This window comes from Hyposmocoma kahamanoa, unplaced genomic scaffold (assembly GCF_003589595.1).
Source record: "Hyposmocoma kahamanoa isolate Upper Pololo Valley unplaced genomic scaffold, ASM358959v1 84, whole genome shotgun sequence".
NCBI lineage: Eukaryota > Metazoa > Arthropoda > Insecta > Lepidoptera > Cosmopterigidae > Hyposmocoma > Hyposmocoma kahamanoa.
The window spans coordinates 7633095-7692209 of NW_020654229.1; the positions used below are offsets into that span (position 1 = coordinate 7633095).

The following is a 59115-nucleotide window of genomic DNA, read 5'->3' on the forward strand; positions in this document are numbered from 1 at the left end:
ATATATAAGGTAATGTTCCAAGAGAATACGCTTGGACTGAGTGGGGGCTGCCTTTAAAGCGTTTCCCGGCTTTTGGGCTTCGCCCTCCGCTGGACCTCGGCTTACGGCTTCCGAACTAATGACTTTGTTTTGAAAAAATAAATAGGCGCTTTAATGGCGGCCATATTTAAAAAATGCTAAATATAATTATTAATACAAAGATCGAACACTCAGAAAAAAACACTCAGAAAAAATTCCTTCGATCCGGTCGGATTCGAACCGACGTCTTCTTGCATACCGTGCCAGACGCTATACCAACTAAGCCACGGAACGAACCAACGGACCTCACGAATTTTTTTATGTGCTTGCGTCGTGTCTTTGTACTTGGTCTTTCAACGACTTTTTAGTCGTAGCGTCATCTATTAGAAATCTATGACAGATTTATCACCCAGTTAGTACCTTTACAGCTACCAGTCCTGGCGAGAGATGTCTCTATTCACTGTATTAATTAAATTTTTATTGAATTGATATTCAATTATTTTTTGTGAAATTACTCCACTAGTTTGTTATAATTATTAATACAAAGATCGAACACTCAGAAAAAATTCCTTCGATCCGGTCGGATTCGAACCGACGTCTTCTTGCATACCGTGCCAGACGCTATACCAACTAAGTCACGGAACGCAAAATATATTTTGACAGCAAATTATTATCAGGCAATCCTAGAAATGTTTTTGTAAAATTGACACAAACCATCATCTCATCTCACATCTCGAGCAAAGCAAGTTTTTTTAACTCAAATTGTGATTGAAGCCATGCCATTTTCAGTCTAATTATAGCAAATTTTTACCTGCCGCTAAAAAAGTCTGTATGGCAGCTATATTGGAAATTAGTTTTGCTTGGACTGAACCCGAGCAAAGCCAGTTTTTTCAACAGCCATTTTACATAAAAAAAAAACAGACCGGTGTATCGAAAAGCGGCGGAAACAAAATTTTTACCCCAAATTGTGATTGGAGCCATACTATTTTCACTCGAATACATTGACTTACAATTATATGGACGTCGGGTCCGCGCTAAAAAGTGTCCGAACTTATAGGGCGTTAAAATCGTATACAGAGCGTCATTCACGCTCTAGTCTTCGTTTGTTCGACTGACAGCGAAGCAAGCAAAATTAGACAGTACTGCGATGACATTATAATTTAAATTCAACGTTTTAGCTTTTTCATATTCCTTGAAATGTCACTACGTTTTGAATAGGTTGACTTGGGACATTTTTTTCGTGGTTTTTCTATTAGACCCGTCGTCCATTTATTTGTAAGTCAATGTTGGAGCCATACTATTTTCAGTCGAATCATATCAAATTTTTATCTACCGCCAAAAAAGTTTGTATGGCAGCCATGTTGGAAACTGGTTTTGCTTGCGCTGAACCCGAGCAAAGCCATTTTTTTCAACAGCCGTTTTACATAAAAAACGCTATATCGAAAAACGGCGTAGACGAAATTTTTTTCCCAAATTATGATTGAAGATTTTTTTGTAAAATAATATATAAATGCATGCTGTGGATGCCTATAAACGAAGTTGCAATTACCTGTTAATTATTAATTATTTACTTTGTTGGCAATGCTGAATAAATAAATAAAATACCTGAGCATACAGATAGCCCTGGTTAAGTTACTTGGTTCGAACAAGTTTTGATGTGATGGTAATCCAGGTATCACGCGTATCCGTGGCACCAACTACAAATCACCCCATGGGATACCATTGGACCTTCTGGACAGAATGATCATCGTGCCCACTTCGCCGTACAGCCACAGTGAGCTTCGCGAGATACTTAATATAAGGTGAGTAAGGTGAATGGTGAAAGAAGATTATCTTCTTTTAGTAGATCTTGGTCTAGAAAATGAACGAATGGATGGATGAAATTAATTGCCGTTTATTTCTTCACAAGTTTTTGACAACATTATCATATGCCTCGTATAATATATGGTATATATGCCTCAGCACTTGCTAGACAAAGAAATCTTTCTAGGGCACCATTTGAAAAGTGTTCTCTGTAACTTGTCTCAGGGGCGCAGTGGCAGTTTTCTCTGAATGGAGGAGCTGACAATAACGCAAAATGTCATTAGTTCACCTCTTTCTACTATAATGCATCTAGTATATGACCAGAAATAGAGACGAAATAAGGGCCATCTATCCATCCATTTAAATATCAACTCTCGTTTGCACTGAAATCACAAATTAGAAAGCTGAAATAGTACAGCGCCAACAACTGACCTGTGTGTATGTCTCCGTATATTCCAAAAATATTCTGTATTTATTGTAATAAAGATAATATCTCAAACAATGAGGAGCTATTCCATTCGGTGATGTGAAAAAAAAACATATAATTACAGAACAAACGGAATCACATTTCGTCTGTTATTAAATATGTAATTGTTCAATTTTCGTCCATTACAGCAAAGCTCAAGTTAAACTGGTCGATTTGAAGTGAAATTGTTTCGAATTGGGGCTGGCCAATCGGAGCGCAGTTGTCACCGTAATGATTTGGCAGAATGGTTTCCAAACAAATTAAATGACATTTCATCTCTATTTCTGGTTATATACTCGATGACATTAAATAATGGTTGTGTTTCGTTATTTTATTTACTCGTAGAAAAAGTATTGTGTGCAATCATTACATAATTAGGTCTTACGATCTCGTACCTATTACTTAGGTCACTCGGCAAAGCCTCGTGGCCTAAACACGTACTCGTCTTTAAGAACCTTCATTATTTCCACAAAGCATAATAATAAATGCGATAACATTACGTATAACAACAGGTGCGAAGAAGAGGACTGTCAAATGTCAGCGGACGCTTTGACAGTTTTGACAAGAGTAGCTACAGAAACATCTCTACGATATGCCATACAACTAATCACCACGGCTTCGCTTGTCTCCAAACGCAGAAAGGCCACTGAGGTGAGTTATATAACTCCATACAGTCGTCATACCGCGTATTTTAACCGACTTGGAAAAAAGGAGGTTCAGAATTAGACTGAATTGTTAAATTAACTGTAGTCTACTTTTTAATGCCACTTTCAGTCCGTACCAACCGTTCCCAGCATCCCCCAAAGTTGGGAGCTGCGGCTTGAATGAAACTCCATGTGATCCTGTTCGTGACTTCAAACTTTTGATAGCAGTAGAGTTTGTGAGATTTCTTCCAGTTAAGTACTAGTTGCCAAGCAGTAATGTGAGCTTTACTGCGTTCCGGTATTAAAGGGTAAGGGTGCTGGTGAAATTACAGGCACATGGAAACTTGTCAACTTATGTCTCAGGGTGACGCGTGCAATGGCAGTGCTTTTCAGATCTTTGCGATTTAAAATGGCGCTGCAACTATGGACAAGCGTGTCGCTTAACAGCAGGCGCACCTTGTTCGTCAGGACGAATCTTTCTTAGGAGTCTTTGTTTTTATGATATCAAGTAACCTGTTACTTGTAATGTCAGCAAGGTATACGGTAGGCTGTGATGATGAGACCTCCTCCACCGTTATTCCATGTTTTTATCACCCTTTTCTCTGGTTCCTTTTCCACTTACTCTGAAATTTCGAATTGTTTTTTAATTCCTTTCCTTCGTCACTCTTACTTTTCTTCTTTCTGTCGCCACTCTCTACTAAATTTCTGAAGCGAGCACACGTGCTCGATTTCACTTAAAATTCAGACCATATACCATTAGAAATCATGTAACCTAACTGCTTGTAAAGCATAATATTTGTAGAAAATACAGGCCCTATGGTCCTCATAAGAAGGCTCAAGGTCACTCAGCGGGCAATGGAGAGAGCGATGCTCGGAGAAGTAATGTAACCGACACAGCTCGAAGAATTGCTCAGCTGAAGTGGCAGTGGGTGGGGCACATAGTTAGGAAAACCGATGACCGTCAGTGCGGGAAGGTTCTTCAATGACGACCGCGCACCGGACGACGCTCAGTGGGTAGGCGGGCGCGTAAAGGTCGCGGGCGGGAAGCCGATGGATGCGGGCAGCGTAGGACCGATCGTCGTGGAGATCGTTGGGGGAGGCCTATGCCCAGCAATGGGCGTCTTATGGCCGAATGACGATGATGATGACAGGCCCTTTTCCCTTCCTGCACCATCTCTTTCTTTACTGCTACAATAAAATTCACGTTAACCGATCGTTCTATTTAATTATTCGAGGCCCCCCGTGACGAGGTAAGGTAGGTTGGCACCGACAAATGCTGTCCCAGTCTCGGAACAGATCAGAAAGGCTGAATGCCTTATCCAGGCTCCATGGATGACCAGCGGACCAACTGACAACAAAGACAAGACTTCTTTGTAACAAAAGACGTTAAGAGCAGTTTTGATCAGACTGCCGACTGAAGAAGGCGGCTTATTCATGATAACAAGTGACGTAACGAACAAGTCGTGCGCCTGGTGGTAAGCGACGCGCCTGTCCGTGACAGTTGCAGTGCCACTCAAAGTTTTAAATTTCAAAGATCTGAGGGGCACTGCCACCGCACCCGTCGCCCTGAGACATAAGTTGACTAGTCCCATGTGCCTGTAATGTCACCAGCACTCTTACCCTTTCAAAACGAAACGCAGTAATGGTCACATCGCTGCTTCACGGCAGAAATAGGTAAGCTGGCAGTACTTCCCTAGACGAACTCTTTCACAAGGAGCTCTACTGCTATGAAAACTTACCTGAAATATTTTAGAGACAGATGTACACACGCCAGCACAACAAGCTACACATTGACGTATCTTGTTCCGTTGCACTGGAGGCGATTTTCGAACAAAAATGTGTAGTCTGGTGTGCCGTTGTCCGTACAATTGATCCTTTCTGCCTGATTTTAACATAAATCCATTGACTTACAAATAAATGGACGACGGGTCTAATACACAAACCACGAAAAAAATGTCCCAAGTCAACCTATTTAAACGTAGTGACATGTAAAGGAATATGAAAAAGCTAAAACGTTGAATTTAAAGTGTAATGTTATCGCAGTACTGTCTAAATTTGCTTGCTTCGCTGTCAGTCGAATAAACGAAGGCTAAAGCGTGAATGACGCTCTGTATACGATATTAACGCCCTATAAGTTCGGACACTTTTTAGCGCGGACCCGACTTCCATATAATTGTAAGTCAATGCATAAATCAGACTGCTACATAATAATTTTATATTATTGTTGTAATACAGGTAAGCATGGAGGACGTGAAGAAGGTGTACTCATTGTTCCTAGACGAGCATCGTTCCGAGCAGTTCCTAAAGGAATACCAGGATGAATTCATGTTCAATGACGGCGGAGGAGGTAAATACATTGAATAACAATTAATTATGCCTGTTTAAATTATGGTGAAAGTCGTGTATATACTATTCAAAGTGTGTACTACTTTGCTCGAGCTGAGTATTATACTCAAATTGAGTACGCATTATATTAGGATTGAGTTCAAGGTTAGATCACTATAAGAACTCGATATATTATGTTAATTAAGTAATACTTTGTCTGATTTAGGAATTAATAATAACTGAACATATAAAAGGTAGATTTTTTTGTATACTATATATGTATATTTTAAGTCAGTGTACTTTAATCGAGTAAGCAAGGTATTCCAAATTCATTCACACTGTACTCAAAATCAATACACGGATAATTTTCAGGTAAGTACTAAATTTTGGTGACAATTTATTTTTATTTAAATATTTGTAGAATATCATCATGAAGTATTATTTAATATTCGCGTGTGGTAACCTGAAATATTGTTTAATATTTCACGATGATATATTCGAGTAATTGAATAATAAAAATTGAGCACAAAAAGCTTACCTGAAAACATCGAGTATATCTGGTCCGTCCCAAAAGTATCGAACATTTTTCAGGAAAAATACTTTTATTGAACTTATCGGTACCATACATTAGTACTCTTCAAAATAACACCCTTCAGCATCGATGCACTTTTGTAGGCGAGTTTTCCATGCCCGGAAGGCCCCCTGGAAGACGTCAACGGGTAGGTCCTTCAGCGCCCTCGTCGTAGCTTCTTGGATGTCCTTAATTGTGCCCCAATGCTTGCCTTTGAGCTTCGACTTGATGCTGGGAAACAAGAAGAAGTCTGCCGGGGCGACGTCAGGACTGTAGGGAGGCTGCGGGACCAGCGGGACTCCTGCTTTGGCCAGATAGTTGCTAACAATGAAGGCTGTGTGCGCTGGCGCATTGTCATGGTGCAGCCGCCACGTGTCTTTCATTCCTGGCCGCACGCGAGTGACCCTCTGCCGGAGCCTTTTGAGCACTTCCACGTAAAAAGCGGAGTTCACAGTTTGTCCTTGGGGCACGAACTCGTGGAGGACGACACCGCGCACGTCAAAAAACACAATGAGCATGCATTTCACTCGACTTTTGCTCATCCGGGCCTTTTTCGGACGGGGTGACGCCGAGGTGTGCCACTCCGCACTCATGCGCTTCGTCTCCGGGTCATACTCAAATACCCAGGTCTCGTCTCCTGTTATCACTGTATCCAAAAAGTCCGGATCACGTTCACACAAGTCCAACAGTTCACGACAGCGCAGCACCCGCAAGTCCTTTTGCTCATCCGTTAACACTTTTGGCACCAGCTTGGCGCACACCTTGCGCATGTGCAACTCCTCGGTCACGATGCGATGCACGGTCGACTTGGCGATGTTGAGGGTCTGTGCTATCAACCGCACTCCTTGACGACGATCCTCGTTGAGAAGCTGACGCACACGGTCAACGTTCTCGTCGGTCCGCGATGTTGAAGGACGACCAGAGCGGGCTTCGTCGGTCACCTCTTCCCTTCCGTCACGGAACATCTTGTGCCACTTCCTGACCGAGGATTCGGACAAGGCTTTGTCCTTGAAGGCCTGTTTAATCATCTCGTTGGTTTCAACAGTATTTTTGCCGAGTAGAACACAAAATTTCACTGCGTACCTCTGTTCTAACGGATCCGTCATCGCGCTACTTTTAAAAACTTCGACGAGGTGTCGTTTAGAGCTCTACGCGAACGCACGTCCTGCCGCTCCAGGTGCTCGGAGCCAACTGGGACCGGTCGCGCTGTATCGGCTAGATCCCCCCACCACTTTCTGTTGCCAAGCGGAGCGCTTCCCGCCGTTCGGCAACACTCCCAAAAAAAATGTTCGATACTTTTGGGACGGACCCTGTATAACCAGAAATAGAGACGAAATAAGGGCCATCTATTCCTGGTAACACATTAGCGATACAGCTCTTATAAATATCAACTCCCGTTTGCACTGAAATATAGACAGGCCAACTACTGACCTGTGTGTATGTCTCCGTATGAAGATAATTTCTCTAACAATGCCGTGCTGTTCTATCCGGTGGTGTGGGAAAAACAGCAAAACATCTAATTACAAAACAAACGGAATCACATTTCATCGGTAATTAAATATGTAATTTTGCAATTTTGGTCCATTACAGCAAAGCTCAACTTAACTGGTCGATTTGAAGTGAAACAGTTGACGACACCCGTCAATTGTTTCGAATTCGGGCTGGCCAATCGGAGCGCAGTTGTCACCGGAATGATGGCAGAATAGTTTTCAAACAAATTAGTCTCTATTTCTGGTTATATACTCGATGCCTGAAAATTACTGACACAATATATTTTTCATTTTACAACATCAAGTGACATAACAGCTGCAGTGCCACTCAGAGCTTCAAATTACAAAGATCAGAGGGGCACTGCCACTGCGCCCGTCACCCTGAGACTTAAGTTGACAAGTCCAATGTGCCTGTAATTCCACCAGTACCCTTACTCTTCGAAACCGAAACACAGTAATTCTGACATTACTGCTTGGCGGCAGAAGTAGGTAAGGTGGCAGTACTTCCCTGGACGAACTCTTTCACAAGGAGCTCTACTGCTACTTAATCAATACCCGAAGTGAGAACACACAATACTTGAAGTGAGTACACTATACTCGAAGTGAGCATATTCTGTACTCGCAGAGATTAGAAGTAGCGCTCGAAACTAGTAATTGAGTTTATTTGCTCATTTATTTCTTTTATTTTTCAGATGCTCCGCATCCACAACACATGGAGGTTTCACAATAAAACAAGAGTCTCGAATATTTTTGTCTGAATTTCTTGAAGAATTACGTTTGTGAAGAAGAAGTATTCCTAAGTTATTTTTAAGTTTAGTCAATAAAGATATTCCAAATAAGAAGTGGTTTAATTGTGCAGCGTTATATACTTATATATCAAAAGGTGACAAAATTAGATTTGAACTTTCGTCATATTGATATCTCCAATGACACTACGCTAACTTAATTTTTGGACCTGTTCTGTTTTTATTTTGTTTTTTGTTTCTTTATTTTTTCACGCCCATAGCACTAACCGCTGTACCACCGAAGAGCATAAGCACGCCCCGTAATCTAAGCTCATCCACGCACCGCAAGCTTAGGCCGACCCACCGTAGGGCTCGTATACTTAAACATATATCAAAAGGTGACAAAATTCGATTTGATCTTTCGCCATATTGATATCTCCAAAATGACACTACGCTAACTTAATTTTTGGACCTGTTCTGTTTTTATTTTGTTTTTTGTTTCTTTATTTTTTCACGCCCATAGAACTAACCGCTGTACCACTGAAGAGCATAAGCACACCCCGTAATCTAAGCCCAACCACGCGCCGCAAGCCTAGCCCGACCCACCGTAGGGCTCGTATACTTAAACATATATCAAAAGGTGACAAAATTCGATTTGATCTTTCGCCATATTGATATCTCCAATGACACTACGCTAACTTAATTTTCGGACCTGTTATGATTTTATTTTGTTTATTTTTTTTTCACAAAATTCGTTTGTTTTTTTCCAATTTTGTTTTTTATTTCACAAAACTCCGGGGTGCTCGCTGTTAATTAAATGAATAAATATGGCTGAACACGAACACGATATCTTGAGTGATTTCACAAAGTACATTTAGAGCAGTGACCTCCGTCCAATGATTTATTTAACTTTTGACATAATGCATGCCTCCGTAATTATGGACAAAGAACCATTGTGCAACCACAGACAAAAATGCAACATTTCCTTCCTGGACTCTTATTTTTTAATTTTAGTGAAGCGACATGCTCTTTAGCTGATATTTATCGAGCCAACAGATTATGTAACGAAGATTATTCATGTTGCTAAAATTTGTGACCTGTGAAATTAAATAAATTATAAATAATTATTAATTCTTGTGTACACAAATTGTCAAACGCAACATCACGATACCAATTACGCAATATTTTTTTTAACCCGCTCACATTCATGATTTAAGCTTCTTCATAAATAAAATCGATTGTTATAAAAAAATCTAAACGGAGACGTATTACGACATCACTAATTGATTAGAATTCGAGCTGTCAAAATTTAAATACTTATATTTAAATGATGGAAAAAAATAAAGAAAAAAAAAATAAAGGAAATAGTCTTAGCAAAATGTAGCATTTCTTTTCAAAATTGTATACTTCTTATTTAGAATGACAACTCAAATTTGCGAGATGTAGGACGGAATATAGATACACATTTTTCATTATGTGTACGATTTTTCTACGTAAATGTATACCTACATGTATTGGGGCGACTAATTCTAAAATTGCTACTAGAATACACTAATTCACAACTTTCTGGGTGCAATCAGATCTAAGCTCGGAGCTGTGGTTCTCGAGATTCAAAAATGGTGCAGCCGGAATAAGCTTTTTTAGCGTGGACTGTATAACTTCAAAACGGCGTAACTACTAAATGTAGTTTTTTACGAATAGAACCGACTAAATCACGACTTTTTTTAGTGTAATCAGATCAAAGCTAGGTGTTGTGGTTCTCGAGATAGAGAAATAATGCCGCTTATTCCAGTGTGGACAGTAAAACACCCTTATAACTTTTGAACGGCGGAGCGACTAAGTTTTAATTAAATTAAGGCGCTACGACTAAAAAAGTCGTTGAAAAACCAAGTACAAAGACACGACGCAAGCACATAGAGAAATTCGTGAGGTCCGTTGGTTCGTTCCGTGGCTTAGTTGGTATAGCGTCTGGCACGGTATGCAAGAAGACGTCGGTTCGAATCCGACCGGATCGAAGGAATTTTTTCTGAGTGTTTTTTCTGAGTGTTCGATCTTTGTATTAATAATTATAACAAATTAGTGGAGTAATTTCACAAAAAATAATTGAATATCAATTCAATAAAAATTTAATTAATACAGTGAATAGCGACATCTCTCGCCAGGACTGGTAGCTGTAAAGGTACCTAACTGGGTGATAAATCTGTCAAAGATTTCTCATAGATGGCGCTACGACTAAAAAAGTCGTTGAAAAACCAAGTACAAAGACACGACGCAAGCACATAGAGAAATTCGTGAGGTCCGTTGGTTCGTTCCGTGACTAAGTTTTGTTTAGTTTTTTGCAACTAGAACCGATTAAATAGCGACTTTTTTCTGTCTAGTCAAATTTAAAAAACTCGACTATGGTCAGGCTGGAATAAGCCACGCCGTGAATTTGCGAATAAGAAAACAATTAACCGTGCATTTGGTCAAAGATTGCTGACAGAGAAAATTATCATTTTCATGAGGCGACTAAAATATTTACAAAACCAAACTGTGAACAGAAATTTTCCATGAAAATCTATTTTGCATATTTCTACGAGCTTGCACATAATGAAGGCGACAGTACTACACTCTTTACAAAGAGTTTCAGCGTACACCCTTATTTTAATAGGTGCAGGGTTGAGAATAGCATAATTCGTGGGGCTTTTTTAGATCACTCTACTGCTCTAGTTATCTTAGGGGATTGGGAAATTGCAGTTAAAATAAAGTGGTACTGTTTGTTTTTTTGTGGTTCCAAGCGAGTTGCGTGTGAGTTAGATTACGCGATCTTACGATCAAGTACTTGATGATGTCCTGCTAATCGACATCCCACCGGAATAAACGTACAAAAGTTTTTAAGCACTTTTTTAACCGACTCTAAAAAAGCAGGAGGTTTTCGACGAGTTCGACGAGAGTAGTTTTTTGTGTATATGGTACGTGATTGCTCGGATTTGTCGATCGATTTTGATGTTTTTTTCGTTGGAAAGAAGGAACCTCAGTAGTGGTCCCATTTAAATTTGCGGGTGGCAAACTAGGGGATAAATGACTTGAGGTCGGTTTTTTTAGTATACTCTGTACTGAGGTTATACTGTCAGGCCTGTACTGGTACAGATTTATAGAATTGTAGCAGTAGAGTACTGCCACCTTATCTATTTCTACCGCCAAGCAGTAATATGAGCATTGTTGATGAGTGTTGAGGAAGTGTCTTACTGTTATGAGTTGGTGTGTCGCTTACCACCGGACGCACGACTTGTTCGCCCCGTACCTTGCTATCACAAAAAAACTCGATACAAAATCACCTACATCTCTCTCGAAGTATAACTAACCAGTAGTACCACAGGCAGAGCATTTCCCCGTCAGAGGGTTCAACACCCACTAAGACAAGCGCCCCTCGTGACTTTGTCACACAGAGTATTCATTTAAACAGTATAATAACCTTCTTTTGTAATGGAATTTCACTGAACTTAGTATTGTTTTTAAGAAATTAAATGTGAATAGCTGGTGGCTAACCTATCAGGTAAGTAACTGGATAAATTTTTGAATAAAAAAGCTAGAAATATCGGTTGAGGCGAAAAGTGTTTTTTGTTTTTTTTGTAACATCAAGTGACGGGACGAACAAGTCATACGCCTGATGGCAAGCGACACGCCTGTCCATAACAGTTGCAGTGCCACTCAGAGCTTTAAATCGCAAAGATCTGAAGGGCATTACCACTGCGCCCGTCACTCTGAGACGTAAGTTGACAAGTCCCATGTGCCTGTAATTTCGCAAGCACCCTTATCCTTCAAATCCGGAACACAGTAATGCTGATATTACCGCTTGGCGGCAGAAATAGGTAAGATGGCAGTACTTCGAACGACGAACTCTTTCACCAGGAGTTCTACTGCTACTAAATCCATCCGCTTCTGTTTCCGTTAAGATTTACTTTTGACATTTTCTTCCGTTTCCGTTGCATCACTACAGCTGTTATTATATTATATTCGTAGGACATCCAGTACACACTTGGCCCACAGGCTTTTTTTATAACATCGTACAGGCTGGATGTGTAGAAAAGTTTGGCAGTACGCCTTGAACAAGGTAAATAACTTTGTGACTTCTACATTACAACGTGCAAACCTGCGCGCTAGCATGTTATTTTTCTGTAATATGTGTAATACAGTTGTATTATTACAATCCAACTGAGAACACGGCATTTGTACAAACATAATATACTCGCCCGCCCCGTTTAATCTACCCTATAACCTTTCTCTCTCTCCCTTTCCCCATTTGATTAATCCTCTCTCTCTTTTTCACTCATAGACGAATATATCCCTTCCCTCTCACCAGAAATCGATTGCTTTTCCCAAGAACGCTCGTTCGTTGTTTCCGTGTTTATAAAACACATTTTCGCGTTAAAATACTTAAAAATTATATAAAATCACTTACACGGAACTATTAAAACACTGTACATTTTAGAGTTGTGTACGTTGGTGTTATTTTATTTGTGTTTAGTGGAATTTTGAAGAGATTTCTCGGTGTTTCTGTGTTGGAGCAACAAGGTGAGATAATTTTTTAATAATAATAAATCGCACATGTAACTAATTACTGTCGTAACTCCAGATTGTTGAATTAAGAAAACACGATTTGAAAGAAGAAAATAATACCTGAATGAATCTTGTTTGCGAATGTGATTATTTTTTATTTATACAATAATATTTAGTTATCCATATTAATAAACTAGAATACATATGTATTATAGGTTTCGTTCAGTATTTTTTAAACTTTCAAATCGTGTTTTCTGAATTCCAGAATAATTGAGTTACGACAGTATTTACTATCGTGTGCGAAATGTTTAGTTCGTATTAACGGGCCAATTGTTCTGATCAACTGAAAACTAGAACATGTAAAACTGCTCTACAACAAACTTCCACGTGAAATGTGTTGGTAAAGATCGGGGGGCAGGTTGAAAACAGAGCGACTACTGCGGTTCGTTCTGACATTGTCCCCTTTTTATTAACCGACTTCAAAAAAAAAGGATGAGGTTATACGTTTGGCTGTATGTATATTTTCCGATTTCTCCGGCAATTGTGGACCGATTTTGAAATTCTTTTTTTGTTTGAAAGAGTGGTGGTCCCATTGCTACTAAGTTTATGGTGGTCCCATTGCTACTAAGTTTGAGAATCAGATGATCCATTGAAATCGAGGAAAATCGTCAAATTTTGTAGCAATGTCAGTGTACTTACCGATTTCTCCATCAGTTGTGGACTGATTTAGAATTTTTTTTTAATAAATAATGGACACACGCTTGGCCACAATCTACTATAGGATAGGACGCGATTGTCTAAAAAATGCCTATTCACTGTAACTTTGAATAGCCCCAAATTGTACTTTTCGGGAAATACAGTAGAGCATTCCATTCCTTTGCCGTACACATCAGAAAGGAGGAAGCAAAGCGCTTAGTGCGAATAGGTGGAATATCAACGACATAGCAATGGAGTGCTCCGGACCTTCTAGTCGACCGAAGGAGGAACGGTGAGAGTGGAACTAAATGAAAAGTTTCTGCGATGGTCATTGACTTACAAATAAATGGACGACGGGTCTAATACAAAAACCACGAAAAAAATGTCCCAAGTCAAACTATTTAAACGTAGTGACATTTAAAGGAATATGAAAAAGCTAAAACATTGAATTTAAATTGTAATGTCATCGCAGTACTGTCTAATTTTGCTTGCTTCGCTGTCAGTCGAACAAACGAAGACAGAAGCGTGAATGACGCTCTGTATACGATTTTAACGCCCTATAAGTTCGGACACTTTTTAGCGCGGACCCGACGTCCATATAATTGTAAGTCAATGGCGATGGTCGACATTTGGGATTTAGATTTTAGAGTTAGATTTCAGAATTCTATTTTTGTTTGAAAGAATAGACTTTCGAGGTTGTCCCTGATGCCGACGATGCTGGGGGTCTATTCTCGATCTCCGTCTGACGTCCGTCCGAAACAATTACTGTCAAATACGTTGACTTACAATTATATGGACGTCGGGTCCGCGCTAAAAAGTGTCCGCACTTGTAAGGCGCTAAAATCGTATACAGAGCGCCAAACTCCGCTTTAGTCTTCATTTGTTCTACTGACAGCGCGATACTGCGATGACATTGCAATTTAAATTTCGAATAGGTTGACTTGGGACATTTTTTTCGTGGCTTTTGTATTAGACCCGTCGTCCATTTATTTGTAAGTCAATGGTCACATAAGTAATATTCGACAAAATTAAAAGACAAATATCCAGTATGAAGCTTCATTCGCATTACACGTCTTTCCATTTGGTCAAGTATTGCTTATTTGGCAGTAATTGTTTCGGACGGATGTCGAACGGAGATCGGGTTTCGGCTATTGCATATTAAAAAAATATTTTCCGCAAGTAAAAGTCGACTTTCCACTTGACACAATACATGTAATCAATAAATGAAGTCAATAATCTCAGTACAGAGTACTAAAAAAACCGACCTCAAAAGTCATACGTCTATTTGCTAAGTTTTATTGAAATGTCCCCTAGTTCGCCACTATACAGGACTTGACGCTGGAGATAATAAAAATAGGTTCTCACTACGACACTACACAAAGTATATTGAGAGAAAAACACCTTGAATTGGAGAAATAGCAAAATCAACCATTAAAGTAATTGCTCCTAAATTAAAGTTAGGCGCTAATTATAAAAATGAATCTTCATGCGTGAACAGCCACCCTTCGAGGTGCATGATTTTCTTCAAAATGAAATGGGACCCCTATGGAGGTACCCCCTTTCCAACAAAAAAAGAATCATGAAAATCGGTTCACAAATACCGGAGTTATCGCGTAACATACATACAAAAAAAAAGAAAAAAAAAGAACATACAGAACCTCCTCCTTTTTGAAGTCGGTTAAAAAGTATAAAATGTACAAAGGAGTCTGTCTGTCTGTCAGTCCCATTGTCACCAAGAAGTCAGAATCTGATGAGGGGATCCCATGGAAATCGAAAAAAGCCGATGAATAAACTTTTGAGACCGGTATTTCTTAAATAAAAAAGTTACAATTATAATATCTAGTGACGGGACAAACAAGTTGTGCGCCTGATATTATGCTACACGCCTGTCCATAACAGTGCCACTCAGAGCTTTGAACCGCAAAGATCTGAGGAGCACTGTTTCTGCGCCTGTCACTCTGAGACATAAGTTGACTAGTCCTGACGGGGCCAAAATGGGGTAATTGAACGCACCGACTGACCTTGGATTGTTTCTTCGGTAGTTGCATCGGTTGCCGGTCTTTATGCGTCCGCCCAGGTGTTAGGGGGTTGTCGCGCTGCCCACTCTAGTCTCTCACGGACTGATGATGTATTAAGATGATTTTTCGTGTTGCCGTTGGACAGCTGCTGTGGTGATATCGCGTCAAACCAACAGTTCGCTAAGTAAGAACTTCTATTTTAGAGAGCAGACCAAGGCAATCAATAATGTCTGAGACAATTTTTTTGATGAAGGTCAGATCAATCACTTTTCTACGGGTTTCTAGTGTAGCCCTTTTAAAATTATTTCAAACTATTTCATATGATGTAAGTTTTGCAGTTAATTTGCAAGAATAGGTTAAATGCTACATGAACCTTTTCTGTAACTTTTCAATGGTTTAATTAGTACCTAATTGCAATAATTGTGCAGATTTTTTGATATGACATTCTACGATATTGAAGATTTCTTAGAAAATTTTCATTTTATTTCAAGTATTCTTGATTTTTCAAGTGGGTTAAAGCGGCAGATGTACAAAACATACTTATGTGTGTTGCAAAAACGAGCGATTCATTATGTTTATTAAAGAAAAGTTTAAGGAGACTGGTATCATAACTGCGATATCACTTTTTATTTACTGAAATATTTTGTATATTAAAAATTTCATTAAAAAAGAAGATGACCATAATATTAACCTTAGAACTAAGTCCCAACTCATGGTACCAAGATTTCGTTTAACTAATTTAAACGATTCTTTTATGGGGAACTGCATACGTTTTTACGATAACATTCCGGAGCGTATATTAAGATTATAATCTCCTAAGTTTGAAACTTACATTAAAAGTATTTTAATTGAAAAGTCATATTACTAAATTGATGAGTATGTTTTAGATAAAGAAGGATGGAAAGACGACATGAGTCTAGATTCCACACAAATATGATTCAAAGTGTATTCCACAGCATTTAAGTTTATTTGAAAAGAGCAATGCCTAGAGTTTCATGCTCGTTCTTCTTAGGGAAGTCAGCACAGCGAATGAGCAGTATAGGTTAAAAAATGACGTTTTTAAGTTTCGAATCGATAAGAAAATTATATTAATAACCTAGAAACAAAAATTGTGTCACGTGCATTGACTTACAATTATATGGACGTCGGGTCCGCGCTAAAAAGTGTCCGAACTTATAGGGCGTTAAAATCGTATATAGAGCGTCATTCACGCTTTAGTCTTCGTTTGTTCGACTGACAGCGAAGCAAGCAAAATTAGACAGTACTGCGATGACATTACAATTTAAATTCAACGTTTTAGCTTTTTCATATTCCTTTACATGTCACTACGTTTAAATAGGTTGACTTGGGACATCTTTTTCGTGGATTTTTGTATTAGACCCGTCGTCCATTTATTTCTAAGTCAATGGTCACATGGTCTTATCTAATTGGTTAGTCGTAATTTCAAACGGAATATTAAACATTTTTCTAATGTATATTACTCGATTACAGAGAAACGGGTGAACAGATTATGTATGAAATTTGGTGTTATGTGTATATGTAATTAAAATGTCACTCTTGGATAGTTTTTTTTAAGATACGTTAAAGCTGTTTGAAAAATGAATCATATACCATACGTGTTCTATTTAGTACAGTTGATATAAAAAAAAAACATTAAGTACCTGTGGAATAATGCGGCTTTCTTGTAAAATTTCGAGGTAACCCACTGAGCAAGCTTACCAATGCAAGGTTGCAATGTTATGGCGAGCTACGAGGGAGGTAACGGCCTCGCTAGAAACATCATAATGCAACATTGCACACGTAATTCACACACAAGTTATTACAACTTTCAAATGCATGGTACACATAAAACATTATTATCGGTACATCCTAAAAAACATTAGTCAGAGGACTTTTGTGCAACTTTCTTTCTAATATCAATATTGAGGTTGGAAATTCATAGAGATCATTAGATTAATATTATAAAATTTTCGCTAGTATACTCTCAAATTACATTTATTCCTGCACAAATTCATTTATTGCAATATTTGAGCATTTGTAAATGCAAAATAACATATTCTAACATGACATTCCCGGATATTCCTTTTATTTATTTATTTATTTATTTATTTATTTATTATATGGACAACAACTCAGATAACAATCAAATTACTATGAAAAGGGGATACTTGGTACTTGGTGTAACGGGCTAGTGTCCGCAACTCGACGTCAAGGCGCCTATTTTGAAAAGGGGATATTTAAAATAACTAAATACTGGATATAACTTCTTCACTTTAATTGTCACGAACGTACATTGATTACAATCTTGACCTGAGAATTTTTAGTAACAACCCGTGTCGAGCACGTGCTGTTTCCCGCTTTACCCTCTTGATATCAATCAGGTTACCCAACCAAGCGAGAAACAGCCCGCGTATAATAATCACAACTTCCGTTTCCTAATCTTATTTAATCATGTATTTTGCTAAACCGTACAATTACTGTATAGCAAAATACACAAATTTATACAAACGAGTTAATACTACTATGTACAATTTTTAGAGATATCTTGTAAATGCTAATACAATTAAGAAACAGCACGCGGTACAGTGGTCACAACTTCCGTTTCCAATCTCATAATTATGTATTTTGCTAAATAGTACAATTACTGTACAGCAAAGTACACAAATCTATGCAAATGAATTACTACTATTTATATTACAAAGATATTTTATAAATACTAGTATAATCGCGAAACATCACACAGTATAATAATCACAACTTCCGGCGCCGAATTTAATTAAATTATGTATTTTGCTATAGAGTACAATATTACTGTATAGCAAAATGCTCAAATTTACCCAAACAAATTACTAATATTAATTTACAATATTATAAAGATATTTTAGGAATGCTAACATTACATTGATACAAATTAAATATGATATAACAAAGTTCTGTACTAGATTGTAACCCTTCTTATGTTGACACATCAATCTATACTAACAGAAAGAACTACTGTGAAATTTGGTGTTAATTTACTTATTTACTTAATACTAAAGCGTCAAGGGAATGGGTGAAAATCTATACAAGTTGCTTTACTACCTCGTCTAAACATTCTGGATCTTGGATGAAAAATGTCCAAATCGATGTTTTTCATAGATATCTCGTTGTAAAGCCGACACATTCTTACAAGGGGGTTGTAAAGCGAGGTATTATTTGTGTATGTCCGCAAGTAAAACGTCTTGTTGGGTGTTCGGGGGTTGCGCCTTGTAGAGAGAGCTATTTTATTTAAGAGGTAAGGAGAATCAATCTCGCCATGAAGAACCTTGTGCAAGTAAGTGAGGTCATGTTTCTTACGGCGAACACGTAAAGAGGTCACTTTAGATTCGTCAAGTCTCTCACTATAGCCAACGAGGCTGCGGCCATAACCACATTTGTAACTAAGTATCATAAGCGATTTTCTCACTCAGATTTTTCATAAGAAGTAAAATATTCCTAAATGGAATATTGATCGACTTTAATTAAACGTTTGCAAGACGACAATGATTTTTCGATAGATTATGGTACAACACTAAAGAAATTCGTCATTTGTTCTGTTCAATTTTTGTATAAGCATGTAAAAGAACCTATTTCACCATTCACGTTATCGGTCCGTTATTGTCTATGGGATCCGAAGCCCAAAACGAAAGCTTTATGGCTAACGCAGCTGCGGTTGTATATTTTGAGAGTAGACCTTCTGATTGTTACAACAATTATCTCGCTTACAAACTATTGAAACTTTCCAATGCAAGTTGCAAAGTTACCGTATAAGTGACACACGAAAATAATTTTCTGAAGTTTCTGGTGCAAAGTACCTGCTTGTTTCTGTCTAATCTATTAAGTACTTCACAGAAATTCAAAGAAAAAGTTTTTTTTTGTTGACAATTTTTAGGAATGCTGTTTTCGCACTGTATATGTAATCATCTTCTTCAATTTGCAATTTTACTTTATATTTTTTCCCAAAGTGAGTGACCAAAGCCATTTGAGATTGTAACGATCGTGCCCATGCAGATCTTTGCGAGTTTGAAAGAAGAAAGAAAGAAAAATAGTTTATTTGGTAACCATAATACAAATAGAACGTAAAAACAAAATATTAAAATAACCTCATTATAACATTTACTTAAAATAAAACAGTATTATATTTAAGATGGTACCAAAACGGTCTCCATTCAGCTTATTTGTAACGAGACGTAGGGAAACATCTCGTTACGCTGATTTTCAGTGAAGCCAACAATTTACAGTTAAATAACAATAAAGTGGCTTCGACCAAGTAAAAAGAAAAATAGAGAATTTAATTTAAATATGAAAATTCAATTTTAAAAAAGGAGAAACTGCGAGTACGTGTAGAGTCTTTGTGAGCGTGTATTGTGTGATCACTGTGTTACCATATATGTGTGGTTGTGATATTAGTGTCAGTAGTGGAATGCCACAATCGCACCGCACGACTGCCAGTGCTGTTGGACACCTGGCTAGATAATAAAAATTTCTTAAAAGACAATTTGAAGGATGCAACAGGTTTGCTAGTTTTTTTTTATACAATACCATGTGACGGAACGAACAAGTCGTGCGTCTGGTGGTAAGCGACACGCCTGTCCATAGCAGTTGCAGTGAAATTCAGAGCTTTCAATCGCAACGATCATAAGGACACTACCACTGCGCCCGTCTCCCTGAGATATAAGCTGACAATTCCCATGTGCCTGTAATTTCACCAGCACCCTTACTGTTCCCTCTTCTTCTTCTTTTACAAGGAGCTCTTGTTTTACTTCACGTGTGCAGATTCGCCAGTCTGTACGCACCCTCACAGTTGCAGAGCCATTCAGAGCTTTAAATCGCAATGTATACCTAAATTGAGTCTTAGACAGTTTTCATTTCCACTTTACCGTGTCGTATTTCACTGAAAAGGGCAGACTGCCACGTGAGTTGGTTACGTATTAATTTCCTTCGACGGGATATTACCAATTTGTCTGCCATATCCTACAAAATCAGTCTAGGTTTAGATTATGGACTGTCTGTGTAGGGTGTCTATTTGACACGGACCAGGCGATTGGGCAATTGGAGGGCAAAAGTCTGCAATTACACGTAACTAGCATTGGATTATGATTTCGGAAAGGAATATTCAAAAAACGGATCGCGTCACTTGCTGCAATGCCATGCTTACCAGTTTCAACGAAGAGGCGTCAAATTTGGTGTGGGACATAGTAACAGGTGACGAAACATGGATTTATAGTTACGATCCCAAAACAAAGCAGCAATGGAGCGTATGGGTCTTTCGAGATGAGCCGAAACCAACCAAAGTGGCGTGCGTGCAAAGCGCCTCTAAGCGGATGATTGCTTCTTTTTGTAATAAAACTGGACACGTGGTTACTGTTGCTTTGGAGAATCGTTGTACCGTGAATAGTGATTGGTACACAACCATTTGTTTGCCGGAAGTTATTGATAAACTCCGTAAAAATAACCGTAAACGCCGTAGGTATGATCTTGCACCACGGTAATGCCAGTTCTCACACGACCAGACAGACAAACGAATTTTTGAAGGTGAACAACGTTGGCCTTAAGAGCCAACACACGTACAGTCCCGACCTGGCACCTTGTGACTTTTATTTATTTCCAAAAATTAAGAACCAGTCACGCGGTCAACGATAATCGTCACCTGAAGAGGCTGTCGAAGAGTATGAAAAATACGGTTCAGAGATTGTCACGGAGGAGTGACATAAATGTTTTCAAAATTGGTTCATTCGTATGAAAAAGTGCATTAACGCTAACGGAGAATATTTTGAGAAACAATAAATTCATTTATCTAACCATTTCAAATATTTTTTTCTTATTCATTCCGGAAACTTATAGTGCGACTCACGTAGTGCAGTTACCCTACCCGTAGCGCCTTCTACCCATGCTACACACGCGGATTTGCACTATCCCCGACGATACGTTGTCTGTCTGACACATTCAAATTCAGTTCTATAATTATTTATTCCGTCCTCTAAGTTATAAACAGACCCACTGACATTTTTCAGTTCAGTAGAGAGTACCATAGACAATAGAAATTTGATTCAAAACTAAAAAGAGCTCCTTTATGATAAAGTTTATGAAATTTTAATTGCCAGAGTAGAAAAACACTTTTGAGCGTGTTCCATGAGTGTAAAAAAGGACTCCTTATTGTGCCCTTTGAGAGGAAGGGTAAAATGCAGGTTACCCCTCAAAAGGGAGCAATAGGGCATGGGGAAAAGGTAACTGTGCATGGAAATAGGGGACAAGCGTGAAAAGCGAGAGGAAAGTGCATAATCGTCTGGTTTTATACGCTGTAGTTACACAGAGTAGTGAAGAATAAATAAAACAAATGTTTTTGTTAATTCCAATTACTCTATACGATGGTATCTGCATAAATCCATTTATACATCCCATTGCAGAGCATGGGTCTCCTCTCAAGCGAGGGTTTAGGCCATAGGTTCCCAAGCTATTTAACTCACCGCCCACTCAGGCAAAATAAAAAAAAATTTATGTCCACCACCACAAAAAAAAAATAGAAAACGCATATGTATTATTATGTATATTAACACTACAAGGAAAAAATTATGTACTAAAGTTTATGTAGGTAATTCAGTTTTTTTAATGCGGTAGCACCCCCTGGACTGCATCGACGCCCCCCAATTGCTTCCGAGGCCTCTAATGTCATAAGCGGCATTTTGTAGTAAGGAACATTTTCCATTACAACAAAATATTCCTTACGATCTCAGATTACAAAACAATAGGCAGATGGAGCGCGCCGAACAAGAAAGTGAAGCCACTAAAGCAAATACAAATTCAAAAGCGAATACAAACTCGCGTCCGTACTAAGCACAGCGTCTGTCGCATTGTTTGCACGTCACGAGTGATTAGTTATTTTATGTTTAAAAATGCCGTCTTATGTCTTTAAACATTGTAAAAGCTGTTACCAAAAACAAAAAAATAAGATTGTATATCTGGTCACAGCGAACTATTGCTAATTTAACTGTTTAGTAATTTATTTACCTGATATTTTTTGAGATTCACTCGGAACACAAAATCTCGACGTAAATTCGTATGTTGCCAGTTTATCATCGCAGGAGCATAGAATAATTTATACTTTTAGCTTACGACATTTCAAATTCTCACCGTCGATATATACCTATATAAATATATTAGTTATAGCATGGATCAATAACTCAAGATGCCTACTAACTTTCTTTAATAAAATTTCACGCATACGCCGTGGTTGAGAGGGCCACCCGAGCGCGCCCGTGCTCGCCCGTGGCGGCCTGTTCGGATCCGCCGCTGGATGGTAACTTCAAAGGCGCAAGAGCGCGCGCAGCCTGGTTCTCGATACATATTCGAATACGTACGTTTCGTAAAATTCGTACAACTCGGCGCGTCTGACATCGCAGGCCGTGAAAACGCACCCTTATGGGTCATAACTAATGTGACGCTTTGAGTGGGACAGTCCCGCTTTTAAGCTTCGTGTCCCGCTGTCCCCGAAATATTTAACAATGTCCCACTTTGATAAAACGGACATACGTGACTAAAAAAAAGTGTAAGGTTCTATTTAAAATCAAAGACATTTAATATTGCGACTTCGCTTTTCCTAAAAATGGCAACACCTAAATCGAACGGACGTGGGGAGAATGAAAATGGGGTAAATGAGGCGGAGCGAACCACGTGTTGGAGGCATTCGCTTCGTTTTTGGTCGTCCGAAACGTCTAGTCGTAAGAAAAATTGGGAAAAAATGTACCTAATTGTGGCTAGCTAATAGTAAAATTAAATGTAATTGTTGAAGGAATTAAGTGTGTGGATTATTTCTGAAATTCCTTAAACTAGACTAGACATCAATTTTTTTTAAATAAACTTGGTCATTTTCTATTATTTTTGGAAACAGAAATATTTATTAATATTATGCTCCCCGAATTTTTGAAAAATAAATAGAGCAACAAGAATCAAAATTAGAAAAAAAAACAAATTTTGTGAAAAAAAAGAAACCATTTGAGCTTTAATGTAAGACGGATTGCTGCATATTTCTAACCTAGCCTTTCAGCGCGGAATACATAAATTCAGAAGGGTCCCATTGCGGCGCTATGCAACCTTTTTAATGACTCAGGGTCGTACCTATTATGCTACACAGTTTTTACTAACGCACAGTTTTTATTAAGAGAATAGGGGAGAACCGTGGGGTTTTGAAAATGTAACTTTACTCTATAGGCTGTAGTTTTTTGTTTTATAAATTGGAGTTTACACTGTGATTGTAATATGTACATACATATTATTTTAAATTACCGCATTTAATGGTACAGTCAAGAGCACGTCAAGCTTGACACTTTGTACTTTGGACCGTTCTTATCGTAAGCGGCATAGAGTTGAGCTTGACGTGCTTTTGACCCTGTAAAATAAAATATATATTTTTGAATTTTATATTTTTTTCAATTTTATATTTTTATTTATTCCCTGATTTTACTTTGATTCAAAGAGTATTCTATAGCATTTATTTATTTGAAAAGAGCAATTCCCACAGTTTCTTGTTCGTTCTTCTCAGGGAAGTCAGCGTAGTGAAAGAGCTGCAGCTTCAATGTGACATTTTCAAGTGTAAATTTATTTTATAAAGACTAAATGATTTTTTGACTTTGACTTTATTATGTAAAGCTTCGGACGCGTAAATGAGGTCTTGTCCTGTAGCGGCGTTAAATCGCGAAGAGTGGAAAAAGGGAACGGAGGCCTTTGCCCTGCAATGGGACACTAATGGCAGAAAAATTAAAAAAAGATAGTCTCTGAGAATCTCAGTAATTGATAAAATCATCGTCGCCAAAATAAAAAAATTGGCGCCCAAAGTGGGACCAGTCCCGTATCTTCTACAAAATTTTGATTCTAGTGCCCTCCCTATCCAACCTTATGGTTATACGGGAAAGGTACTATTGCCTGTGCAAGCAAACCCACAAACGGATCTGGTGTGGTGTGGTGTAACTGCCTCTGTGGCCGAACGGTTACCATGCCGGACTGTCACGCAGAGGTCTCAGGTTCGATTCCCGGGCTGGGAGAAATATTTGTATGGCCTACATTTATTTCTCTCGTGAGTTTGGGTGTAATTTGTGGTTGTCTATGTGTGTGTCCATGGCACCCGCAACACAGGGTTTCCCTAGTGCGGCTATGTTGAGTGTGTGCGTTATTATTATTATAGGTACTGGGGCTGTTGGCACGCTCACCTCAGGTTGTGCATTGCACACGTACAGGTCTACCGCTTAATTGAGGTAGCTGCGGGGTAAAAAAAAATGTTAGTAAATAAAAGTCAGCCACTAAAAAGAAATGTTAGTTTTTAAACTAAATGAAATAAATGAAGTGAAATGATTTTAATTAAATTTTTATTGAATTGATATTCAATTATTTTTTTGTGAAATTACTCCACTAGTTTGTTATAATTATTAATACAAAGATCGAACACTCGGAAAAAATTCCTTCGATCCGCTCGGATTCGAACCGACGTCTTCTTGTATACCGTGCCAGACGCTATACCAACTAAGCCACGGAACGAACCAACGGACCTCACGAATTTTTCTATGTGCTTGCGTCGTGTCTTTGTACTTGGTCTTTTAACGACTTTTTAGTCGTAGCGCCATCTATGAGAAATCTATTACAGATTTATCACCCAGTTAGTACCTTTACAGCTACCAGTCCTGGCGAGAGATGTCGCTATTCACTGTATTAATTAAATTTTTATTGAATTGATATTCAATTATTTTTTTTGTGAAATTACTCCACTAGTTTGTTATAATTATTCATACAAAGATGGAACACTCTGAAATGATTTTATTTGCAGGATATGGTTAAATTACAGTTTACAAAGAGGTTATTAATTAGTGCACTATATATTACCGTTCATCGTCATGCAAAAACAAAGATATTAATTATAAATTTTTATTTTAGTAGTGGAGTAATTTAAAAATTTTAGATACAGTGAATAGCTACATCTCTAGCCGGGGCTGCTACCTATAAGGGTGGCTGGGTGACGAAATATTTTCATAGATTTCTCATAGATGAAAGACACACATAGAAAAATTCGTGAGATCCGCTGGTTCGTTCCGTTAGTTGGTAATCCGGCCGGATCGAAGGAATTTTTTCTGAGTGTTCGATCTTTGTATTAACAATTATAACAAATATATTAATTCTTAATAATGTAGATACTACAGTGCTATTAAATTTATTAGGTATATTCTAATTTTTTTTTATTATAATAAAAACAATTTTCTAACGCCTGTCCATAACAGTTACAGTACCACTCAGGTACATCTTTCAATTGCAAACAAGTAATTTTCTTATAGTTGCAATTGTAATACATTACTTTTTTGTTTGCAGATCTGTGATCGGCATGCCGCGTGCGGCGTGAGATGGACGGTATACAGATGGAGCCCGTCGGCAAGTACAAGACCGATCGCAACGGTTCTGCTAAAGGTACGAAACCTGTTCTTCTTCTTACCATATCGATGGCATACACTATAATGCTAAGACCACACAGAAGCGGTCGCGGGAGGGTTTAAGCAATTTTTGTAATTGAAACTCTAGCGACTCTAACGAGCGATTCGCTCTGTGTACCGTCTAGGCTCTCGGGTTTCTCTCAGAGAAAAGTTTAAGGAGACTGGTATCATGACTGTGGCATTTACTCAAATATTTTATATGCCCGTAAAAATATACATAATTTCAATAAGAAAGAAGATATCCATAATATTAACCTTAGAGCTAGTCCAAACTCATGGTACCACGATTGCGTTTAACCAAGGTAAACAACTCTTTTATGGGGAACTGTATACGTTTTTACAATAGGATTCCGGAGCATATATTAAGTTTATCATTTCCTAAGTTTAAAAACTACATTAAAAATATTTTGATCGAAAAATCATATTACAAAATTGAAGACTACGTGTTAGATAAAGATGTATGGAAAGACGACATGGCTCCAGAATCCGCACAAATTTGATTCAAAGTGTATTCCATAGCATTTAAGTTTATTTGAAAAGAGCAATACCTAGAGTTTCTTGCTCGTTCTTCTCAGGGAGGTCAGCGTAGTGAACGAGCAGTAGCTTAAGCTTAAATGTGACGTTTTCAAGTGTAAATTTATTTTACCTATGGAATAAATAATCTTTGACTTTGACTTTGACTTTGACTTTGACTTCTAAAATAGAATTTCTTATCCCGCGACAATTACCCAAGTTTGGTAGTAATAGGCTCGTCCATAGGCCAAGATGTCGCACAAATTTGAAGCTACATTGTTTCTTATCGCGAGCAATAACACTGTTTATGGAGTATCAGAGTGAAATTGATCTAATTTGTACTTCCGTTTCTATGATAAAGAAAGTGATGTGATTATGATTGTAGTTTTGTATCGTCATGCCTAACCAAATATTATTGTATTTCTTGTAGTGTATGCTCTGCCCTCCTTTAAATAATGGGACATTTAGTTTAAAACCATAGTGTCTGTATACCTGCATATTTATAGTGTACTCGTTGTGAGAGCCTGACTGAATAAATAAATAAATAATGTACGAGTTCATATGAACCCTGCCACACTGAAACGCGTCGGCCGCTTCTGGGTGGCCAGAGCAATGCTATCGTTAAGGCGCATTTACACGTAGTCGTCTGCTGCTTTCGCTGAAATTACGTCACTCACTGCATTCAATTATCACAATGAACAGTCGCGTGCTCCAAAAGGAGATCGATGCAGTTTGCGACGTGGTTTAGAAAGACGTTACTGACCCGACAAAGTAAACATAAAAAAATCATAACTGTAATTTTATTTGTTATGTGAAAAACTAGAAAGTTCTTTCGATCCGGCCGGATTCAAACCGACGTCTTCTAGCAAACCGTGTCAGACGCTATGCCAACTAAGTCATGGAACGAACCAGCAGACCTTACGAATCTTGGCGCTAAATTTTAAACCCATATTTTCTTTAAAAAGTACACTGGGCGTGATTATAGATATTGTTGAAATGAGAACGCAACAGACCCTACTATTTTCTTTAGAGCAAATAATTTAAAATTACTAATTGCTTCTTTTATTTCATAGGCTCGCCCCTCTTCCCTCCATCGCCATCTATGAGAAATCGAATTTCATTTGTTACATGAAAAACTAGAAAGTGTGCAATGCAACTATTTTTCCGGATTTAAATCGCGTATATATGTTGTTAATAAAACAACTGACATTATCATTTCAAAGTAATGAGTACAAACATTAAACATAGATATCATTTCCCTATTAAAAGTTGCGTGAGCGCGGCAAACTCAGAAAATAAAAATGATTTTCCTGAAACAAATTTTCATTTCAATCTCAATTTCGCTAAAAATGTCCATTACCTACGTATTTAGTAGCAGTAGAGATCATTGTAAAAGAGTTTCTCCAAGGGAATACTGCCATCTTACCTATTTCTGCCGCCAAGTAGTAATGTAAACATTACTGCGTACGATCTTGGAAGAGTACCTAAGGGTGCTGGTGAAATTACAGGCACATAGGACTTTTATGTCTCAGGGTGACGGATTCAAAGCTCTGAGTGGCACTGTACTGTTATAAACAGGTGCGAAGCTTACAATCAGGCGCACGACTTGTTCGTCACTTGATATTACAAAAAAAAAAGTTATGATAAAGATAGCAGAACTGAGTAAGGTTAATGGGAAAATATATAAGTGAAAAAACAGTAATGTTTTCGTTTCATAGTCGATAGATATTTTGACTACTTTTCTAATCAACTGTATTTAATTATTACAGCAGCGTGGCGGAACATGGTGGACCAAGATTTGGACGATGTTGCCTTTTTGGCAGGTAAGTGTTTATTGTTTACTATTTTTAACCGACTTCAAAAAAGGAAGAGGTTCTCAATTCGACTGTATGTTTTTTTTTGTATGTATGTTACGCGATAACTCCGGTATTTGTGAACCGATTTTCATGATTCTTTTTTTCTTGGAAAGGGGGTACTTCCATAGTGGTCCCATTTCAAATATTATCCACGAAGATTCATTTTTATAAATAGCGCCTAACTTTAATTTAGAAGCAATTACTTTAATGGTTGATTTTGCTATTTCTCCAATTCAAGGCGTTTTTCTCTCAATATACTTTGTGTAGTGTCGTAGTGAGAACCTATTTTTATTATCTCCAGTGTCAAGTCCTGTATAGTGGTGAACTAGGGGATATTTCAATAAAACTTAGCAAATAGACGTAATTCCACGTACTGTTGAGGTCGGTTTTTTAGTACTCTGTACTGAGATTATTTGTGATATTAGTCCACTAGTGTTGTTATAATTATTAGTACAAAGATCGATCACTTAGAAAAAATTCCTTCGATCCGCATTCGAATCGACGTCTCCTAGCAATTCGTGCCAGACACTATCCCAACTAAGCCACGGAACGAACCAGCAGATCTTACGAATCTTAACACTAAATTTGAAAGCCATATTTTCATTAAAAAGTACACTGGGCGTGTCGAGTTCTTAGGTTTTCGCGATTGTTACACATAGGAAATGAAACTATTTTTCCGAAATTAAATCGCGTATATTTGTTTTTTCAAACAAACCGACGTTTCGGGCCCATGGAACCTGTAAAGGGCCCGAAACGTCGGTTTGTTTGAAAAAAACAAATATACGCGATTTAAATCCGGAAAAATAGTTTCATTTCCTACACTGGGCGTGATTATACAAATTGTTGAAATGCGAACGCAAAAGAGCCTACTATTTTCTTTAGAGCAAACAATTTAAAATTACTAATTGCTTCTTTTATTTCATAGGCTCGTCCCTCTTCCTTAGCTCTAATCATCCAAAATGTCAAATTTGCAAATATTGTGTTTGTTATTTAAATTTTCATCAGAAATAATATTGTCTGGGTTCTTTCCATACCCACGCTATTTTTCATTGATGTGCGGTGAAGACACAACACTTCAATATCATAGATTAAGAAATAACAGAGTGTTCTGACTACACAATAACAATAGGGATAATATGAATAAAATAGTTACTATGGTTACCATATAAATTTAAACAATATAAAAAAAGACTAGGCTGCATGGTCTTAAGAGACCCTATCACTCTCGCCACTTTGAAGGCCAACCAGATCGCTAGTCAGTCCCGTCCCGCACGCACAAACCGTCCTCGCCGGCGAGGTCGTAGAGCCCCTCATTTCAGCACGTACACTGGTAGATTCTTTCTTATAGCAAGCCCTTCTGGCGGAAGTCTTCAGAAGCGCCCTGAGCCATTATGCAAATAACCCGGAAATATATGCAAACAACAAGTTAGGTGGGCTGAAGTTCCGATCAAAATTGAAAAAATAAATCACAAAACTGAACGTGACTATGCGTCATTCAGACTTGGAGTTCCTGAAAGTGTTTACGAAAAGTTGAATCAACCAGAATTGTGGCCAGTTAATGTTGAATTTTGTGAGTGGAGTCTGTGCAAAGGTTTATTTGTGCGCTAGATTCTTGTTTCTGTGTTGCGTTGTTTACATACCACCGCGTAGTAGTGAAAACGAATACATGTTATTATTTAAAATGATAGAAAATATGTCTGCCCTGTATAATGAAATATTAGTCGTAGGTGACTTTAATTTATGTTCGAGTACTACAGTAATTAGTAATTATTTTGAATATTTTAGTACGTTTTGTGGATTTACTCAGAGAAATGGGGTAGGTAACTGCGATGATCGTCAACTGGATTTCGTGTTAACCACCCTGGGTGAGGGGGTTAGTGTGTGATATCAGTTTCTGTGGTCGGCTATATCGCAGCGACTTCGGTACAACAAAGCGACATGTTTATTGGCGAACCTCAGTGGAACTTTCGAAAGGCTAATTACTCTTTGTTGTATTACTTGATAGCATTGATAGATTGGAGTCCGTTATACGAATTGGGTGACTTGGAGTCTATTCTATTGTTTTTTTATGATAATATCAGCAAAATTATTAATGAATGTGTTCCTTTAAAAAAGAAAACTAATATGCGCTCAAGGTATGTGTACCCTGAATGGTATACTTCTGGGCTCATACGAGACATAAAACTCAAGGCCGTTCTTCACAAGCAATATAAAAAGAGTAAGTCACGAGTTGACTATGATGAGTTTTCTTTGTGTAGAGCACGGGTCAAAAAGATGATAGATCGGGATCATGATAGTCACAAGGATAGTGTGCAGAAGCATTTGGTGGAGGATTAGGAGGAGGTCGTTTTGGAATTATATCCGATCAAAAAGAGGTAGTCGTAATCCCCAATCTATTTTGAAAGAAGGGGTAATTTTAACAGGGGAACAATGTGCTAAAGAGTTTGCAGAGTATTTCCATTCAGTGTATAATGTAGAGCGAGCACAGCTAGATGTACATAAGGCAATATTAGAGGCGGGCAATATTAGCGCAAGTGGATCAGCAAGAATATACATAGACGAGTTGCAGCTGTCTGATGTAGAGAGGTCGCTGGCAAATCTCAAACCAAAGACATCCGCGGGTCCGGATGGAATTCCAGCTTACATATTTAAGGATTGTCGCAGTGTACTTGCTGAGCCATTGTTATTTGTTTATAATAGGTGTTTGGAATTGGGGGTTTTTCCGGATATATGGAAAGTTACTCGAGTAGTTCCAGTCCCTAAAACTAGTTCGGGTTTATCAATTGAAGACTATAGACCGGTGGCGGTGTTATCCACGCCAGCTAAAGTATTTGAGGCGGCTATACAAAAAAATATATTTGATCAAGCAAAGGAGCAACTGTCTGATGCACAGCACGGTTTCCGTCCGGGTCGAAGTACCACTAGCAACCTTTTGACCTATATGACAGAAATAACACCGGTGATAGATGACAGTAGAGGGCAGGTAGATGTCGCATATATTGATTTCCGTAAGGCTTTTGATGTAGTAGATAATGATATTCTGCTAAGGAAGCTGGCTGGTATTGGTTGTACACCCCGCTTATTGCAATTTTTGGCGAGTTACATGGCGGACCGGCAGCAATACGTTGAATACGCTGGTTACCGTTCACTACCATATTTTGTCAGATCGGGAGTTTATTTTGTCAGAGGAAGCAACCTCGGGCCTCTTCAATTTATTATCATGATTAATGATCTGCCAAATGTTATTAACTATTCCGGATGTCTATTATTCGCGGATGACCTAAAATTGTTCAATTCAGTTAATGATGAGAGGGACTGTGTTCGGCTTCAAAGCGATATAGACAGAGTATACGACATAGAGAGAGGTAGCATGGAGTCAGGAAAATAAGCTGCTATTCAACATCTCCAAGTGTTCAGTAATATCAATTACTAGAGCTCGGAGTCCCATTCATTTTGATTATGAAGTAGAAAAGGTACTTATGAGAAGGGTGGCAGAAATAAAAGACCTAGGCGTATTATTTAGCGTATTTATTTCATAAGCATATAATAACTGTATGTAAAAAAGCATACAGAAATTTGGGATTAATTCTTCGTAGAGTTCACGGGTTTAACAGTATTAGGGCTATCATTACATTATATAATGCCAAGTGCATAAGCAAGAAGCATCCTTGAATGTAATGCGGTAGTTTGGGCTCCGAATGAAGTAAAGTATACTGTGATGCTGGAGCGCATTCAGAATAAATAAGTTTGTATGTATTAATGTATCAATATTACTTAATATATATGTATTCGTATGTACATTTGATTTATTAAATTTATCTGTATATTTATTGAGTATAGTATATTCCATTTCTTTACTTATCTGTTTTTAGTGCCACCCCAAAAACCAACTTTCCTCTCAGATTTTTTCAAAGGTTAGTTGGAAGAAATCTCTTTATGGGATAAGCTCGCCTTTGTACACAAATATTTAAATTGTTTCTGAAAATTTGTAAGTTACTTTGTGGTACAATAAAGTGTTTAAATAAAAATAAATAAATTTGTAAGATACCTGCATCTGAGGCAATACGGTGTTTGCCCCTCCTATTCCCTGATGTACCCGAACGTGTTCATCTTGGGTATGGTGGGGTACAATACGCTAGAAGTGCGCAGAAACTTAGCGTTAGTATAGTATATAGAATATTAGGATTGTGTGTTCCTGATAAGTACGTGGAGCGACGTCGCCGGCCGTCGCTGTTACTGGTGCCACATGGGAGGACCAATCTATTGGCTGAGTGTCCGCTGACGCGCGCGTTGAGGACACTGAATAAAATAGCAAATACGATCGACCTATTCCACTGTTCTCTGAGTGAATTCACGAAGATAGCGCTTTACATATTATGTTATAGTTAGATATAGGTAGTTATAGTTATTGCTGGTCTATTGTATTGGGTATAACCTGTAAAAATAGATTAAGTGTGGAAATAAGTAAACAAATAAATAAATAAATAAAAATAAAAGATATTTGCCTTCCCCAAGGAAAAGTACTTAACATAACATAATATGACCACATCTCTACTTTTCGTCAACTAAATTGGTTTCTAAGAATTTTAACCACCCTTTTTTCTATTTTGTTCGATCCGGTTGCGCCGAGCGGTTTCAATTTAAAACCTCTCGGTCGGGTTGTGAAATTCGATCTTGCCGTAATCTCAAGCTCTCTATTCTTTCTCACCGTACTGATTTTCATGCAATCCGTCTTTGGAACGCGCTCTCGCTAAATCTAAGACAAGCTCAGGCTAAGTTATCTTTCAAGCGCATGTTGCGCAATTATCTCTTTGACAATCTTCTAGATCAAGACTGCATAATATTGCTGTGGGTACTTATATATTATTAATTAATATTATTTTTACTAGATTGTACTATTGTTTATTATATAAGTATATTAAGTATATCGAGTTCTTAGGTTTTCGCGATTGTTACACATAGGAAATGAAACTATTTTTCCGGATTTATATCGCGTATATTTGTTTTTTCAAACAAACCGACGTTTCGGGCCCTTTATAGGTCCTATGGTCACGGTTGACTGAGGTGGTACAGTCTTCAACCAGTTATGTCTAATATTGATGCAAACCACCCTATTTTTTCACTATAGTTACAATAGTTATTAATTAAATAAACCCGTTACTTAAATAGTTATTAATTAAATAAGGCCCGAAATGTCGGTTTGTTTGAAAAAACAAATATACGTGATTTAAATCCGGAAAAATAGTTTCATTTCCTATATATTAAATATGTTTATGCTGTATTATGTTCATTTTATACTGTATAAATTAACCATAAAATTTTGGCTTATGATATTTTTTTCTGTCTTAAGTGTAGCACCGACCTTTAGTTTTTTTTTTCTGTTTGGCAATAACAATTTCAACAATTCGGCTGTATTTTTTTCTTTTTACTTAATTTGTGGGTCTGGGTCAAAGCAAAATGAGATGTATTGTACAACTAGTAGCTACTTTGCCAGGGGCTTTACGTTGATTCCCAAACTATGAATAAATATCACTGGTAAACACTCAATATTATCTGCCTGTCTAGCTCATTCCCAATAGGTACATATAGATTGTCACGTCTGTCCATGGTACCAAGATAATGATACTCTTTGACAAAATGCAACACTAAAACAAAAGACTATCACTATTGATAGTGTCTTGTTTGGAACAGTTTGGAACATGTAGTTGCCGTAAAAGTTCTTATCTATAAATTGGAGTCTTGTTTGGGTCTGAATCATTGACTTACAATTACATGGACGTCGGGTCCGCGCTAAAAAGTGTCCGCACTTGTAAGGCGCTAAAATCGTATACAGAGCGCGACAGTCTTCATTTGTTCTTCTGACAGCGCGATACTGCGATGACATAACAATTTAAATTTCGAATAGGTTGACTTGGGACATTTTTTTCGTGGTTTTTGTATTAGACCCATCGTCCATTTATTTGTAAGTCAATGGTCTGAATCACTTCATATGTATCATCGAGTATATGACCGGAAATAGTGACGATATAAGCCCATCAATCCCTGGCTACTCATGAGGTAAATGGGCCTTATATCACTCCTAAATATCAACTATCGTTTGCGCTGAGATCACAAATTAGAAAGCTGAAATAGTACAGCGCCAACAACTGACCTATGTGTACGTATATTCCAAAAATATTCTGTATTTATTGTAATAAAGATAATATTTCTAACTATGTTCCATTCGGTGGTGTGGAGAAAAACAGCAAAACATCTAATTACAAAACAAACGGAATCAAATTTCATCGGTAATTAAATATTAAATATGTAATTTTGCAATTTTCGTCCATTATAGCAAAGCTCAAGTTAACTGGCCGATTTGAAGTGAGACAATTGACGACACCCGTCAATTGTTTCAAATTCGGGTTGGCCAATAATCGGAGCGCAGTTTGATTTGGCAGAATAGTTTTCAAACAAATTAAATGACATTTCGTCTCTATTTATTACACCAAGTTATTATCTTTACTTGGAAACTGCGGAAAATAATCTAGCCAGACCGAACACACTTCCGCTGCAAAACAAACAAGTGCACTTTAACACGTTTCGTGTTGGCAGCTTGCCTGAAAATCTTGGCTAGAGCTTGTTTAACTTGACACACAGATACAAACACGCTTGAATTTGTTAGTAACAGCTGCAACGTAACATGGTTTATTATGGTATTTGATTTCAGTATTATTTTAAAGGTTGATCATCAAAGAAATAATTGATCTATTGTAATTGTGCACTTTTTTTAAATAACCGATATTTGTTTTATGCATATATTAATTGCTTCATCTATATTAGTTGATCTACGGATAAATTATAAATGAACTGCATTCCAGTTAACACTATTTGTTATAAGAGGAAAAATTCCTAATCTTCGATTTGATTTTACAGGGGTATATCCACTTTAAAGTTAAAAATAAAATATTGTATGAGTAACTACACGATATATTCAAGCATAGACATTAATCAGAAACATAAAACAATAAAGTTTCCTCGATAGATAAAAATCACGAAATGACCTCTAATTTTCACATTTTTTCGATTCATCCTCGAAATGCTACAGGTTATTAGGACAAAAATTAGATAATTAATTATATTTATGCATGATCGACAACTGTCGCTACGGATTTTTTTTAATCCCTTTAGTTTTAGAGTTATTCCGCTAAAACGAATTTGGTACTTTTAATGCACAAAATTCAACATCTCCTGTCGCATGTCACGCGAACTTCAGGCATATATTTGTCTCACAAATGTGGGCGGAGCCAACGTCAAAACTTTTTTGGCATGCTCCCTCTTAAGCATACTAAACTAATATTTAGTATTCAAAAATAATATTTGATCCTCTTTTTCAGTCCTTTCTTTTAACGATTGATGACATTTATAACAAGTATATTATCTTTTGATATTGATCTCTAAGGTTGGTTGGTTGTGCCCTCCATTCAGTAAGTTAAGTTAGGTTAGAACGAAGCGCGCGTGCGGTGGCAGCGGCCGGCGAATGCCAGAAGCCAATTTGCTTGCGTTTCCGAACGTTTTCAGGTCAAATTACATTATAATTAATATAAAATTAGTATTCATATATAATCAACATTTACTTAGTTTTAAAAATAAGTGCCTAAATTTTATTTTTAAAGGTCATTTGCCTTAGTTTAAAGGTCCAACATAAAATCATCAAAGCTAATTTTACATTTTGCGAAGCTCAGAACAGATTAAAATATCCATCCATTTAATTTATTTTATATCTCAGAGAAAGAGGATCGATCATAAAAAAAGATGACCGTTTAGATTATTTTGCCTGCTGCTTTTGTAAATTTAAAATGGTCATTTAAATACATGCTTTATTTTAATATTATAAACTCATACACGGTTTGGAATACTTTAGTCAACGCAAAGACGATGGCTCTCTGTGTGTGTTCTACCGTCCAGAGATTGTAAGGCATGGATTACTCAAGATTTGCTTCATGGGATGATTAAATACAATTATTCATGTTTTCAGACTCTGACAAAGCCCGCGAGGCGCGAGAGCTCCGTGAGGCGCCAGTGGCGGTGTGCTCGCAGCGGAGAGCACTTTGTCTGGCCGCGCTGGTCTTCACTGCCATGTTTTCTACAGCCCTGCTGGTAGTCTACGCTTCCCCACAACCAGGTAAGTAAATAGATTTAGAGAAAAAATCCTGCTTCGCCGCATTTAACACGTTCAGACTGGTTTAACTTGTTGTTGTTGGGATAAATCTTATGTGGCTACCGGTGGTACATCACCGCACCATAAACAATATTTATTTGCTAGGAAAGGCTGCAAAGTTGTTGTTCGACGCTAGTGCTTATTGACCTGAGCAAGCGAATGTTTCTAAGATTGAACTACGAGTGAAGCGACTGGTTCAAAAATAGATCCTGAGTGTAGCGAGGTTTTCAAGCCACGAGACGCTTCTTCGCGAAACTGATTCCATATGCTTATAGCATTGAATAATAATTCTTCAGGTAAATAAGAAATCTGAGTAATATTGGTAACGTTTGATTAAATTCCTAATAGGTACTTAAATTTAAAATGTAAAATGCAATATTTATCGTAGTGTAAATTACGTATTTGTTAGTACAAATTCTTTTCCAGTCTTTGAATCTAGTATATACACTCATATTTTAACAAACTGAGTCATTGTGGACCAATTTCGCAGTGTTTTTAACAATTAACTGGTACAACTTACTCATATTGACGTAGTCTTACTCAATCCCGCGAGTTCGTCGTTGTCATATACCTCGCCTGAATGCCTCAACCACCCTCAACGCTCTCGTTCTTTCATTCATTCGAATTCTAAACAGTGCGACATGAGTGAGGCTGTGACATGAGGCTATGACATGAGATGAGGAGTGAGGTGAGACATTTTTATGACACGAGGTGTTGTGACATTCTTCGCGAATCTTTGCTACCGAGCGAAACACACAACTTTTCACCACATTATAGCGAAGAAAATGGTAGATGAAAGAAAAACAGTTGAACTTAACAGTTTTAATAAACAAAACTAGTTATCGCTGTCAATTTAATGTCAAGGTGATTAATTTAAGAACCTGTGCTCATGTGGTTTTCGTGATGGTACCTCGTTTTGGGACAACGTCGACATGAGCCATTTGTCACCTCCTCACATCTCGTCACATCATTTATTAGAAGTGATAATAAGATTAATAAATCGTATTCTTATTTTCCCAAACTCGTGTCTTAAAGCACAAAGAAATGCGAAATTAGAAAATAAGACAATATAAATATATAAGATATTATTGTTATTATTCTAAATTTGTAAGATAATTAAATTTTTATTGAATTGATATTCAATTATTTTTTGTGAAATTACTCCACTAGTTTGTTATAATTATTAATACAAATATCCCTCGCCAGGACTGGTAGCTGTAAAGGTACTAACTGGGTGATAAATCTGTCATAGATTTCTCATAGATGGCGCTACGACTAAAAAGTCGTTGAAAGACCAAGTACAAGGACACGACGCAAGCACATAGAAAAATTCGTGAGGTCCGTTGGTTCGTTCTGTGGCTTAGTTGGTATAGCGTCTGGCACGGTATGCAAGAAGACGTCGGTTCGAATCCGACCGGATCGAAGGAATTTTTTCTCAGTGTTTTTTCTGAGTGTTCGATCTTTGTATTAATAATTATATATAAGATAATATAAAAATAAATTTAAAATAAATATAAAGTTTTGCTATCTCCTGAATAATCACTCTTTACAAGATACGAGTTTGAGAACGTAAGGCATCGAAATGTTGATCTGTACCTTTAACAGCATATTCCACTATATTTGAAAAGAATAAAAACAAGCCAATTCGGGGGATATTGATAGTGTTATTATTGAAAATACAATCACTATATCTAGTCGTAAATACTAGCTTTACATCACTGTTGGTCTTACGCCCAAGTTTCATAGAAATTTGCCCATCATTTTTGAGCTAAATTTTAGGACCCAAGTTGGGCGCCAATCTCACACGTGTGTTGATTCTGTAATTGAGAAATTGTTACAGATTGTCCGTGTGCTGGTGAGAATTCGCTGATTCCAGGACGACCACCGACTGATTCTGCTGACGCAGGCGCAGCTAACAAGTAATAATTGAACCTTTTTTTGATTGTGTAGCGCAGCGTAAAAGCGTTCAGTGTTAGTTCAATTTAAAATGGTAACTAAGCTATCGAATTAAGAGCAGAGTTAAGCGAAGACTCCGTCGCGAATGAAGCTAGCTAGATGAGCTTACGTAGTTGCACGCAAACAACTATGCCAGCTCAGCTAACTTAGCTAGCTTAGGTCACGTTACTGCAGTGTTGCAGCTACTTTGAAACCTCTCACTCGGCTCGTTTTATTAACTTAGTGCGCGGTCCAGTTTAGTATAACTACAAGTCCGTGGGAATTACATACTAAATCATACGGAAGAAATAGACAGATATATTATCCTGGGAGCGTTCATGCACTTTTAACCGATTGTGTTCAAAATAGGAATAATATAGTTTTTTAATAATTTTATTATTGAATATACTAATTACGTTGTTTTGTAACATCGGCAACTTTTCAATTATATTTTACAATTTGTCGTACGACAAAATTAAAATCATTGAAATGAATAAGGTGAGTTTGTAATTTGATAACATAATTGGAAAGTATCTTGTATTCGTACATTTTCATTGATTGCACTATAGTCAAATTTGGCACTATTTAAAGTTAGTTTACGATTTTCGCTAATTCCATAAAATTATTAAAATGATTAATTAAAAAATTGCAATAACATTCATGCCAATAATTTTAAGATTGGAAATTCAAACTAAAGTAATAGTTGATAGTATTTATTTATTGATAATTGGATACATAGCCTAATAATCTCAGTACAGAGTACTAAAAAAACCGACCTCAAAAGTACGTGGAATTACGTCTATTTGCTAAGTTTCATTGAAATATCCCCTAGTTCGCCACTATACAGGACTTGACACTGGAGATAATAAAAATAGGTTCTCACTACGACACTACTCAAAGTATATCGAGAGAAAAACGCCTTGAATTGGAGAAATAGCAAAATCAACTAAATAATTGCTAAAAGTAATTGCTCCTAAATTAAAGTTAGGCGCTGTTAATAAAAATGTCTCTTCATGCGTGAACAGCCACCCTTTGAGGTGGATGATTTTCTTCAAAATGAAATGGGACCACTATGGAAGTACCCCCTTTCCAACAAAAAAATAATCATGAAAATCGGTTCACAAATACCGGAGTTATCGCGTAACATACATACAAAAAAAAAACAAAAAAAACATACAGTCGAATTGAGAACCTCCTCCTTTTTTGAAGTCGGTTAAAAAGATAACAAATTATTATGAAACTGAAAATGTAACAAAACTTAAATCAACTATTGTTCCCATTACAAATGTCAACAGTTTTCGATCTGCCAGTTGTGAATTGCAATTATGCGCCTCGACTCGGAAGAGACGCAGTTTCCGATCGGGAGAGGCAATCAAAATCAAGCTGCTGGTCTCTTTATGAAATAGACAGTCGCCGGTTGCGGCAATCTGACTCCGGTAGATAGAAAGAAAGAAAGAAAGAAAGAAATGTAATTTATTCAGCACAATACACGTGGAGTACAATATTAATAATTAGTATTAAAAGTGTATTATTGCACTGAAAAGGATCCAACTCAGCTAATACTGCGGCAGGGCCACAGCGCTGGTTTTCAGTGGACCCTTTTCGAAAATGCCGATTAAAAGAAATAAAAATATATTAATAAAATAAAAACAAACGTGGACGCGAGTTAAATAAAAACTTAAAAATGAAACAATATAATTAAATAGGAAACATAACACAAATTTCAGCTAATCTCCCAACAAAGATTCACTCTGCTTTTTCTTTTTAATTTTGTATTTTGAGGCGCATTACACAAATAAAATTGTTCCAGACGTGTTTTGTAGATTTAGAATGTGCTCTTTGAGTTGACATTTGAACGCATAAACGGATAGACTCTTAATCACTAATAAGTATTGTTCCAGGGAGCGCATAGCAACAAACGGGGCAATATTCCCTTGGCGCGGCGCTCGGCTACCGACTATAATCATACCCAAACACTACAGTTTGTGGTTACATCCTAATTTGACAACTGGTGATCTTAGAGGTTAGTCTTATTTCAAAACAGTTACTAAGTTCCGTATTCGTATCATATGAGTATAAAAAAAATACTCCACTAGTTTGTCACAATTATTAATACAGAGATCATCGAGTATATAACCAGATATAGAGACGAAATAAGGGCCATATATTCCTGGTAACACATTAGCGATACAGCTCTTATAAATATCAACTCTCGTTTGCACTAATATACAGGGTGTTGATTTGCATTCTCGCCATATTTAAAAAATTAATAATATAAATAATGCTAAATCATCTAAAAATATTTTTAAAATATTCTGTTCAATATTCTGGCTAATTGTATCGAGTAAAGTTTTGAAAAATTGTCCCGCAAGTGTACTCACCGCAGAGGACAGTGACCCCGCCACTCGCTTCACCGAGCGATACGGAATCTTTCTCGTTCGCTTATTTACCCATTTTTAAATCATGTTTATGTACTAGTATTGTTATAATTTACTATTATTTACATGAGTTAGAAAAGTTGACTGAAAAAAGATTTATTGTAATTTAGGTTTGGTACTTACCAACTTTAGGTTACATGAAAGTAGTGTTAGAAGTACCTAGCTCCACAGCTGGTGGCAGGCTCCGTGTTGCAGCCACAAATATGCAAAGTTTCGTTTCAACTTAGCACATTCTTCACAACAGAAAAAGCAGAAAGAAACCAAAGACGATTTTTGCCCGCAATTTTTCGACACTCGTAATCTGCGTAAACTAAATGTTTCACATCATGCCATAAGAACACATTTTATGGTAATGCACATGGTAGCGGTTATTTTTGCACTAACTCTTGTTTACATCACACACAAACCACGTTGAATTTCGTGAGAAACTAGAATGTATGCGCGATGAACGCAGACGCAGTACGCAAGGTGGACTGATGATCTACCAATCACGCGCTCGATACGATTCACCCCCCGTCTCTACTCGTACCCTGCCGCCAAATAGAACTAAAATGCATGTTTTCTGCGCATACTGCGCATAGGACCATTGTGCAAATGGTTGCCGGTACCTGTGTCACGTGTAGTGCAAGTCAATGACCTTTGGATCAAGCTTGGTTACCGCAATTAAATAAAAATTTAGGATCTTTTTTTTATTTATTTTTTTAGTGATTTGGGTTCAGTTCCGGATATAGAATGACCTCTGTAAATATGGCAAGAATGCAAATCAACACATTGTATAGACAGGCCAACTACTGACCTGTGTGTACGTCTCCGTATATTCCAAAAAATATTCTGTATTTATTGTAATAAAGATAATATCTCTAACAATGCCGTGCTGTTCCATTCAGTGGTGTGGGAAAAACAGCAAAACATCTAATTACAAAACAAACGGAATCACATTTCATCGGTAATTAAATATTAAATATGTAATTTTGCAATTTTCGTCCATTATAGCAAAGCTCAAGTTAACTGGTCGATTTGAAGTGAAACAGTTGACGACACCCATTGACGACACCCGTCAATTGTTTCGAACTCGGGCTAGCCAATCAGAGCGCAGTTGTCACAGTAATAATATGGCAGAATAGTTTTCAAACAAATTAAATGACATTTCGTCTCTATTTCTGGTTATATACTCGATGACAGAGATGGAACACGAAGAAAAATTTCTTTAATCTGATAGAATTTGAAACTGAATTTGTATGCTATGTGTCAGATCCAAGGAATTTTTCAATAAAATCAATATTACAATTCATAAAGCGACATCTCTTGTCAGCATCTGGGAACTAGATTTGTAACAAATGGCGCAACGACAAAAGAAGCCGCTACAAACCAAAAACAAACATCTCGACTCATCCGAAGAACAGAGTCCGATGTGATTATACAACGAAAAGAGGATAAATACATAATCTCGTTATTCAAAATAACACCTAGCTCTAGGTGTTTTAAGAATTTTATGTATTATTTCGTTTCCATAAAATCCAACAACGGTCGATCTGATATCCACAGTTAAGAACAGCGCGCGAAATGTACAATGACCTGAGAATAAGCAATTTTGCACATAGGTCTTTGTTCTACGGAAGAGTCCATCTATTACAAGCGTATGGAGAAATTTTAAAAGAAAGCTACCGGGAAATGACGCGACGAAACCACACGGCGGTGACTTTATTCAGTCACCAGACTAAGGAAAGGACCACGACCTAGTATACAGGCTGTTATCAGCGTAGATTTATAAAAAATTGTTGTTACAGGTGAAGTGTCAATAGACTTCAAAGTAGACCGTGAAACTTCGTTCGTAGTACTCAACGTGAGGGATCTGAACGTGACAGAGCGAGCCCTGTTCAAGAGCGGCGGTTCCTTGGGGCCGAAAGTCGCTAAGGTTTTAGACTACCCGCCGGCAGATCAGACTTATATTGAGTTTAAGGTGAGATAAGGTATTTCTTATACAATGCTGCAAAGTTGTTGTTTGAGCGAGTGCTTGTATTAAAACCTGAGCAAGGAAATGAAGAAATGGATTTCAACATTTTTCAGACGCAAAACAACTTTGTCGCCGAGCGAAACTCGTAACTTTTCACTTCACCATAGCGAAAAAAATGGTAGATAAAAGAAAAACAGTGAACTTATAACAAATCGGTTTTAATAAACAAAATTACTTAGTTATCGTTGTCAATTTACAATATAAATAATGTACGATAAATCGCGTAGTTGAACGTGACATTATGTTTTTTTTACATCGAAAGCAAAAGTTAGGTGCACCACAGTCAAGTTTGAATATCAAAAACCTTTTCCACGGTAGCGTGGAAAAAAACGCTTTTGCGCGCAGGTTTCTAATAAGAGCTAGTGAGGTGAAAAATAAATTTTTAGGTAAGATTTAAGACGAGTTACTGTTTTACTAGGTCAAATGTGCTAGATATTTACTAATAAATAACTGTCTTACAAAAATATACGATATACCTAAAGATATTGTCTAAAAATTTGTTACACGACAGGATGTACTTTACCAGATCATATAAAATTAATATTACTTACTAGATGCAATGTAAAATACCTATACAATTGAAAACAAGATTCATCAAAACCTTTGTCTGGAGCACCGCACTGTATGGATGCGAGACATGGGCAATAACATTGGTGCTGGAGGCGAATGGAAAAACTAAAATGGATTGAAAAGGGGGTATTCACCAATTACTTGTCCGGTTGTTGATTAGTGATATACGGGTAAGCGACCCTGGCGCCCCGAGCTACAGTTGTCACATCCCCCATCTTCCGTGACAACAGTGTCCTCCTATAACCCAATTCCTACCCAAATCTTTCCATCCATTCCCTTCACTTATTCACTTTATTTTATTCTCTTCCCGCCAATCTAAGGTCGGTCGTGCCGATGGATGCGTGGCCAGAGGCAAGTCTGGTCGTAAGCGTGCCGTTTTGCACCGGGTTTGGCGCCCTCAGAGTGCTAGTAACCTTGTCCCGGTATGCGGGACTCTATCAGGATGTACTTCAGTTTTCCCTTGCTGTTCGTGGAATACCAATGACTTCAAAAATTAATAAAAATCTAAATGACGGCGATGCAGTTCGCACCCCATCACGCCATGTCTCACGAAAGGACGAAAAGCGGGCTGAGGAAAGCTGCTTTGCTACGCTGAATGTGAGAGGAGGGATGGATAGTGAAATTGATTAAGTATGTGAGATAATGGATGATAGATACATAGATGTTCTGTGTAAGTGAAACGAAACAATAAGTAACAGCAATAAGTAGGGGCTGTCAAGGCATGGTTCTGTCCGCTAGAATCGAGAATGTAAGATCGAGTATAAATTTGTAAACTCAAGACTTCTCTGGATGCGATTAAAAATTGGATTGTCTCGACCTTTTGTAATCGGGGCTTATGCCCCAGATATGGGATTGAGAAAATGATGAGTTTTGGAATAGCGTGAGAGACGTTTTACGGAAGGTGAAGCAGAATGAAAGACTTATTATGTTAGGTGATTTTAATGGATGGGTAGGAGTGAAACGTGATGGATATTAAAGTGTTGTAGGTAGTTTTGGTGATAGTAGGGTGAAAGAAAATGGCGTAAGTGTTTTAGAGATATGTTTGGAGTGGAAGCTTTTCGTGACAAACACAATGTTTTGTCACAAAAAGATCCACACGTATACTTGGCAGAAGGAAAATGCTGTAAGTATGATTGATTTTGTAATTGTGGATGATAGGCTCAAAAATAAAGTTGTAGACACACGAGCATACCGTGGTGGTGCTGTAGACACAGGCCACTTCTTGGTAGTAAGCCAGTTAAGAGGTCTTTTCAAACGTCGGCGACACCGCGTGAAGCCGCCTACAACAGCCATAGAAAGAATAAAGGTGGAAAGACTGCAAGAAGAAAGAGTAAATGATGAATATAAGAAGAAGTTAAGACATAGATTCGATAAATCGGAGGTGAGTTGTGGTAGTGGGAATGAAATTGAAGAGTTGTGGAATTTGATAAAAGAAACTGTGACGAATGTGGCGAGGTGTGTGGTGTATCTAAGAGGAAGAAAGGGTGTCAAAACAAGAATACATGATTTGATTGTCGACATATTAATTTTTTCTCTCATCATGTGTTCTGTCTGACGCCATTTTTGCTGTTTTATTATGTGTGTGATTTTTTTAGTCTTTGATTTGCTTTTAATTGTGGTCAGTTTAACTTTATCTTCCAATTTTATGTCGAGCACACTTCTTTCCATACTATACTAATATCGTATACTTAATAGTCAATTCTTAATTGTACACAGGAAAAACTACGTAGGAAATACAACTACACTCTGAGTTTGAGATTTATCACAAAACTGGACCGAAGCGATAAGCAACGTGGGTTCTTTCTTGCGGGAAGCCATAGGAAGTAAGTATGATCTACTTTTTGACGACCTCAACTCGACGACGGGTCTATGCAGAAAACTCTTCTATACTTCTATATTGTCTCGGGTTTGTCGTTGTTTCTTTGCATAACACAAGTTCTTTAGCTACTTACTTTGATAATCAGAGCAACACATGAATGAAATATTTTTTATTGCACATTAAAAATTGCAATGACAAAACAGAACAGTACTGTAAGTATCACAGAGTATATATAGTACTTATTGCTAAGTAGCAATTTCTTCCAGGCAACCTTAGGATAGAAATTTAACAGTTGGAATAGGGGGTGCAACCAAGAGAATATCTTGTAATGAAAGTGGTTATAAATAAATCGACTCATCCGAAGAACAGGGTCAGATGTGATTATATAGCGAAAAGAGAATAAGTACGTTAGGAGAATAATTTCCTTATTCAAACTAAGGCTTACGTAAAGGTGTTTTGTGAATTTATATATCTTATTTCATTTCGGAAATATAAAATCGAACAACGGTTTATCTGACATCCACAGCCAAGCGAAGAAAATTTATCGCCTTCGGAACCTTACACAGATATGATGTGTTTTTACAGTCGTTGTGCAGTATCCCGCTTCTGGCTGACGCACGCTCGTTCCGCCTTTCCGTGTCTCGATGAACCCAACTTCAGAGCCACCTTTCGGTTAACAATCGTTCGTGATAGGTAAGATTTAAAAATTCGTATTCGTATTATCTTAGACGAAGCGAAAGCGAGTGTCTTGCGTTGGAAAGTAGCAGTAGAGGTCCTTATGAAAGAGCTCGTCCAGGGAAGTAATGCCAGCTTTACTGAGTTCCGGTTTTTAAGGGTTAAGGGTGCTGGTGAAATTACAGGCATATGGGACTTGTCAACTTATGTCTCAGGGTGATAGGCACAGTGGCAGTGCCCCGGAGATCTTTCCGATTTAAATGTTTGTGTGGTATAGCAACCGTTAAGGATAGGCCTGTCGCTTACCACCAGGCGCACGACTTGTTCGTCCCGTCACTAGAAGCGAACATTCTATTTTCATACAGAAAGTTGACGCGGCGCCATAATCTACATCAACAACATCAATCCATTTTTACGTCCGATTGCTGGATTTCCTCTCTCTCTCTCTTTCTCCACGCGGTTGTTAGTATTGAAAATAACCCAGTAGTCTTTTTATCTATAGTTTGCCTAAATACTTAATTGTTTTTGCAGATTCCACGTTTCATTGACAAATATGCCGATTGTGGCTACAGAAGAAGCTGGATTCTACTTAGGACATCGACTGGTAAGCGTATTTTTTTTATCGACTTTGTTTATGAATACTTGACGTGGCACAGCTCTAGTTCTTAAGCAGAACCATACACGGTGAATTAAAATTGAAATATATACATTTATTAGGTTAGTAAATGACATCTGAAATCAATACATTGTTAGTACTTGTTCGTAAGACAGATTCCCCTGAGAAGAATGAATAAGAAATTCTAGGGGGTTGCTTTTTGTAAATAAACATTTGTATACATTTTATAATATGATTTCAATGAATTAGTCCGTCAGTTAATTTAGCCGGCTATCGTTATTCTGGCTGCCGTTAAAAAACGTCTCAACGATTGGAATTAATTAAGGCGGCGCTAAAATCATTAGACTATGCATGCATTAATATTTTCGTTTAATATGGATAGATTTCGTATCCTTGGTATCCCAACAGAACATATACAATATTCTATACTATATATTCCAATAACAGGGAAACACCGCGTTCTTATATGACATCATCCGTATAATAACTGTTGTTAAAAATGATAATAACCAAGGAATAGAAATAAACTTTTTATCTTAAATTTTTATTGAATTGATATTCAATAATTTTTTTGTGATTTACTCCACTAGTTTGTTAAAATTATTAATACAAAGATCGAACACGCAGAAAAAATTCCGATCCGGCCGGATTGGAACCGACGTCTTCTAGCTTTCCGTGCCAGACGCTATACCAACTAAGCCACGGAATGAACCAGCGGACCTCACAAATTTTTGTATGTGCTTGTGTCGTGTCTTTGTATTTGTTTTTTTCAACGACTTTTTAGTCGTAGCGCCATCTATGAAACATCTGTGAAAGATTTATCACCCAGTTAGTACCTTTACAGCTACCAGTCCTGGCGAGAGATGTCGCTATTCGCTGTATTTTTTTTCTGCGTGTTCGATCTTTGTATTAATAATTTTAACAAACTTTTTATCTTTAAAATTGAAATGGTAGTCACTGAAACATAGTATGTATCGCTAATTTTGCTTGAGTCGGTTATGCATGGGATTACAAATACCTATTTCAATAAAATTAATTTAATTATGATGGCTTTTCATAAAGGGTGCGGCTTATGAATTATTTATGTCGAATAACTGGCACGTCATGCAATCGGTGTCGCGGTGTTCTGGTAGTAGCAAAGTCTTTATTATTACCACTAGTTACACTATGGGTACTTTTTGTTGTTCACCCTATATTTTACGGTGGTTACATGCTCCATGGTCTCGGGTAATCGTTTAGAGAGTAATCACGTAAGTCTTAAGTTGTAGGTGCAATATTGCGTAAAATCACAATAAAAAAGTTTTTAAATGTCTTTCTTTGCAGCTGCAAGACGAATTCGCTCTCTCTCCACCAATGGCACCGCACATGATGGCAGTAGCGGTCTGCCGTTTGCAACGCCGCGCCGCCCCTCAACTCCCTACCGAGCCCCCCACTGAAGTCCCTCCAAGCCCCTCTCCAGTCCCCACGCAAGCTCTCTCCACATTGAGCGACGTAGATGACGACGATTACAATCTGCCTCCGCCAGAAATCAGTCTTTATAGCGACCAACAAGTTATTTTAGACGAATCTGGGTAAGTTAACTTATTTATAGCATGCAAAATTAATTGTTCTATGTATTCGTTTACACTGTAATATTTAAGAAATGAAACTATTTTTCCGGATTTAAATCGTGTATATTTGTTTTTTCAAACAAACCAACGTTTCCGGCCCTTTACACCCTGTAAAAGGCCCGACAAGTGGTTTGTTTGAAAAACAAAAATACGCGTTTTAAATCCGGAAAAATAGTTTCATTTCCCATGTGTAATAATCGCGAAAACCTAAGAACTACAATAATATTTATTAATAATTAAATATTTGTCAAATTCAATTGTCATTTTTTAAATGTCAGGATTTTAATTTCATTTGGCAGTTTCTTATATAATTTCATGCATAAGTCGTAGGAGCTTTTTAAGTAAAGTGTAGTTTTGGGTACATTTTCAGAAACAAGTCTGTTTGGGTTTCTTTTCGCCCTTGCATCTAATCTTTTTATCTAAATTATATTTTTTTACAGCCCTCTGCTGGAATGGGTTCAAAAAACAATTCAGCTATTCGCGTACGAACTCAATACTTCCTACCCTCTTCCGAAGTTGGACCTCGTCGTTGTGGAAGGGGGAGCTCCCTACGCCGAGGGCTGGGGGCTAATCTCTCTAGCCCCCTCTACGTTGACCGACACTAAAACGATCGCACGGTTACTTGCACAACAGGTAATTTTTTTTAAATATTGAATTAATATAACTCAGATGACAGACCATCATCGAGTATAACCATACTCGATGGTTGTCTATTCTGACACTATTCTGAAATTTACTCTGCCATATCATTACTGTGACAACTGCGTTCCGATTGGTTAGCCCGAGTTCGAAACAATTGACCGGTGTCGTCAATTGTTTCACTCCAAATCTTTGCTATAATGGACGAAAATTGCAAAATTACATATTTGGTTATCGATGAAATTTGATTACATTTGTTTTGTAATTAGATGTTTTGCTGTTTTTCCCACACCACCGAATGGAACAGCACGCCATTGTTAGAGATATTATCGTTATTATACAATAAAAACAGAATATTTTTGGAATATACGGAGACGTACACACAGGTCAGTATTTGGAACTGTTTATACTTCAGTGCAAACGAGAGTTGATATTTATAAGTGATGTATCACTGATGAGTGACCAGGAACGTATGGCCCTCATTTCGTCTCTATTTCTGGTTATATACCCGATGCAGACAACTAATGTTGTTTGTTATAATTATAAATACAAAGATCGAACACTCAGAAAAAATTCCTTCGGCCCGGCCGAATTCAAACCGACGTCTCCTAGCAAACTGTGCCAGACGCTACGCCAACTAAGCACGGTTTGCTAGCAGACGTTGGTTTGGTCTTTGTATTAATAGTTATAACAAACTAGTGGAGTAATTTCACAAAAAAAAATTGAATTGACATTTAATAAAATGTTTACTAATTATCACTCTGTTGTACTATTTAAATTCAAAGCATTCACAAAAAATAAAAAAACATAATACAAATACATAGAAATTTACATACATATGCAATTTGTGAGATGATATACTATGTTATAATAATAATAACACGCACAACATAACTCCGCACTAGGGAGACCCTGTGCCTCCCGGCCCGGGAACCGAATCTGGGACCTCAGCGTGGCAGTCCGCCATGGTAACCGTTCGGCCTCGGAGGCAGTTAGTTAGTTGTCATGTGCGATGTACAATTGGTTATAAAACTCAGTGTTGCCAGTAGCTTGAATCGAAAAATAGGTTTAGTTACATTTTCACAAATTAAATGGAACCAATACTGAAGAACCCTCTTTTCAACAAGGCGGAGCAATCGTGTAACGTCGAATTGAGATTTGCATGATTGGCTTAATTGATTATAGTATTTTGTAAATGTTTGCAGTGGTTCGGTGGCCTGGTCTCCCCACGTTGGTGGTCTGCGCAGTGGCTGATGGAGGCCCTGACCTCAGTGCTGGGTGAAAAGGCCACTCCCCTTCGTGACGGTGGTGAACGACAACAGGACGCTTTGTTATTGGATCATGTGCTACCGGCGCTTAGGTGAGGAGTACTTAGTATCGCGTCATGGGAAAAATCTCCATTAGGAAAAACAAATATTTTTCCAGATTTTTTCCAATACTTTTCAACATTTGACGTTGACACATGTCAAAAGTTGAAGCTATTGAACGAGAACAATGGAGCCACTTTGAATTATTTTTTCGGTGTTATCCAATTATTTTAAATCTCGTTTTTCTAACTTGCTAAACTAAAAAAAAACTTCAAATGATATTTCTAGATGAAGAATAAGAATATGAGCCTTTGAATTATATTTTTCAATTTTTCAGAAATTTTTTCGGAAAAAATGTTCACTATTTGAAATTTTTCGGAAAATTACCCCACAGTAGTCTTACACTATATGACTTTTATTTTTTACAGACTGGATTCCAGTAACTCAGTTCGTGCTGTAGCCTCCCCAAGACTCGAGAGAGCTGATATAGAGGGCGCTGCTGATGAGCTATCGTTGCATAAGGTTCATTCCCATTTTGTTATTAACAAGAGACACAATGTTAAGCGACGATGAGACCGACGACGTTTTTTCGTTAGTCTGAAAAAACTCTATACATTCTAGTAATAATAGTTTTCGGAAACACGGATGCCGTGTAAATACTACGGCAATGGAAAATTCCATTCCTTTGCCATAAGCATGTAGGAGGGCGCAAGGTAGTATAAGGGAGGTTAGTCCAAAACCGGGTATGCGGGTAAAGTTGGGACACAACACTAAAACCTCCTGCAAACTTAGCAGTAGTGGAGCTCCTTGTGAAAGAGATGTCATTTAATTTGTTTGAAAACTATTCTGCCAAATCATTACGGTGACAACTGCGCTCCGATTGGCCAGCCCGAATTCTAAACAATTGACGGGTTTCGTCAATTGATTTATTTCAAATCGACCAGTTAACTTAAGCTTTGCTATAATGGACGAAAATTGCAAAATTACATATTTAATATTTAATTACCGATGAAATGTGATTCCGTTTGTTTTGTAATTAGATGTATTGCTGTTTTTCCACACACCACCGAATGGAACAGCACGGCATTGTTAGAGATATTATCTTTATTAAAATAAATACATAATATTTTTGGAATATACGGAGACGTACACACAGGTAATTTCAATGCAAACGAGAGTTGATATTTATAAGTGATGTATCACTGATGAGTGACCAGGGATATATGGCCCTTATTTCGTTTCTATTTCTGGTTATATACTCGATGCAGACAACTAATATATGTAGTTTGTTATAATTTATAAATACAAAGATCGACCACTCTTCCGTCCGGCCGGATTCGAACCGACGTCTCCTAGCAAACTGTGCCAGACGCTACGCCAACTAAGCACGGTTAGCTAGGAGACGTCGGTTCGGTCTTTAGTTATAACAAACTAGTGGAGTAATTTCACAAAAAATAATTAAACTGACGTTCAATAAAAATTTTACTAATTATCTCTCTGTTGTACGATTTAATTTCAAAGCATTCACAAAAAAAATAATACAAATAAATAGAAATTTAAATACGTGTAATCATTGACTTACAATTATATGGAAGTCGGGTCCGCGCTAAAAAGTGTCCGAACTTATAGGGCGTTAAAATCGTATACAGAGCGTCATTCACGCTGTTCGACTGACAGAGAAGCAAGCAAAATTAGACAGTACTGCGATGACATTACAATTTAAATTCAACGTTTTAGCTTTTTCATATTCCTTGACATGTCACTAAGTTTAAATAGGTTGACTTGGGACATTTTTTTCGTGGTTTTTGTATTAGACCCGTCGTCCATTTATTTGTAAGTCAATGCGTATAATGCAATTAATGAGATAATACTATGTTATTAGGATTTTCCGATTCAATGCACCGAGTGGCATTGCAACTGTTAAAAACACCCGCTAAATGCAAGCAGAGCAAGACCGGTCATTGTACCGATCTTTAAAAGATGTCAATATGAAGCTTTTTTCGCATCATTCATCTTTTTATTGGGTCGATTATTACTTATTTGACAGTAATTGTAAGGAACAGATGTCCGATGGAGAAGGGGTAGACCCCTGATGTGGAAAAATATAGAATAGAATAGACATTTATTGTAACGCCACAACACGGATACAAAAAAAACGATAACACAAACAAGGAAAACATAATTAAAGAAATAATAATTAATTAATTAATAAACAAAATTAAAAAAAACAAATCGAGTTCTTAGGTTTTCGCGATTGTTACACATAGGAAATGAAACTATTTTTCCGGATTTAAATCGCGTATATCCCGGTTGGAGTCAACCGTGACCATGGGACCTGTAAAGGGCCCGAAACGTCGGTTTGTTTGAAAAAACAAAAATACACGCGATTTAAATCCGGAAAAATAGTTTCATTTCCTATTAAAAAAAACAACATTAAATAAGTCAAATCTGACAAAAAACAAATAATAATGACTACAAATTTTGTACTGTCATTTGTGTGGTTGTGACGTAAGCAAAAGGACTTCATTCAGCATAAGCAACAGCCATAATTGACTGTAGAGCTTGTTTTCAATGAGCCCTGAGCCGAGATGAGTGGCCGAGATATAGGCATTTGTGGTCATTTCCAATGTTAACTCCAAATCTTTACCTATCCCTTGATATGATAATCAATGCAATATGTAATGCAGGGAGCAGCAATAGTGAGTATGGCGATTGAAGCAGCAGGGGAAGCGGCTGGACGGGCGGCGTTGGCAAGACTCTTGAAGGACCACCGATCCGCTAGTGCTGACGCGAGGTAACTATGTTACTATCGCATATTTTCCCCTGTCGTTTTCTTCTTAAAGTAAACCAACAAGTTGTGACGTCGTAAGAATTTCACATAAGTCCATTGACTTACAATTATATGGACGTCGGGTCCGCGCTAAAAAGTGTCCGAACTTATAGGGCGTTAAAATCGTATATAGAGCGTCATTCACGCTCTAGTCTTCGTTTGTTCGACTGACAGCGAAGCAAGCAAAATTAGACAGTACTGCGATGACATTACAATTTAAATTCAACGTTTTAGCTTTTTCATATTCCTTGACATGTCACTACGTTTTGGTTTGGGTAAATAGGTTGGCTTGGGACATTTTTTTCGTGGTTTTTGTATTAGACCCGTCGTCCATTTATTTGTAAGTCAATGCATAAGTCCCATTATTCTTTCATATGGGGCAACCAAAGTTATAGAGCTATAGAGCTCTTTGGAAAAGAGTTCGTCCTTTGAAGTACTGCCGCCAAGCAGACTAACATTACAGCGTTCTGGTTTTAAAGGGTAAGGGTGCTGGTGAAATTACAGGCACATGGGACTTGTCAACTCATGTCTTAGGGTGACGGCGCAGTGGCAGTGTCCCTAAGATCTTTGCGATTTAAAAGTCTGCGTGGTACTGCAACTGGTGTTTCGCTTACCACAAGGCGTACGACGTGTTCGCCCTATTACTTGGTATTTAAAAATAAACTCCCTTCGCTTCAGCATAGGGCTGTTCCACCTGTCCGCAATAATGTTCAGGATCTCGTTCGAGCTGGCGCGCAGTCTGCTTCTAACCGAAGCGAGATGCTTCGCATGATGGCATGGAAAATATTAGTTCGCGCTTCGGTGAACATGACAGAGTGTGACGGTGCGACCTCCTTTCACCGCCATTTCACCTCTTTGTATCGCCTCTCTCCTCTTGTATCTTATCATTTTTTTAATTTGACTTGTATTTAAATTTTAAATTTGAATTGTTCCATCTTCCTTCACTTTCTCATTTTGTTTTCGTACCACGGTCACTCCCAGCTCGACCGCCACAACAGTCAGAGCTGTTAATAAGCTAATCATGTGTAATAATTTATAATTCTACACCCTTCATGTATCTATTTCTGTAATTCAGTTTCTCGGCCCATTTAGTGGTAAGTGCCTTAATAATAAAAAGTGTAGGGAGTGTTTTATACTGTTATACCTGTTTTTTTACATTTATCTTTATATTGTTACAGCCTTTCTTTAAACTTTACTTCTTTAATAAATTTTGTGGACCGGAAGTTTCCCATTTCATTGCCGTGAACCTGTTCGCGGCTAGTTAGGGTTACAACCCTTTCAAGAGGTGCTCCAGAAATGCTACAACCCCGATAAGATCCTAAAAGCATTACTATATTGTATACGTAGACAATTGTAGTACTGCGAGTAAATGGCCCATATGCTACAAGTGTAAAAAGATTGACAATATGCTGTAAACAGCGTCAAAGAACAAAAAGTAAGAGATTGGACAATCAGCCCCTCCCTAGCTTTGGATACTGCGCCACGCCCCGCACATTGACGGTCACATTGACTGAACGACAACAGGGCTGTCGGCGAGCCGTTTTCGCGCTAAGCCGGCTATAGTTTTTGAATATAGTTTTCATTTATTCATTACATTGACTTACAAATAAATGGACGACGGGTCTAATACAAAAACCACGAAAAAAATGTCTTAAGTCAACCTATTTAAACGTAGTGACATCTATAGGAATATGAAAAAGCTAAAACGTTGAATTTAAATTGTAATGTCATCGCAGTACTGTCTAATTTTGCTTGCTTCGCTGTCAGTCGAACAAACGAAGACTAAAGCGTGAATGACGCTCTGTATAGGATTTTAACGCCCTATAAGTTCGGACACTTTTTAGCGCGGACCCGACGTCCATATAATTGTAAGTCAATGATTAATTACGAACATTTTTATTCATAATTAAGGAATAATAAAGTCGGACATGCAATTTCAAATACCTTAACGCACACACTCATCATAGCCCTGCACTAGGGAAACCCTGTGTGTGTTGCCACCAGGTGTACGATATGTTTGTACTGTCATTTGATAATCAATATGTAAATATATGTCCTTCCTGACAGGGACCTGTGGCGTGCCCTGCAGCGGGACGGTTCGGGCGAGGCACCGGCACAGGCTTGGGATGGGTGGTGCGAGAAACCGGGATACCCGCTGCTCTGTGCCACTGTCCAGGGTACAGATGTGCTTTTGAAGCAGGAACGGTGAGATTTCCCATTATAGTCAAATTTGCTTTAATAAATGTCCACATGACGTTATTTATTTCGGATAATTAACAGATTGCAGTCTATTTGTTTTAATATTTTTTTTATTAAAAATAAGTGCGCATTTGACCTCAGCTGATGAAACGTGATAATGAAGTCGATGATGCCTACCTAAATAACGCCTATTCACTCTCGCCTTGGAAAAGCCCAACTTGTACCGTTAAGGAAACAAGTTTGCAGGCATGGAATTCCACTCCATAGCCGTTCGCCATATAAATGTGGAAGTGTAACGCTTCGTTTGAATCTTTAAAATACCCACAACATAGGGGTGAAACTCCAGCCTACATCTTGTACCCCGATGGTGGAAAAGGGAAGGCGGAATTAAATCGTGCAATTTCATTGCACACTCTCCGCGATATATCCTGTAGAAAAGCAACTTTTACGGCGGTGTTGAAGGTCGCCGTCTATCTCTCTTATACGTTAAAGTGTTAATATAATACAATATAAATATCTTTACTTCTCTTTCTTTTTATGAATGTCTAAAAATGTGGTAATAGTTTTCTGGTATATTCGGTCCTTTGTTGGGCGCAAAAAATGTATTTTATAATTTTGGCACCCCTATTCGTGTAATTTTTTTATCGTTATAATTGCTTGATAGTTGTTAAATTACAAATTTTTTAGCAAAGAAATAGAACGTTATTGTACAAAGGCGAGCTTATCCTATAAAGGGATTTCTTCCAGCTGGCCTTTGAATGGTTGAAAAGAAAGTTGACTCCTGTGTAAAACAAAAGATTATTGTTTGTTTCTGCAATATAATATATCAATACAATTTTAATATTTTGCCTCTAAGCAAAACGTATAGATCATTCATCGTAATGTTATACATATACAGATCAAAATATTTTACTCCATGGTAAACAGGGTTAGTTTGTAAGACACAACGCCATCTACTGACTCGCAAATTTGTCAAAAATCAGAAAGCAATTTAATTTCATGACATGGTCATTATTTGAATAATGTTACATGGAAGAATGTGGTTTGAAAGAGGATATAGTGATTACAATAGAAAAGGGTATACTGAGATGGTTGGGGCAAAAGGACCGAATGAAGGAATGTAGATTAACGAAATAAATATTAAATTTACATAAACATATTGTTAAATAATAAATACATTGACTTACAAATAAATGGACGACGGGTCTAATACAAAAACCACGAAAAAAATGTCCCAAGTCAACCTATTTAAACGTAGTGACATGTAAAGGAATATGAAAAAGCTAAAACGTTGAATTTAAATTGTAATGTCATCGCAGTACTGTCTAATTTTGCTTGCTTCGCTGTCAGTCGAACAAACGAAGACTAAAGCATGAATGACGCTCTGTATACGATTTTAACGCCCTATAAGTTTGGACACTTTATAGCGCGGACCCGACGTCCATATAATTGTAAGTCAATGAATAAATATATTATAAATATATAAATAAACATATTATTAAATTTGTTATTGATTATTTTACTATTGTTATTATGTTTCATTAGTATTAGGTTGCATTAATTGGACTGCATGATTATAATATTATTACAAATTATTGCATGAGAATTACTAAAACTAAGAAAACTTTGTATGCCATAAGGCGGATCACAGTGATTCAAAATTCATTCTTGTAACAACTTTATAACCTGTGTATCACAAAGAAATAAATGATTGAGCCACGAAGAACATTCTGTGATCAAATTGAGAGGGTTTCTTAAAAAGGCTAATTATCTCAGTTACAGACTACCAAAACACAATTTTTTCGTAATACCGTTGACTTTTCCAGCTTCGTAATGTCAGCTGAACCGCCGGATCCTGAACCTCCGATGCTTAACTATCTTTTAACGATGGACTTGAGAGCTGATCTGGACGAGATCTTTTACGACCCTGGTAAGTAACTTTGACCTACGATGCAGAAACTTGAGTTGCAATTGCGCTGGCTATCTACTGTTCAATCCGGAACAGAAGTGATGTTCTGACGTCGGAATAGAGAGGGCTGTAGTAGTACAACAACTGGTTAAAACTAAGAAGAGGATGTTATTCAATTAACCCAACCAATCCTGAACTGTCTGAAGAAAGTTTGACTTCAGTTTCGCGTGTGGGTACAGTGAGAATAGTTTGTCGGAAAAAAGTAAGTGACAATATTGATGCCACAAGTAATCGAGGTGAGGGTAGTCGTCGACAGCAAAAGGGGGTAGACAAATAGAGTTTCCGTAGTGCGGGGCTATAAGTGTATGCGTTATTATTATTATTATTTTTAAATATAATTCCACACACACATACCTAAAATTATATAGTGAAGAAAAAACATTCATAGATTTCTCACAGATAAATAAATAAATAAATATTAGGCAACATCACATAGGTTGCTCTTATCCCAACGTAAGTAGCTAAAGCACTTGTGTTATGTAAATCGGAAACGATGGTACCACAAACATCCAGATCCGAGACAATATAGAAAAGTTAGTTTTTTTACACTGACCCGGCCGGAAATCGAACCCGGGACCTCAGAGATGGCGACAATATGGAAACCGATGAACAAACCACTCGACCGTCACAGATAGCGCTATGGCAAAGTTAAAATGGACGCGACGAGCTGAGGACCGGGCGAAATGACGCGCATTGGGAGAGATATATATCCAGCAGTAATGATGATATAGTTATTTTTGATACAAGTGCGGAAAGTTAGTCATTATTCACGAGTCCCGAGGCATCTTGGCCCGAGCCAGAGGCGAGGGTCAAAGCTCGAGACAAGTGAAAATGACAAATCCGCACGTGTATCAAACGACGTTTTTTAATACATTTGCGAAAAACCTACATTGAAAGTAAAATAAAACAGTATTTATGAAAAAGGCGGGAATGTAAACGATGAAAAAAATTAGTACTTTTTTTGGCCGACTTTTTTCAATATGGCAACTGTTGCCAGTATTCAGCCACATTAAAATTACTATTTTATATTACTTTATTTTCTACATAATCGCTACTAAGGAGCATTTACTTCATAGGTGTAAAAATGCGGTCTCTCCATAGATATAGTATAGTAATGACGAATGACTTACGTCACAAAGCACATAAATATGAAATAAATATACAATCTCTTTAGTTCTATGTTTAAGACTTAAAACAACAGTAAATTTAAAAAAAACTGGAAAAGTAAAAAGCACTAGTGCGAGAAATCCAACTTTCCGCACGATTTGTAGTGCGAAAAATACCACGTTTTGAGCAACTGTATTAAAAAATTTATTTTTTCCAGAAAACTTTACAGAAGCAATAGATGAAGATTTAAACTCGACTAGTACAACACCTCTCCCCACAACAACAACTCGCCGACCCACTGCCAAAACAACAAAACCCCCACCAGCGCCGAAATGGGTGATACCGGTCACCTTCTCCGTCGGGCCATTGGAGAAGGAGTATGAGGAAGAAATGGAGAATGTCACTACAAGGAATAATGTTGTTTTGAATAATGCGACAAGCTTAAATGGAACTTGGTGAGTCCTGCGTTCTGGTTTTGATTCGTACCGGAATCGAAACGATCGGATAGTCTCGAAATCAGATGGGTTTGGAGCTTTGCTATAATAGACGAAAATTAAATATTTGATATTTAATTACCGATGATATTTGATTCCGTTTCTTTTATAATTAGAGGTATTGCTGTTTTTCCCCACACCGCCGAATGGAACAGCACGCCATTGTTAGAGATTCTGTATTTATTACAATAAATACAGAATATTTTTGGAATATACGGAGACGTACACACAGTTTAGTTGTTGGCGCTGTACTATTTCAGCTTTCTAATTTGTAATTTTAGTGCAAACGAGAGTTGATATTTATAAGTGATGTGTCACTGATGAGTTACCACGAATCTATGAGCCATATTTCGTCTATATTTCTGGTTATATACTCGATGGTAACACACAATTCCATCTATTGACACCATTGACTTACAAATAAATGGACGACGGGTCTAATACAAAAATCACGAAAAAAATGTCCCAAGTCAACCTATTTAAACGTAGTGACATGTAAAGGAATATGAAAAAGCTAAAACGTTGAATTTAAATTGTAATGT

General features: G+C 37.5%; 2 protein-coding genes across 2 annotated transcripts; both read left to right on the forward strand.

Moving 5' to 3' along the window:
• Positions 1-1649: 1649 nt before the first annotated feature.
• LOC113234510 (ruvB-like helicase 2) lies at positions 1650-8148 on the forward strand. Its single transcript, XM_026469852.1, has 4 exons — positions 1650-1820; positions 2800-2938; positions 5167-5278; positions 8010-8148. The coding sequence occupies exons 1-4, from the start codon at positions 1759-1761 to the stop codon at positions 8045-8047; spliced, it is 351 nt and encodes a 116-aa protein (XP_026325637.1). The 5' UTR covers positions 1650-1758; the 3' UTR covers positions 8048-8148.
• Positions 8149-25695: 17547 nt separating this feature from the next.
• On the forward strand, positions 25696-58538 carry LOC113234453 (leucyl-cystinyl aminopeptidase). The gene is made up of 17 exons (XM_026469762.1): positions 25696-25759; positions 28065-28118; positions 36169-36315; positions 38192-38270; positions 40188-40309; positions 42512-42684; positions 45025-45131; positions 45713-45820; positions 46334-46406; positions 47742-47989; positions 48469-48661; positions 49873-50027; positions 50403-50496; positions 52662-52768; positions 54872-55009; positions 56830-56933; positions 58297-58538. The coding sequence occupies exons 1-17, from the start codon at positions 25696-25698 to the stop codon at positions 58536-58538; spliced, it is 2208 nt and encodes a 735-aa protein (XP_026325547.1).
• The last annotated feature ends 577 nt before the right edge of the window (positions 58539-59115 follow it).

Bases quoted from the DNA above. Each gene is read 5' to 3' on its own strand.
- LOC113234510 (XM_026469852.1), top strand. From the start codon at position 1,759: ATGATCATCGTGCCCACTTCGCCGTACAGCCACAGTGAGCTTCGCGAG. The intron at 1,821-2,799 runs GTGAGTAAGGTG...GTATAACAACAG, and splicing joins CGCGAGATACTTAATATAAG to GTGCGAAGAAGAGGACTGTC. The intron at 2,939-5,166 runs GTGAGTTATATA...GTTGTAATACAG, and splicing joins AACGCAGAAAGGCCACTGAG to GTAAGCATGGAGGACGTGAA.
- LOC113234453 (XM_026469762.1), top strand. From the start codon at position 25,696: ATGGACGGTATACAGATGGAGCCCGTCGGCAAGTACAAGACCGATCGC. The intron at 42,685-45,024 runs GTGAGATAAGGT...AATTGTACACAG, and splicing joins AGACTTATATTGAGTTTAAG to GAAAAACTACGTAGGAAATA. The intron at 46,407-47,741 runs GTAAGCGTATTT...CTTTCTTTGCAG, and splicing joins TCTACTTAGGACATCGACTG to CTGCAAGACGAATTCGCTCT.